The sequence below is a fragment of the Equus caballus genome, chromosome X, assembly GCF_041296265.1.
Source record: "Equus caballus isolate H_3958 breed thoroughbred chromosome X, TB-T2T, whole genome shotgun sequence".
Lineage (NCBI taxonomy): Eukaryota > Metazoa > Chordata > Mammalia > Perissodactyla > Equidae > Equus > Equus caballus.
Genome location: NC_091715.1, coordinates 134,338,597 through 134,410,685, shown reverse-complemented (window position 1 = coordinate 134,410,685; position 72,089 = coordinate 134,338,597).

The following is a 72,089-nucleotide window of genomic DNA, read 5'->3' as shown; positions in this document are numbered from 1 at the left end:
AGAATTTTGCGAATAATTTTTGTGTCTGTATTCACAAAAGATGTTGGTCTATGTTTTTTTTTTCTTGTACTGTCTTTGTCTGGTTTTGGCATCAGGGTAATGCTTGCCATCAGAATGAATTGGGAATTATTCCCTCTTCTTCAACTTAATGGAGGAGCTTTAGTAAAATTGGTATTATCAGTATTAGATCCTCCATAAATGTTTGACACAATATGTCAGTAAAATCATCTGGGCTTGTACTTTTCCCTGTTGAAAAGTTTTTAGCTAAAAATTCAACTTCTTCAATAGAAAAATGACTATGTATGCTATCTACTTCTTCTTGAGTAAACTTTAGTAGTTTGTGTCTTTTAAGGAATGTGTTCATTTCATCTAAGTTGTCAAATTTATTGGCCCAAAATTATTTACAAAATTTCTTTATTTTGTTTTCATATTTGCAAAATCTGCAGTGATGTCACACATATCACTCTTGATGGTGATAAACTGCATCTTTTTTTCTGATCTGACTAGAGGCTTATCAATTTTATTAACCTTATCAAAGAACTAGTAGTGTCATTGATTTTTCTCTGATATTTTATTTTATCAATTTCTACTCTATTTTTGCTCATTTTCATTTTTCTCTTTACTTTTGGTTTCACTTACTCTTATTGTTTTGGTTTCTTAGAGTAGAAACTAAAGTGATTGATTTAAGACCTTTCCTCTTTTCTAATACAGGCATTTGGTAACATAAGTTTTCTTATAACCACTGCTATAGCTACATCTCATAAACTTTGATAGATTGTGTTTTCATTTTTATTGAATAAAAATATTTTCTAATTCTCCTTTTGATTTTTTCTTTGACTGCTGTGTTAGTTAGAAACATTTTATTTAGTTTTCAGCTATCAGAAGTGTGTTATTTAGTATGCAAGTATATCACCCACTCTCTTCATACTTGTGTAGATACTAATGAGAAATCTGCTGCCTTCCTTAAATTTGTTCCTCTGTATATAATATGGGTTTTCCTATTTTCTTCTTGCTTTGAAACTTTTATTTTTATTACCAGATTTGAGCAATTTCATTGTCATGTGCGATGTAATAATTTCCTTCTTTTTTATGTGCTTGCTGTTCATTAAGTTTTGAGGATCTGTGGGTTTAATGTTTTCTTCAAATTTTGAAAATGTTCAGCCATTATTCCTCAGATATGTTTTCTGATGCCTCCAGCCTCTCAATCTTCCAGAAACTCCAATTATACATGTACTGAGCTGCTTAGATGTGTTCCACCAGTTACCACTTTTCTGTTCAGTTTTTTAATCTTTTCTCTCTTGTGTTTCATTTTGAATAGTTTTTCATTCTATGAGTTCAAGTCCACTAATCTTTTCTTCAGCAATATCTGATCTTGTGTTAATCCTATCCAGTGTATTTTCAGCTTAAACATTGCAATTTTGGCCGTGGAAATTTAATTTGGGTATATTTTTAATCATCCATGTCTCTAGTTAACTGTTGGAACATATGGAATACAGTATAATAAATGTCTTATTGTCCCTGTATATTAATTCTAACATCTGTATCCATCCTAGGTTGATCTTGATTGATGAACTTTTTTTCCTCATAATGGTTCGTATTATCCTGCTTCTTTGCCTGTCTGGTAATTTTATATTGGATGCCAAATGTTATGAATTTTATCTTGTTGAATGCTGATATTATTATTCCTATAAATATAATTAAGCTTTGATCTGGGATGCAGTAAAGTTACTTGGAAACAACTTAATCTTTTCATATCTTGCTTTTAGGATTTGCTAAGTAGGAATAATAATGTGTTCAGTCTATAGCTAATTATTCCCTACTACTAGGGCAAAATCCTTCTGTGTAATCAACAAAAAGCTCCATGAACTTTGAGAATTTTCAGTTTGGCTGATTGGAACAGGCACTATTTCTGGCCCCACGTGAGAATCCAGTAATGATTACTCTTATCCTTTCTCATGGTTGTTTTGTTCCCCTGAGCCTGGGCTAGATTCCTCACATGCATGCTCTGATTAATAATCTCCTGAATGCTCGAGGGAGATTATCTACAGATCTCTTCAGTGTTTTCTCTGTACAGCACTCTTCTTTCTGGTATTCTGTTCTATAAGCACGAGCTGCCATGGTTTTTCCAGATTGTCAATACAATCTACTCAATTTTCTGATTAAAATCTGGCTCCACCCAAGTTTTCCCTCCATGCACTGCAGGCTGGGAATTCTAATTGTAAAAATCTCAAGTCATAACAAGTACCACTTTTTGTGGTTAATGCTAATTAGCATCTACAAATAGTACAACTTATAGAGATTATTATGTCAGGCACTCCACATACATGATCTCCCTGAATTCTCGCACAGACTCCACATAGTAGGTATCATTCTCACTGTTCAGTTGAAGTAACTGAAGTTCAGTGAGATCAAGTAGCTTAGTGAAAGTCACATACCCAATGAGTAGAAGTTGACCTAAGACTTAATTCAGACTTGTCTGGAACCAAAGGCCTTGATCTTAACAACATTGCTATCCTTTCATGACTGACAATCTATCCATAATTTTTGTATTATGATTAGTTCAAAGAGAATCATGATCATTTTAAGGCAATTAGACATACGGTTAATTTTTCTCTAGTGCAGACTTAAAAAATGTTTATTAAGCCAAGAATAATTATCATACCAGAAATATTGTATGCCTTGGGTTTAGATAAATAAATCTAAATGTCATCTTGTCAAGCCCAAATACCAACAGTTGTGTGTACAGCTTCCAACAACACAACCTTTTAAAATTTGTTTTTCTTTCATTGCAAAAGATACGATATCTGTGGGAGTGACAGAATGCTTAATGCTGAGTGGTGCCAAATGCAGGTGAAACAGCTTGGGAAAAACAAGTACCGCTTGAAAGCTGCACCTACTGCTTAGCATGAGGAGTGTCATTTTATTCACTAGTTATCCATAGTCACTATAAAACTTTATTCTCCCAAATAAAGTGGTTTGGATGGAGCTGGCAATTGTCACTAAACAGACTAACTCCAAAGATCCAGCAACATGGATGAAATGGCAAATACTTCAAATGACAGATTAAAACCCTCCTATTTGGTAAAAATGTATTTTGGGGCTGGCCTGGTGGCACAGCCATTAAGTGTGCACGTTCCGCTTCGGAAGCCCAGGGTTCACCTGTTTGGATCCCTGGTGTGGACTTGGCAAGCCATGCTGTGATAGGCATCCCACGTATAAAGTAGAGGAAGATGGGCACGGATGTTAGCTCTGGGCCAGTCTTCCTCAGCAAAAAGAGGAGGATTGGCAGCAGGTGTTAGCTCAGGGCTAATCTTCCTCAAAAAAAAAAAAAGTCTTTGACTTGCTCAAGTAGATGCCATCACTTCCTCTTTATTCTAACACTGCACCTAGCCCTTCCCTTAATTGTTGCACTTATCATACTATGTCACATATATGTATGTATAAGTCTTCTCATCAATTATACTGTTAGCTCCTAGTGGCAAAGAATATATTGCCCACCACGTTGGACAAGACTAATAATAGATAAGAAGATAAGTTGATAAGAAGGACATAGGAAGGAAGATAGAAAAAATGGACAGACTGGAAAGGTTAATCTTAAAAAATAAAAAAAAAGTTTTGATATTATAATTATATATGTTTAAAAACAGAGCAGTACTAGGTTAACCATCAAGGAAAAAATGCTAGAAGTTACCCAGAGCATCAGTAAGACATATCTGTACTATTAGGTTGATGAAGAGACTGCAAAAATTATTTCAACTTACTCTTCATTAACTCTGATCATTTTTCTTCATTTTATTTCCACTTTTTACCTACATTGGCAGTATGGAGTAAGAAGTTATGGAGAAAATTTAACTAAATAGTAGCATTTATGGAGTCATTCTTAAAGCCTCAATATGTTTGTATTTTATTGTAATGTAGTCAATAAGAAATGTCTGATTTGCTGTATCATTTGGTAAAGTTTTCGTGAAGTTAAAATCACTGTTGTCTTAACTTCCAAGAGGACACAATAAATTGTCATTGTGAGCTTCAGGCAGTGTGTACTAACATTCAATATTAGGAAAAACATGGCAATACATGTGCTGTAATTCTAGTAAAATTGTAATGTCAAGAAATAAAAGCACATTTGTGGAAGTGCCCTTAAAAAAACGAGTTACTAGCCAAAACTTTCACCTGATAGATGGGAAAACTGCATCCCAGAGATGTTAACTAATCTGCCCCAAATCATGCAATGAATTGACAGGGAAGTGGAAACAAAAACTCAGGCCTCCTGATTCCTAGTTAAGGATACATTTTACCATACAAATAATGGTAACTTTTTACCATACACAGGATGATATCACAAAAATACTTTTTACATCACATTGTTTCCATAATCAAACGTTACAAGAAACTTGCAGTCAATGTAACTGAGTGAATTCAGCCAAATGCAGAGCTATAAGGAGTGGTTGGCATGGGAGTGAACTAGAGAGTAAATGTCCCATATGAAAGGGGCAGTGATCAACTGACTGTTTCCATATTGGGATATAAGCCCAGTGTTTCCTGATCCTCTGATTATTCACAAAGAGCCAGAAATCCAGACACTTATGTGACATCTCTTGATTACAACTAATTATTATATATTTTTTTAAAATATTGAGCAGACCATTTTTAGCTCATGAGCAGCCTATGCTTTTACTGAGCCTGTATATAAATGCGATACCAGAAAAATAGGATTGACAAGGAGTAATGTCATCATATAAAATTTTTAATCTTTTAGAACCCCCAAAAGTGTAACAGTTACTAAGGTGACCACTGTATTATGATATAATATTATACCATATATATGTATTCTATTTACAGTTTTGTCTGCTTAATGATGGGGATACATTCTGAGAGACACGTCTAAGTAAATTTTTAGCTGTGAGTGTACTCACACAAACAAAATGGTATAACCTACTACACATCTAGGTTTTATGGTACTAATTTTATGAGACCACCACCCTATATGCAGTCTGTCTGTCATTGACCAAAATATCATTATGTGATGCATGGCTGTATTGCAATATTATGATTTAAAATGTTTCTCCTTGAAAAACCGTTCACTTTGGTTTCCCTTAATGGACTCCTCCAGTGCATTCAAAATAAGATTCTATTTCATGATACGATTGATATGCACACAGCTTTTCAGGAGCACATCTACCATCTAAATAGACACATATCTGCTCTTTTCAATAGTAATTTAGATTTGGCATTAGAATTGTACAAGTCCTAAGTTTGTTTCCCCTCTGTCCCTATCAATAATAAAAAGATCTGTATTTCAGCTTCTGTGTTTACAAAACATCTCATATATTTGAAGTTTATATTGTCCTAATATATATTTCTTCAAATCTTAGCTAGAAGTACAAAATGTACAAAATATGTGGAAATTTAATTTTAGTGTAAATATAATTGAATTATAGAGATCAGTAGTTCTCAAAGTGGGAGTTTCCACAACCCTTTCAGGAGTCCATGAAGTCAAGCTATTTTCATAATTATATAAAGACATTGTTTTCCTTTTTCACTATGTTGGCTTTTCTTTTTTTTTTTTTTTTGAGGAAGATTAGCCCTGAGCTAACTGCTGCCAATCCTCCTCTTTTTGCTGAGGAAGACTGGCCCTGTGCTAACATCCATGCCCATCTTCCTCTACTTCATATGTGGGATGCCTACCATGGCATGGCTTGATAAGTGCTGCTTAGGCCTGCACCTGGGACCCAAACCAGCCAACCCTGGGCCACCGAAGCTGAGCACGTGAACTTAATAGCTATGCCACCGGGTGGCCTCACATGTTGACATTTCTGATGATGATTCAAAAGCAATAGCAGGGAAAACTTTTGCAACTTTAACAGAAACCAAGGCAGTGGCATCAAACTGTGTTCTTATTTGCATTCTTCACCTCCACATTCACAGAAGAAAAAGAAAACTGCCAGTTTCACTTAATGTCCTGATAAAGCACTAAAAATGATTACTTTTATTAAATCTCAAGTTGTGAGTACATTTTTTTGAGCCTTTTTAAAATTCTGTACAATGAGACGGGAAGTACGCACAAAGCTCTTCTGTCAAATAATGAAGTGTGGTGGTTGGCTCAGGACAACTAGTTGTTTGATTGAGCTGCATGCTAAACTATCTGCATTTTTGTATACAGCGCCATTTTTACTTGACAACTAGGTGACAAACTATTGTTATTCAGACATTTTTCGAAAGTGAAAGAAATAAGCCTATCACTTCGAGGAAAACAACTGGTAGTGTTTGTTACTAATGATAAAATTTGAGCTTTCAAACAATAAATAGAATTTTGAATGATTTGTAATTGCCCCTGTAAGCTTGACACCTTCCATTTCTTAAAGACACTTCAGATGAGACTACTGGTACTATTAACAAATGCGTTTTTTTCCCCAAGGAAGATTAGCCCTAAGTTAACATCTGTGCCAATCTACCTCTACTTTATATGTGGGTCACCATCACAGCATGGCTGACGAGTGGTGTATGTCCATGCCAGGGATCCGAACCCACGTACCTGGACCACCAAAGCATAGTGCATCAATCTTAACCACTAGGCCATGGGGCCAGCCTTACAAATGTGATTTTTTGATATAGTATAATGAAATGTATTAAGATACAGATCTGTGTAACATGGTAAACCAGGATTTCCCAAATGACCAATTGATGACATTACAAAATTGTGCATAATTAAAAGATCCATTTAAATTGTAAGATAAAGCAATAGATTTTAATATAACAGAGCATAAAAAGTTCATGGATATAGTTTCATATTTCATGTTGTAACTAATCTATAGGAAACCACTCCTTGTTAAGTTTGGATAGTTCAACATCCAAGAAGAATGGCCATAATTATCTTAAAAGTCTATTAAAATCCTCTTCACTTTTCCAGCATCATATCTATATGATGCAAGTTTAGCTTCATATACTTCAGTCAATACAGCATGTTGCAAATGATTGAATACACTTACTTCAATGAGAATTTCATTTTTCTCAATAAATATTTTTTGTTTTGCAAAATAGATTTATTTTTCATAAAATATGTTCTTTATATTGAAAGGTAGGGACTTACTATTGTTATTTTTTAAATGACCTACTAAATAAATATATTTTTAAATCTCAGTTTTAGTTTCAAATAGGGTAAATTTTGATAGAGAGAACCCACATTAAAAAAGCTCTTGGAATCTCAATAATTTAAAAAACGTAAAGGAGCCCTGAGACCAAAAATTTGAAAGCCACTGCTATCTATTAACTTGTTCAAAAAATACTCATTGCAAGTCTAGCACTGTAGTGAAAGCTAGGGGATAAGGTGATGGGCAAGACAGACATAGTCCGTATAGTCATAGAAATGCTGAGGTTGATGGGAAAATGGACAATAAGCAACAAATTGAACAATAAATTAAGCACAATTTTTTGTTTGTTTGTTTGTTTTTCTCCCCAAATCCTCCCAGTACATAGTTGTATATTTTTTAGTTGTGGGTGCTTCTACTTGTGGCATGTGGGATGACGCCCCAGCATAGCATGATGAGCTGTGACATGTCCGCACCCAGGATCTGAACCAGTGAAACCCTGGGCCACTGAAGCACAGAGCGCAAACTTAACCACTCAGCCATGGGGCCAGCCCCTAAGCACAAGTTTTAAAATGATATTTAAGAAATAAACAGGATGCAGTGTTAGTAACTAAACAAGATCTTCTACCATACCCTACTTCCATCCCTCATTTTCTCACATCTTTTTCTACAACAATGACCTTGTAGTTTTATAGCTATCACTTTTGCCTGCCAAGACCTCCTCTTATTTTCTACTGAAATTATCACTCTAATTGTTTTTGAGGAGCCACATTTCCAGAAGTGGGCATACGACTCAGTCCTAACAGGAGGAGCTTATCATCTTCCTTTCTAGAGTGCTCAGGAAGTGATATATGACACAAGTTGAACTAGAGAGTTCTGGTAAACTAAGATCAAGGGTGATAAGGACCATGTAATCCTAGAGGCATCTAAACCACAAGATGGAGAGACTGTAACTGAGAACAAAGCTAACACTGTGAAAATCAGAGGCAATAAATGGAGAAAGAAATGAGGAAAGAGATGAAGACGTGCAGGTGAAAAGAAAAGGAGAGGGAGAGGATGAGGGAGAGGGAGAAAGGTACTATTCTATTATGAAAGCCAATATATTACATTTACTGTTTTTTTCTTTTCTGTGCAAGCTACAATTATGACCTTACCTCATAGTCACATGAACCACATTCAAAGTGAGAAAGTACCAAAATAATTGTAGCAAACACTTACGTATTCACGATCCAGACCTAACAACAGTGATGCACATGAAACCCTTTCCCTTCCCTACTTCCCCAATGGAATCACTATCTTGAAGTCGTTGTCTATATTTTCTGTGCATTTTTATACTTTTGCATCATAAAGTATAAACAATGATCAGTGGATAATATAGTTTTGTGTTTAAAAGTTTATATAAGTGGAACAACACTGTACATATCCATTTGTAGCGTACATTTTTCACTTAACATGATGTTATTTTAAAATGTTTTCATTTGATAGAATTTTTTAATTTTAACTGCTCTTAGAATTTCATTACATGAATTTACCACAACTGATCTACACATTCTCCTATTAATATATATGTCAGATAAAATTGGTAGGTCATAGGGTACTCTGGGTATGGGTTTCTTCAACTTGAACAGATATTGTGAAACTTATCTTCAAAATGGTTGTGATAGTCTTGATGTCAACTTACAGTAGATGAGAAATTCATTTGACCAGTCCTTTATCAATAATTAGTATAGTCAGACTTTTTGCTTTTTCCTAATCTAATGGAATTAAATTGTTCAACATTTCATTGTTATTTTAGTCAAATATTTTCACGATGTGAATTTTTATGATTCTCTTGATAACAATTGAGTTTATGCATCTTTGTATATGTTGATTGGCTAAGGTTTCCTTCTCTATGAATCAGCTACTAATGTATTTTGCTCTTTTTTGTTGTATAGGAGCTTATGCATTCAATCAATGTTTATTGAGCGTCCACTATTTGCCAAACACTGTTCTAGGAACTGAGGATCTAGCAGTAAACAAAACAGACAAAACTCTTTGCCCTCGTGGATTGTATATTCTGGTATAGGAGTTATTTAAATATTCCATATACAAATATTATCAGTTATTATATTTCAAATACCTTTTTCAAGTCTCTGGCTGTATTTAATTTTGTGTTGTCTTTTGATACACAGAACTTTTAAATGTTATTGTAGTCATAATTATCAATATTACCTTTAATGATTTGTGCTCCTTAGGTTTTATTTAAGGAATTCTTCCTTACCCACAAATTTTAAGGAGTGTGTTTATGTTTCTTGCAATATTTTCATCGTTTTTAAGTTTTCACATGTAAATTTAATCCACCAAGGATTTATTTTTGTGATATGGTGTAAATTAAGGCTTTAATTGTATTTTTTCATGTTCGTAAACAATTGTTTCAATATGATGCATAAACAATTCCATCACCATTGACTTGTAATATCACTTCTGTAATATATCAACTTTCTACATATAGATAAATGTTCTTTTTTCTTGGATCCTCCATTCTGTCTTCTCAGTGCCTAGCATCATGCCAGGTAGCACAGAGTTTCTCAATTCATAATTGTTTAATCCAAATCAATAATAAATGATTGTTCTTTTAATCTGAAAGAAATATTCAGAGATGCATGTGCTAGGATGTTTATCACACCATTTTTAATAAGAGAAGAATAAAACTTTTGCATAATGAAATATCAAACAATGAAAGATTGATTAAAGCCAGACACTATATTCAGACCATGAAATAATGTGCTGTTTTTGAATTTTAACCTGGCAGACATAAACTTGGGGACATGGAGATATGTTAATAACTTACTAATTGAGGAAAAAACTCAGGTTACAGCAATGAGATCACATTTTATGTAAAAATATTACATTACAACATACACAGAGAAAAATATCTGAAATGATAGACACCAAATTGGTAAAAGGTGGTTATTTCATTGAAGTGGGATATTTGTTGTTTTCCTTCCTTGCATTTTCTCATTATTCAAAATATCTTTTAGGTAATAATTTCAATAATTCCATTAATCTCAGTTTTCTTATATTAACCCTAAGAGGTGGATGTATTACTTAACATTTAATGAACTTCACAGGGGGAGTCAGTATAGTAGAAAGAACATCTGCTTTGAGGCCATACAGACTCTAGTTCAAATTTTGTCCCTAGTATTTTCTGGTTATGTTCTCATGTGCTGTCTCTAAGTCAGTTTCTGCATCTATAAACTTGGAATAATTCATGAAACTGTTGTGTGGAATACATTAAATAGTGTGTGTAAAGCAGATAGCACAGTGCTTAGCACATCACAAAGTAGTGAAACGGTAGTTATTGTTATTAGTGATGTATAAGTACTCAAGTCATATTGCAGAATACACTGGAGGAGGACACAGTGCAGTGAAAGACAATGCATCTCACAGAATGGAAAAGGTAATAGAGCATAGAAGTCTATGCCATAACTGGGTATGATAGACATACGAGCTTAAGTCATGTTTCCAACAAAATCACTTCCACAGACAGTGAAGTAGAATGACATTTCTGACAAAGCTTTTGTTCTTGGGAGCCTGTCCCTAGAACATATGTTGTACAAAGGTATCTTTGTGTGTGTTTGTGCACATGTATGTGCTTGTATTCAAATCAACTTCTTGTTGTCTTGCTCCATGTTAAAATAACAGAGCTCAACTCATTTTGATTTGAAGAGAATTGTGACAATTTATGATATTGAATCTCTGTCTGAATTCAAATAACTTTGGGCTAGGTTTCAGGAAATAGGACACTAAAAAGGTCATGTTTTACAGATAAAATTTACTCTGCTATAATTTTGAATAGTAAATCATTGTGGAACTTACCAAAAGTTCAAAGCTAGATTTCCTATGGTTACCATAGTGAACAGCAAAGAACTTGAAGATTAATTATAGTCTCTTAAAATAAAGCTATTGTATCATTATTACTATACTTAACATTTTGAATTTTGACCAATATCCAAGGAATGTGGTGTGTTAATGCATATACATACATACATAAATAAAAGATGACAAATAAATTTCCCTTGTGTGAGTCTTAATATAAAGAGCCTTTCAAAGTTATAAAAAAAATACAGAAACAGAATTTATCTGGCTTTAAATTATATCCAGGAAGCAGTGAGAAATAATGCGTGCCTTTCAAAGCACTGAAAGCATTTATTTAACAACAAGTTGTGTTTCAGCTTTAAAGAGATGAAACTAGCATTGCTCTTGTCTCTAGAAGACTTAAGTAGACTCTTGACCTTGCCACCTATACCCTCATACTGTGGTTTAAAATTACTCTGTATCTTCAATCTCTTGTTTAGACATCCTCTCTTGTCTTTACTGTTTCTGGATATTTATCACTTTTCTTAAAGCTCTCACAAAATAGATGCTTATGTTTTTCATTTTCTAACTACTTCAAGACCAAGAAGTGATATCTTCATCTTACTTCTAGATCATTACTCCACTATGATCATGTAAAATTCTTAGCTTTTCGGAAGCTTATGGCATTCAACTATACCACCTCCTAAATCTTGTTGTTATTCTATCTATTAACTAATTCAAGAGTCAGCGAACTATAGCTCATGGACCAAATTTATTCTGCTTTATTTTGGAAATAAGGCTTTATTGGCACACAATCATGTTTGTTCATTTAATGTAGTGTCTATAACTGTTTCTTCACTACAACAGAGTTGAGTAGTTGCAACACAGACCATATGACCTGCAGAGCCTAAAATATTTACTAACTGGCTCCTTATAGAAGAAGTTTGTTGACATTAAAATATTTGGCACATTCACACAATTCTTTCTTTCTCTAATCCTGTCATCCTCTTTCATGGCTGCAGAATAACTCAAACTGCACTTAGTGCCTTGACTTCTTCATTGTCAAAGTCCATCATTTCTACTCTCCTCCAGTGACCTCCCATGATCGTCCTCCAGATCTTGTCAACACCTGACGCTGCTTCATTTCTCTAATCTTAAACTGAAATGTCCCAATTTCTCTCCACAACTACACTTGCTCTTCTTTGTTATATGAAACACTATAGAGATGGGTGTAGGGGATATTCACATAAAAGCTATACTTGTCTGCATGTGACAAAGAAGTACATGCCAATAAGGAATAAAGGGGAAAAGGCAAAGAAAAAACTTTGAGGAATATTAGGCTTTTTTTTTTTTTTTGAGGAAGATTAGCCGTGAGCTAACTACTGCCAATCCTCCTCTTTTTGCTGAGGAAGACTGGCCCCTAGCTAACATTCATGCCCATCTTCCTCTACTTTATACGTGGGAGGCCTACCACAGCATGGCTTTTGCCAAGCAGTTGTACGTCCACACCCGGGATCTGGGTCGGTGAACCCTGGGCCGCTGAGAAGCGGAACCTGCGAACTTAACCGCTGTGCCCTCAGGCCGGCCCCGAGATTTTGAGAACTAGAGAAGCTAGGGATGGATCCTGAGAAGGAACTATCTGAGAGGTGGGGAGAAGGCTAGAAGAATGCAGTATTGTAGAATCCATGGGAAGGTAACTGACAGGGAAAAGGTTGTCAACATGCTCAGATGCTGCAGAGAAGTCAAAATGTATATGGACTGAAACAAAGTAGTGTGTGTGGCACATAAAACTGGAAGAAATGTTGCTTGAATACAAGGATCTCAGCTCATGTCTTTCTTCTTAAAAGACCTTCATTGATCAATGACTTTCAATAGATTTTGTAAACCTATTTTTCAAAGTATATATATTCCTAAAATAGCAGAATTATAATTTAAAATCTAGTAATGGTTCTGAAATCACAGATTGAAATAAATATATTTTAAGATGAAATATTAATAACATCGAAACAAAGGCATAGATGTGAATGCCAAGCAGGAAGGGGTATCTTTATATTTGGCAGCCTTGTCACCAGAATTAAATGCAAAACAGTAATACTAAAATAGAACAGAACTGGTTAAACTAAAACTTCCTGTATGACTCCCTTTTTCTGTTCCTCCATTGACTCAAGCTCTTTCATTAAGGATCTATAATAAAATTGTGATATTCTCAAATTATTGACTCAGACCACTTCTCAGTATATTGATAAGGTTGCTTAGTTTACTTTGTGTGCAGGGTCCTTTGGAATAAAGAAGGAGAAGAAGAGGTATAGAAACATGGTAGAAGCAGCATTCATTCTTTTAGTGGGCATTTGTTGAGGTCTCACTTTGTGCCAGTCACTATGCTTTGGGGAGAAGGGGCAACCGCCTCAGTGCAAAGTACAAATTAGAGAAAACAGAATATGTAAGTTTTGCAAAATGCCAAGTGAGCCTAGATTTTCCTTTCATTTTTACAGCTGCTTTAAGGATTATTTGCTCCCACAGTTTAATATAAGCTGAAAATTATTTAAGAAAATAATAATAAAAGAAAATATTAAGACCATTGAACCATGAAATGTGAGTAATCAGATTTCACTCTGAAGGTCCTGCTCTCTCAAAAATAGAAGGATAGAGAGAGTTGCAGGGAGTGCTTCAAAGAGGTTAGACCTATGTAAATTGAAGGAAAAATATCATAAATCCAAATCCAATCTGTTTCCTAACTTAATGCCACAATAGAGGAAAGACAAAGAACTACAACCCTCTATTATAAGTTAAATCACAGGAAAGTGGTTGTGCTTTGGTGGAGAGACAGGACCTCTGGAAGATCTGAAAATAAAGAATCTAGAAAGGGACAGGGCCAACATAAGGTCAGAGGAAGGTCTTGATAACTTCGAAAAGGAAGAATTTCCCCAACTCGTTGGAAGAGCTGGCCAGAATAAGTAAATGTTTGTGTGTGGGTGGGGAGTGCCTGTTCAAAGCAGAGACAACCAGTCATCATTAGTGTAAACTCCATACAGGTATATAATTCATCTGAATCTTCTCAAGAGCATACCAAGGAATCAAATAAACTCCAATGTACAAGTTCCTCAAGGACTCAGCCATCATTTATTGATTAACTGACACTCTGGCAGAATGGAAACAAGGGGTGAACTATTTCATATAGCAACCACTGAGGTAAGACTGATTTAAGTTAATTACCCTTTTCCTTGTTCTCTTGTTAATTAACTTTCCTTTTCTAAATTTGTATTGAAATATCATTTGTATACTGAAACATTCACAAAAGATAGTGGATATCTCAATAATTTTTCACAAAATAAACAGACTCATGCAACCAACAAATATCAGAACACAGAATATTACCAGCTCCCCAGAAGCCCTCTCATTGCCCCTCCCAAGTGTATAATAATTAAACTGTTCTATCTGTGGTTTGAGTACCTGTTCTCTATTTCAGAAGTTCACAAGAACTTTGAAGAGAAGAAAAGAAGAGCACGTCAACCCAGCAATATTGCAGGAGAAGGATTACCTGCGGGCACCCCTTGTGTCATTCATTTATAAGTGCTACAACAGAAATCAAACACACTTGGGAGTTTAACAGTTAAGTGAGCTCAGATCCTTACATTGCAGATGGCAAAGAGTAGTTTCAAAGTTATTCCTGTATAAGCCTATTCGATATTTTTATAGAAACCTATGAAGAGGTTAAAGAGCACTGTCTGACATCAGCTTGTTAGAAAAAAATTATTCCAAAGAGAAAGAAATCCGTTACTGTAGTAGAGTGCCTGAAGCTGATGGACCTTGCTAGACAATTCATAAAATGCTGTGGTGGAGTCACTTCATGTTGTCTAACCCCAAGTGCAATGCTTTGTCTTTTAAAAAGACTTTCCTCTGTCCCTGTGGGGATGCTGTACTCTTGTTTGTTTGGACCACACATTGTGCCCTACACTTTTATTCTGGCAAGTACCATATTCTGCCACTTCTAATTTTGTAATTCCAATATTTGTCTCACCTTCTGCACAAGAAGGTAAGGGACTTAATGGCAGGCACATTATCTAAATTATATTTGTTTCTACTCCCTTTAGTGCCTAGCTGAGTGGGCCTGTTCCAACACCCAACATATATCTAGAAAAGTGTGTACACATGGGTACACACTACAAGTAGCTTGGATCTCAGCAGTAATTATTAGCTTTGTTAAATTCATACCATTTTGTTTGGCAAATACATTTCATAACACTTATTCTGTCAGTCAGTATCCACATTTATTCTTTGTTTCTCCTTCTCCAACCAATTTCTCATTATTTAAAAGCTTTTATATAAATTTCTGTAGGGACACAACTTCCAGAGCCATATAGACTATGAATCCACACAGGCAATACAATAAAGGTAGGCTTGAGGAAGAATTTCCTCAGGAAAAAAAAATCAGACTAGCTTTTCTCTATTGTTTTATAATCAGAAATTCTCCTCTTTTAAGTATCAGAATGAATTAAGGATAAAAGATAATGAGATATTTTAAAACTGCACACCATTCAATGTGACACAGCTAAGAGAGGGAACATTCTTCCCATACTCAGGATGTCTTAATATTACCTCCTATTCATCATCCTTCCCAGATTTTTCTTTACAAGGAGCATTAGCAGCTTTGAGCTGACATCTGCCACCAATCTTCCTCTTTCTGCTGAGAAAGATTGTCTGAGCTAACATCTGTGCCCATCTTCCTCTATTTTATATGTGCGATACCTGCCACAGCATGGCTTGATAAGCGGTGCGTCGGTCTGCGCCCAGGATTCGAACCAGAGAACCCCAGACCACTGAAGCAGAGAACGCAAATTTAACTGCTGTGCCGCTGGTAAGGCCCCCTTCCCAGATTTTTAGGGAACTTTATCAATAGGTAAACTGTAGACCTGTTAACTAATTCTGACACACTTAAGATTTAACTGTTAATAAAGAGATTTTGAAAGATATCAACAGATTTAAAATGATGAATAATTGAATCACTATTACATTTAAAGTGGAAAGGTTATAGCTACTTTGATTCTCCTTCCATTTCCATTCCCTCTAATTTGGAATCTCTTCTCTTTATCTCTTTCTCTGCTTCATTAACATAAAAACCTGTTTAGTTTTGTTTCAAATTAGACTATCAATTATATTTTTCTATGTGTTTTATATATTGCCATTGCTTTGTGTCAAATTTCAACTTAGAGTTTCGTGGTTTTTAAAATAAGGGCAACAAGAAGCAGGGGTTACCAGTTAGATGTATATTTCGTTTGGTTTTTACTTCTAAGAGTCAGACGAGGCAATTTTATATGCAGCATGTCAAAGTCATCGTCATATCTTCTAGAAATCCATTCCTTAAGTTGGTTGATCAATAAAGTAGCAATTCAACAATAATTTACAGAGTTCATACTGTATGCTACATATTGCCATAGGCAAATATGAGCAAACACAACCTCAGCCCTAGAGAATTTTACTATATAACAGGGGACACTGAAAAGTAAACAGGTAATTTAACAATGGTAGTAAAGGATACAGAGCATAACTAGGTACAATGCAAGCATGGGTTGGGGAGGTGAAAGTGAGCAAAGTCTTGGGAGACTAGGAGAATTTCCCAAAGGAATTAACTACAACTGGTTCAAACTCTAGGAGCACATCTGCCCCCAACCCTCATATAAACAAAAGTATCCCAAAAGCAATAGAAAGAAACAAGACTATTCTGAGTCTGTCATGGGCTTAGTCTTAGATCTCACAGAACAAAAATCTTCAAATTAAGGAGAAAAAGTCCTTAGAAAACTGTGAAAGGTAGTTAATCCACTAATTACCATTTCAAAGGACAGTGATAGAAAGGATAGTGCACACAGGATCTGTGGAAGCCAGGGCTTCAAAGACTGCTTAGCTGGGTCTTTCTCTGTTCTCTCTGTGGCTGCTTAAAGGTTCAAAAGTTATATTCTTCTCTTTCTTTCTCTCCTCCTCTATCTTACTTTCTATTTTTTAACTTTTATCTTTGCTGCTTTTCTCTTCATACAGGTTCTAAAAGATAATTTACACTTATTTTTAGTTATTGGTTGAACTTTCTGACTCTAGTTGTTAGCTATGCCTAAAAGTGAACTGAGTTGAAATTTTTTCTTTCCCAATAATGGCAACCTTCCGTGAGAGGAAACTCACCCCAAGAGAAGAAAGACTCTGGAGTGGGGATTGGAACTGAATGTTAAAGAAAAAAATATTCATGACACTTGTTGAAACAGTAAGGTAAACTTTATTCAGGACTAATACTGAACAAGGTTCATTTTGCCCTCCGCATGATTATGCCAATCACCAAGATGATGAGTTTACAAAGAGAAAGGATTTAATCACAAGGCAGCCAATCAAGGAGACAGGAGAACCAATGGAAATCCAACTCCCCAAAAATGGGGACTTAAGGATACTTATGGGATAAGGCGGTGGGATGATCTAAAGTGTGGGAATAGCTGATTGGAGGTAAGGAGAAGTGAAGTAATTGATGATCTGTGCAGGCATAGTCAAGCTTCATGGTTCTTCATAGGACACATGTTCACAAAATGACTGTGATCTAAGGGTGGAGTTTTTAGTTCCCTGACATCAGGAAGTCACTTACTGGTCATTTGTGCAGGCCCAGTTGATGAATTTCTGGTCTCAGCTGGCCTGAACTGGACAAGGAGTTGACTGTCTGTTCCTGAAAAACTTAAGCATCTCACCTGTTACCATAATGACCCAAGCAACAGAGATGTTGTCTATAGGGTGGGCTTTAGTAATGCATTCTCTAACTACTTTTTAACTGAGTACAGCTAAAGCAAGTTTAGCCCTGGTTTCAGGACCATCAATATAGGCATAGAGACTTCTCCAATGGGGTAGGGGAGAGAGATTGGACTCCACTCAAAATACAAGAAAGAAAAGTGGGAATTAAAGCCAAGGAATGGGGGCGGGGTGGGGTACAGGTGCATGGACAGTTACTAAAAGGAAACCTCAATGGTAAAAGAGTGTTCTGGATAAGTTGACTTAAGAAGATTCTTGCTGAAGGCAGGCCAGAGTGATCAGATATCACCTGGGGGATAGTAGAGGGTGAGGAATATCATCAGGTTTTGAGAGTAATCAGATATGGATGGTGAGGGATTGCAGCTAAACTGACTTAGGCAGGGTTCTTGCTAATATTGGGCTCTTGATGACATGTCCAAAGACAAGGCCTAGTTGAAAGCGAGCTCAGAGGAACCTGACTGGAGTTTGGTCAAGGAGAGAATCTTTGTCAGTCTCTCCTCTGCTTCAAGGAAAGAGGAGGCGTTCTTCTTTCCTTTGAACAATAGAAGTCCATTTCTTATTTGAGTGTTTTTTTGTTCATTAAGGATCAGCTGAACCATCTGTTGGGACTTGGCAGTAGAGTATATTTGCTAGATATTGCTAGCAGCCACGAATTTAATAAGTGGAATTTCTATGGAAATAAAAGAAAAACAATGATCAACAGTTGGAAACACAGTTCCTGAGTCCAGAGGGTAGTCGATCAAAGTTTTGAGATGTTGAGCTCAAAGATGGCAATGGAAGCCTAATGAATTTCTTGGTTTGCAGTTTGAATGTCTTTGGTTATGGCATCTGGTATTCCAGTGAACTTTCTGAGTGGTCCACATAGCAGCAGGCTTAAAGGGTGCCCATACATGGTCTGTTGTGGTGATTTCTTTGAAGTTGTATGTTTCCATTGAAACATAAAATTTCTCTGTAAAATCATCCACATTATGATTCTCATTTACAAAAAAAGTCTGATCTCATTAGATGTGGCCTTATTATTTACATAAGTGAACAAGAATGGTAATTGACCAGAGAAGCCTTTTTTGAGTTTGCTCTACTAGAACTTGTCATAAGAAATCTCAGATGAGACTTTTAAATGCCTCTTGAGGCTAGGAAGCCAAGCCACTTGTCATCAGACTTCACTTGTGGTACCCTTAGATTTGATTGAATTCCTCTCCTATTCAGGTCCCCAAGACACCCCAACTTTCCTGGGTATACAGGCAAGTGACCTTCCTTACTCTCCTGTAAGGCTGGGAACTTTGTAGTCCAGATACCATGCTGGTCTTCCAAAAAGAGCTTCATAGGTATTGGCTTCAAAAAGTCAACCGTAGTTCCTTAAACCAGATTCTATGTACACCATTTTCAAATGTGACATTCCAGCTAAGCCTTGGTTATATAATCAATGTTCCCAACTATGAACCGCTGCAAGGATAATAGATTCTTTTTGAAATTATACGGATAATTGCATTGTCATGAAAATAAGAATATTCAATAAGTCTTTCTGCATTCTAGATGTATCAGGCAAGGAGAAAAAATAAATGCCTCATTTCTGTTTACAAAATATAATCTACTAAATAGTTGTTAGTTGTAGATAATCAAAGAGAAAAAGGCAAAAGTTTCTTTAAATCTGGAAAATAAAACATAAAAGAACTAGCAATGTTCCAAACAAAAAAACATAATCATCCTTTATCAGTTCATTCAGCCCCATGAAACTGCTCTTGTTCTGATTGATCTTGGTTTAGCAGTTTCATGAACCCGTAAGCTTCTCCACTAGAATTCTGGAAATCTTTACTCAGTCCAGTGGTACGGTCTTAAGGTTATTAAAGCAATGCTATCATGAGGCATTCTGGTTTATAGCTGATTGCAAATGTTTTGAGAGAAGAAACAGAGTAAAACAGTAGCTATCTGTGAATGATAAAAGACTTAAAATGATCATGGTTAAAGATATGATGAGACTTATTTTGACAGGGAAATATGCATATTTATGTGCCATACAACATTTAAAATAGTTACTAGAATTAGAAATAACAATATTAGACCAGGATATATCACGGGCAGCAAGAGTATTGACAAACGTCTATGAACTTCATATAATTTCTGAAAAGTTTATATGAATAACATTTACTCATACAAATGTAACCTAGGGAAGATTGTGCATTTCTTATCTGACAGCATCTTCTTATGAAATTCAACATATGTAATAAAATGAATAATTTTTAACATTTCTTTTTACAAGTTTAAAGAACAAATCCTTTGAGATTTCTAAGGGACCTCTGAAGAATCTCAAAGTCATTTTCAGAACAAGAAGATTTCATTTAGGATTTTATTTTGGGGAGGTAAAATTACCAAAAATGTAAAAAGCATTAGCTCAATTAAAAGCGAGAAGTCTTGGTTTTCTTAAGTAATTAAAAATATGATAAAGATTTACATAAGACACAGGGAATTATTTGAGTAAGATACCAAATCTTTGTTTTCTATACAACTTATTGAAAAGGTGGATAAAAATCTTTTACAAAATCTTATTAAGAACAGGTCAATAATCTAAGAAAATTTTGTAGTTTTAACAGATAACTAAACTCTACATTTGTACCAGGGTACTTTTGATATTAAGACTCATTTTTAAAATCCTCGGTCTTACCAGTTTGGCCAGTTTGTAAAATTTCCTTTCTATAAACCTTCTACAACTTTCTACATCCTTTCACATTTGTCATATATTTTCCATCTTTCTCGATCTGAAACAACCAGACCTCCTACTTTAGGATAAAATTGCTTTCTTTTTCCCTTAACATAATACATCGTTCATACTTTCTATGCCTTTTAAAATCAAAGACACATCTTAGTTTCCTTTCATTCTTTCCTACAAAGATGTTTTTCTTCATCCTCATTATTTCTGGTAGTTTTAGTTACATACATTGATTATAGATTTAACCATTAAAAGTCTTTCTTTTATAGAGAAAACTAGAAAGTAAACAATTATGAGCTGTCTCTCATGATAAAGAAATGAAAAACAATAGGATTTTTTGGAGTATATGAGGAAGCCATTTGGTTTAAAACTAAGTCAGCCTGAACTTGTTTTCCCAAAACGGCCTGATGTGGCCAGCTGAGCATGCATTATACATCTACTTTAAACATTTACTATGTCCCAAAGACGAGAATGATGCCCTTAAAAACAGCCGTTCAATTTCCCCTCATCTCAGCATTTCTTTAAGGATAAGCATCTCTTCCTGGAAACTAAGGATTAAGTACTGACCTGCTGTGTTCACCTTGTGACCACTGATCTGCTGACCACCAGCCTGCTGTGTCAGCTAAGCATCTTGTGACAGCAGTAAAGGAGATGTTCCTGTCATATGTGATGTATGCTCTTTGTTCCAAGATAGTTATACCACTCTGTACACCCTATTTCTTTGATGCCCTCCTTCCTTGGGGAAAGAAGACCCCAGGCTGTAGTTCTCAAAAGTGGCTCATAATAAACTCACCTCAATTTTGAATTGTAGATTGACTATGAATTATTTGGATCAACACTCACATACAAACATTCTGTAGCAGACTAGCAAATTTTATAAACATAATGTCTCACAATTTTTATATGCATAGTCTTCCTCACAATACAAATTTTCAATGTGCCAAAGAGAACATATTTATTAATAGACCCAAATATATTTAGCTTCTCCATACTGTATAAAAATAGGATGCCAACCACACATCTATGGACAGCTAATCTTCGACAAAGGAGCAGAGGGCCTACAATGGAGAAAAGAAAGTCTCTTCAACAAATGGTGCTGGGAAAACTGGACAGCCACATGCAAAAGATTGAAAATTGACCATTCTTTTTCACCACACACCAAAATAAACTCAAAATGGATCAAAGACCTAAAGATTAGGCCTGAGACAATAAGTCTTTTGGAAGAGAATATAGGCAGTACACTCTTTGACATCAGTTTCAAAAGAATCTTTTCGGACACTGCAACTCCTCAGTTGAGGGAAACAATAGAAAGAATAAACAAATGGGACTTCATCAGACTAAAGAGCTTCTTCAAGGCAAGGGAAAACAGGATTGAAACAAAAAAACAGCTCACTAATTGGGAAAAAATATTTACAAGCCACTTATCCGACAAAGGGTTAATCTCCATAATATACAAAGAACTCACACTGCTTAACAACAAAAAAACAAACAACCCGATCAAAAAATGGGCAGAGGACATGAACAGACATTTCTCAAAAGAAGATATGAATATGGCCAATAGACACATGAAAAGATGTTCATCATCGCTAATCATCAGGGAAATGCAAATCAAAACTACACTAAGATATCACCTTACCCCCGTTAGATTGGCAAAAACATCCAAAACCAAGAACGACAAATGTTGGAGAGGTTGTGGAGAAAGAGGAACCCTCATACACTGTTGGTGGGAATGCAAACTGGTACAGCCACTATGGAAAACAGTATGGAGATTTCTCAAAAAGTTAAAAATAGAAATACCCTATGACCCAGCCATCCCATTACTGGGTATCTATCCTAAGAACCTGATATCAGATATCTCAAGAGTCCGTTGCACCCCTATGTTCATTGCAGCATTATTTACAATAGCCAAGACGTGGAACCAGCCTACATGCCCAGAAACTAATGATTGGATAAAGAAGATGTGGTATATATACACAATGGAATACTACTCAGCCATAAAAAAAGACGAAATTGGCCCATTCACAACAATGTGGATGGACCTCGAGGGTATTATGTTAAGCGAAATAAGTCAGTCAGAGAAAGACGAACTCTACATGACTCCACTCATAGGTGGAAATTAGTATATTGAGAAGGAGATCTGATTGGTGGTTACCAGGGAAAAGGGGGGGTGGGGGGAGGGTACGGAGGGGGAAGTGGTGTACCCACAACATGACTAACAAAAATGTACAACTGAAATCTCACAAGGTTGTAATCTATCATAACATTAATAAAAAAAAAAAAAAAAAAAAAACTGACTAAAAAAAAAAAAAAAAAAAAAAAATAGGATGCCAAAAGTATCTAACCTTAAACTCATGCTTAGTAATTAAAGTTTCAGTAGTTTATCTTACTCTAACATAATCTAGATATTTAATGAATATTTGTTTCTTGACTTAGCGCAACTCTAAGGTTTCAAATTACCAAAAAGGTTTTGTGAACTACTTTCAGACAATTATACTATAACACAAAACAAGGCTAGCTATCATCTCATTTTATTTCCCCATTGACTATTTTTTCTTAGATTGAATTTACAATTTGACAATCTTAAACATTCAGTAAATATAATGTTAGCTTATCTGGGTAGTAAGCCCAAGTAGAATAAAAATGCATGCGTATATTGTACTTAATGCTGACAACTCATAAGACATAGCTTTCTTGTATTAAACCAACAACTTTAAACTAGTCTTAATTGCTGAAAATTTACCCAAGTCTCATGAACTTGAAAAGCATTTGGGTTAGTTTTTATATTTCTGGGAGTTTTAGGAATATTTAATTTATATAAGTGTTCATTTATCTCTAAACCAATTTGAATAGAACTCCTGTAAGGAATTTTACAAACTAATTTGTTAATACTGTCCAGAGGTAAGAAAATATCACATGTGCATACAATACATATGTAGACATGCATAATCATATGAACAGATACAAATAGAGACCATATAGTTTTCCCTTCTAAAATTTTAGCATACGTTTGTCTTTGATATTTTTAATTGAACTAAAGATTGAAGGTGGTAAAAGAATGAAAGAAGAGCAGAGGTGATGGAAAGGGAGAGACTTTAGAGGCACTAGACTGGGAAGATCTTAAGTTTCCCCAAGAGGCCATTGAAGTTCCATATATTATCCTTAGGAAAATAATGACAACTAGAAGGGGGTGAACAGAGTTTGTGGATTGTATAGTCAGCAGGTGTTCAAGAAAGAGGTTTCAATCAACTGAGAAGTTCTCATCAGAGTAGCAGGATCAAATAGAGAGAACAGCAAAGCCTCACAAAAGCCAGGAAAAATTTCTAGTCCAGAAGTTGGGAAGTAAAACCTCACTCAAGACAACAACGAACTAGGAAAATCTCCAAGATCAGGGAATTAAGGAGTAAGCCTTACTCAGGACAGAGTTTCAGGAAGAAAGAACACCAACCCAGCACATACCTTTCAAACAAAGAAGCTTGAGCCTCTAATCCAGCTTCTGCTTGCTTGGGACTCTATTCAGTAGCCTTAACCTTAAAGTATTTTTTAAAACTAAAATCAATTCTCAAAATACAACGCTATTATTCCATTAGAAATATTATTGTGAATGTGATAAAAGATTTCAAGGGAATCCCAAGTGGGGAATTGAAAATAGAATTCTAAATCCAATCTTTGTAACAGAAGATCTTTTTACAGTATAAATCTCTCTAGTTCATTTCCCCTTTCTGGGGTCTCTGGTGGCTTCCTGTGACAATTGGAATATAACGCAAACTCCTTCCATGTCCTACAATCCCTGCTGGCTCTGGTTCCTGCTTATCTCCTGAATCCTCTCCTCCCACTCCCTCCTTATTGCTCCCTCCTCTAGTCATACAAGGCTTTTGCAGCTCCTTGAATGTTTCAAGCTTGTTCCTGCCTCAGGGCTTTTATCCTTGCTGTTCTCTCTGCCTGAAATGCTCTCCCCTTAGACTTCAGATGGCTCTTTCCCCAACTTCATTCAAGTCCCTGCTCAATGTCACCCACTCAGAGAGGCTTTCCTTGACACCCTACCTGAAACAGGCCCCACTCTCACTCCATCACACTCTATTTACTTGCCTTGGTTTTCTTCATAATACTTACAGCTCTGAAATTATCTGGCTCATGTGTTAATTGTATCACTCTCCATCACAACATATAGCCCAAATGGGTTGGGGGATTTTCACTGCTGTGTCCTGAGCACCCAGAGCAGAATCTGGCACATGGTAGATTCTGAGCGTATATATCTTGAAAAAAATAAAGTATGATGAATGCATGAATAGAAGCTTAGTGACTACTCTAAGAGGGGCAGTATTAATTTAGAAGAATTAAATCTAGTGAGAGTATTAATTATCCATTTTGAGTGACAGTTACACTTTATGCATTCAAATATTTAAGCTTTTTCAGAGAAGCATATATGCAAGTCTGGATATTTCTTGGCGATATTACTTAATGGAGAAAAAGGAACAAGAACATTAAAGTCTGCTGTCATCAGAAAATGTCAAAATGCATGCAGCTGTTTTTCCTAAGATTAAAGTATCTATAGTCATGATAAGTGGATTATCTGATGGTTCTTCAGCAAAGGAAGGCTCAGGCTTGACTTAGGCTATAAAACATTAATTTATGTAATTCCAGCAATCAATCGTTTGCTCAAATTCACACAGGTTTATCACTAAATCACACAGGAAAGCTCATTTTGTTTTACTTCTGATTTGAAAAGAAGGAAATATCTTATGTAGGTGGCCTTCTCATATAATCGACCATCTCTAAAACCTCATGTCTTACAAGCAATCTATTTTATAGTTTCCTTTTTAAATATTTATTTTTAGAATGTATTTACATATATAATTTTATGTAAATGCATTATCTGGGGTCATATTCACATGTACTGTGTCCCGTCATTTTCTTCTTCTTTATAATGCTTGGTTTCTCTTTCCCCTCATTTAAACAGCCCCTGCTTTGTAACACATGTTAACAAATGTGGTTATGTATTTACATTACACACATACATGCATGTACACACACACATCCTATCATATCATATTCAAATAGCAGAAAAACAAAGACACAGTGAAAAACTTCAGAAGAAGCCTGAACAAGAAAACTTTACCTATGAAGACACAAGGATAAAATTTACAGTGAACTTCTGTCAGCAAGAAGTTGAAAGTTCTTGAAAGTAAGAAGAGAGTAGAACGAAATATTTAAAGTGTTGAAAGGAAAAGAAAAACATCCTAGAATTCTACATCTGGTGAAATTCTCCTTCAAAAGTGAAGCAGAAATAAAAACATTCTCAGACAGACAAAATTCCTAGAAGAAATAAGCCAGGATAGCATGGCCCCGTGCTACTAAATCTATAAAAAGTCAATTGCTTTCTTATATACCTGCAATAAACTTTCAGAATTAGAACTAAAAAATAATCTTTGAAACAGCACCAAAAAGTGAAATAAATCTATAGGATCAGTATGGGGGAAACTACAAAATACTGGTGAAAGAACTGAGAGAAGATCTAAATAAATAAATGGAGAGATAGCCCATGTTCATGGATTGAAAGACCTAATTTTATTAGTACGTCACTGCCTCTAAATCAATAGATTTAGCAAAATTGTAATTAAAATCTCAGCAAGCTATTTCCTAGATATCAACAAATTGATTCTGAATTTTACATCGAAAGTCAAACAGAACAGCCAACACAATACTGAAGAAAAAGCAACATTACAAGGTCACGTTACTCAATTTTAAGACTTACTATAACGCTGCCATAATAAAGATAATTTGGTATTGGAGGAAGAAAATATACATAAGTCTATGGAACAAATAAAGCCCAGAAATAGACCACAAAAATATAATCGACTGATTTTCATCAAAGGTAAAATGGAGAAAGTACCCATTTTCAACAAATAGTAACTGAATGATTAGATATCCATAGGAAAAAAGATGAACCTGGACAACACATTACAGCATTCACAAAAATTAGTTCCAAATAAATCACAGAACCTAACATGAAATGCAAGAGTACAAAATTTCTAGGAGAAAGCATAGGAGAAAATCTACATTATTTTGTGTTTAGCATTGAATTTTTAGATACAACATGAAAAACATAAGCCATAAAAAATATTAAGAAGTTAGACTTTATTAAATATAAACACTACTTCTCTGTGGAAGATAATGTTAAGAGAAGGATAAGACAAGCTACTATCTGGAAAAGAATACTGACAAAACACAGCTGATCAAGGATGTTTATCTAAAGTACACACAGAACTTTTAAATTCAACAAAAAGAAAACAAAGAACCTAATTAAAAACAGATAAAAGATCTGAACCAACACCACAAAAAGGAAGAGATACAGATAACAAATAAACATATGAAAAGATGGCTCAACATCGTTATCATTGGGGAATTTCAAATTAAAATAACAGTGAGATACCACTACACATCTATTAGAATGGCTAATATTCCAAACACTGACAAAATCAATTGTTTGCAAGGATTCAGAATAACTAGTACTCTCATACCTTTCTTGTGAGAATGCAAAATGGTACATCATCTTTCTAAGACAGTTTGTGTTTCTTATAAAGCTGAACATAGTCTTATCACACAATCCAGCCTTCATATTTTTAGGTATTTACCCAATTGAGCTGAAAATATATGCCCACAAAAAACCTGCCAATGAATATTTATAGCAGCCTTATTCATAGTCACCAAAAATTGAATGCAACTAAGATATCCTTCAATAGGTGAATGATTAAACAAACTATTGCACGTTCATGCAATGGAATAGTATTCATCAATAAAAAGCAATGAGTTATCAATTCAGGCAAAGACATGCATGAATCATAAATGTCTATTTTGAAGTAAAGAAGTCAGTCTGAAAAGATTAGATATGGTATGATTCCATTTATATAATATTTTTGAAAAGGCAAAACTATAGAGACAGGAACATGATCAATGATTGCTAGAGGCGTGGGGATGTATGTTGATTAGGTTAAGTAAAGGGCACTATTGGAGTGGTGAAATTGTTCTGTATCACATTATAATGATGGATACATGACACCTTGCATTGTCGTCAAAAGTCATAGACCTTCACAGCATAAAGAGTGAAACTTAATGCTTGCAAAGACAAAATCAACATTATGAAAACAACAATGACAACAATGCATCTGTACTACCAGGAGCCAGATTTCTCACTGTTGGAGTAGAATGTTACAGACAAAAAGGTGAAGAGGCTAGAATGATCCTTGTGGCCATGGATTTGAGTTGCAGAAATCAGTGTGAACTCATGTTTAGCTTAATATAGACAGATATGGTTACATACATAAATATTTATAGATATGTGTATATACAAAAGTTAACATACACACATATATTTCCCTGCTCTATCAGCTGAGAGGGCCTAGAAGCAACAGCTCTCTGGTAGTGATGAGCATACCTAATGCCCAGATTTAGTTTTCTGATATCACAATCCAATAAAAGGAACCTATGCTCTGTGGGGAAAGGGGTTCATTCAAAGACTGGGTCAAGAAATATACAAGACATACTTGTAGTGCCAAAAAGTAAGGTAGTTCTCAAAAAAAATATATATATACACATGAGGAAAGCATGTCAAAGAGACGTGAGAACCAACTGAAAGAGCATTTAAAATGAATCACTGACTGCTGAGAGGAGAATGTATTGTACAAGAGTAAGTGTGGAAGGATAAGCACCACTAGCGAGGAAGCCTTTGCTGTTGTGTAGGTGAGAGATGATGGTAGCTTTACCCAGAGTGGTATTAATGGAAATCAACTAAACTGAATGGATTTAGAATGGATTTTGTACTTTGATGGGACAGAAACTGGTGACGGATGGCATGGGGGTTAAGGGAAAGAGAAGCATCAAGCCTCATACCCCATTTTATCTGAGCAGAGCCTGACTGCACCTGAGGCACTGACGGCCAAGCTGAGGAAAAATGTCCACTCCTGAACAGCTGAGTGGGTCCTGGACAGACTGCATCTGGAGATGACCAAAACCTTCTATGAAATCAATGACAAAGCTGAAGGAAACCTCTTTTGGAATCTGCGGGTTCCTGAATTTTGCTGAAGGTCCTGTCAAAGGTGAGGGCGGCTGAAAGGAAGTATGTGCAATAGAGGTTGCTGGTGGGGAGAGTTCTGGATAAGCAACTACCGTGGGTTGGTGACATGACCAAGATGGCACACTTCCTCCTGCAGGATACCTCAGTTTAACCGTGTGGCCCTGTTTATGGGTGACACTCATGCTCATTCAGGAACGGACTTCAGATTGAAACTTTTCCAAGCATGGGTCCTAAATCCCATTTTGATGGTGGAGATACTCCCATAAGCAATTCCAGGACAGATACGTGGTTGTGTACATGCTGGAAGAGGAGACCTTGCCACTGGTGTCACTGGAAGGTCCTCACTTGTTGTGGAATTAGCTCAGAATTATGCCCAGCTTTCTGTCTCCTCTCCACTCAGAGTGCCGCTGACTTCAGCAAGGTCTTTCCTTTGCTCCATTAAGTGCCCCTAAGCTCTAGTATGAGAAGGTCTTTCTGCTAAACCACAGGATAGGACAGACACTGTCATCTGAGCAAAACAGAGGAGAGGCCAAGGCACTCAAGGTCCTCCTTCCAGCAGACACTCTTCTCCACATGGGGAGGGAGGGAGGCCTGTGTTCCCACCACACGTGGACAACATGGCACTGGCTCTAAGTCAGTAAAGGCCTCCTGGGCTGATTCATGGTGTCAATAGTCAACCCAACATCAACATCTCCTAGTCATGATTTTCTGGAACAGTTCTGTCCAGGTTATAGTTCTTGGATCGGCTGCACTCCAGAGGTTAGCGGGGAGACTGATCACATTAGCAGGTGGAATGAAGAGATCATTGACCACAGTAGCATTCTCCCAAGAAACCACTAATTCCAGATCTCGCTGTTTGAAAGTGAAGGCCCATGAAAGCAGCATGACCATCCATGGCTGAGACAAAGGGATGGAATGCGCTGCCATTTCCTCTCCTCCTCCTCGACTTATATCATCTCCATTCCTTCTGTTACTGACTTGACCTTGTCCCCAGCCTCCTTCAGTCCTTACTCCTCAGCCTTGCCTTTGCCCTACTTGACCCATACTGCTGTCTCCTCTAATAGACTGTACAAAGGTTCATTTTGTTCTTCTGTATACTGTTACTTATGTTTGGATATTTCCATAATAATCTTTTTAAAGCAGGTCTTCAATTTCCTTGTCATTGTTTTCTGTGTCTAGTGTATAGGAGGTTTCCAGTTGCATTTGGTTTTCTACATAGACACTCAGTTGTTTTAATATAATTTATTAAAAATAAAAGTCTTGAAAGACTGTCCCCCTGCTCTGCAGTTGTAATTCTTTCATAGGAAAATTAAGGGTACATATAATTGTGTGTGCGTGCGTGTGTTTGTGTGAGTGTGTGTGTGAGTGTTTCCAGGATTCTGGATTCAGTTCCATTAGTCTCCTTGTCAGTCCCCGCAGCCAAACTGCAACCTCTTCGTTACTGTAGCTTCTTTGTACCTCATGCTGTCTGGGAGAGTAACTGCTTTTCTTGTCTTCTAGTTTTCTAAGGAATATATTGACTCTGCTTGACCATTCAAACGCCTTTGTATTTTAGAATCATCCATCATACCATGTACACACACATTCTCATACAAAGCCCTTTGGGTTTTTTAATTGGGGGCTGCAGTTAATCTGAATTTTCTTTTTTGTGAGAATTGACATGTTTACAGTATTGAATCTTCACATAGATGAGTGTATCTTATTTTATACATATGTAGGGCTACATTAATATATCCAAACAACATTTTTATATTTTTTCTGTAAAGTTCTTAATTTTTCTGGTTAAATTTATTTTAAGATACTTAATGTTTTGGTGTTATAGATTACAAGTTATATTTTATTTATTTTCATATACATCTCCTATTAGACGTTTTATTCTATTGGTTCTATTTCTCTGGAAAATCCTGAATAACATAGAATCTTTTTATGTTAAGATTCCTGCATGACCAACTTGGATCCACCCAGGACTTCAATCATATCTTGATGTGATTGCTTTCTCACATTCTTTCCTCTTAGCGATCTCCCCCACACTCTCAGGTTCCCAGAGGACCTGCTTGTGATCCTCTAGCTAGAGAGTGGCCCTCTTGTCTCCCTGCTCTACTGTGCACTTCCCATGAATATTTTCGCCTCCCTGGATAAGTGATGGGAGAATAGAGAAAGAAAAATAATAGAGGTTTCCTGTCACACTTTTTAGATCAAAGTTCTTCTCAGAAAAGAGATTGCCCCTCACTCAGACTTGTATTGCCTTACTAGCTTTCGCTGATGCTCACTAGCTGGTTAAATCTTCAGGATTGGGGCTTGCTTCAGGGCAGAGCTTGCAGAAATAAGGAAATTCACCCCACTCCCTGTGTCCTATAGACATCCCCGTTCCTACTCCCTGTAACAGAAAAAGTAGTCTTTCATTAGAATGCTTTCTGCCCACACCATGTATGCAGTTCTCGAATTTTGGTGTCTTCGAGTCCAGGCTGGAAGACACAGAAGGAAACAGCAGAGGAAATTCATCACCACATTAAATTTATTTGGAGTTTTGTTTTCCTTCCTAATTCTCCTGACATCGTTTATTTTTTTATCATAAAGTTTCCATTTTAAAATAGTTTTGTATTTACAGAAAATTTCTAAGATAGTATGGAGATTTCCCACATCCATGCCAGTTTCCCGTATTATTAACATCTTTATTAGTATGCTGTATTTGTCATATTTAATAAACTAATATGGATACATTGTTATTAATTAAACCATATTTCATTCAAATTTCCTTAGTTTTTTTAATTTTTTTCTTTTCTTTTTTTTTTAAAGATTTTATTTTTTCCTTTTTCTCCCCAAAGCCCCCCAGCACATAGTTGTATATTCTTCGTTGTGGGTCCTTCTAGTTGTAGCATGTGGGATGCTGCCTCAGCATGGTCTGATGAGCAGTGCCATGTCCGTGCCCAGGATTCGAACCAACGAAACACTGGGCCGCCTGCAGCGGAGCGCACAGACTTAACCACTCGGCCACGGGGCCAGCCCCCAAATTTCCTTAGTTTTTACTTTACATCATTTTCTGTTCCAGAATCTCATCCAAGATACCATCATCCATTTAGTTATGTCTCCTTAGGCTCCTCTGGCATCTGGGCTGTGAGAGTTTCTCAGACTTATCTTGGTTTTATGTAATTGACAGTTTTCAAGAGCGTGCTTGATATTTTATAAAATTACTCTCAATTGGGATTTGTCTAATGTTTTTACATAATCAGACTGAGGTTATGGATTTCAAGAAGGAAGATAAGAGTAGTTAATTGCCATTCTCACATCACTATATCAAGGATTGATGTTATCTTTGACCACCTGGCAATGTAGTGTTTGCTAGTGTTTCCCTCCTTCTATACTGTACTCTTCAGAAAGGACTGACTATGTGCAACCCACATCTAAGAAGTGGAAAATTATGCTCCCCCTCCTTGAAGGTGAAATAGCTACATAAATGATTTGAGATTCTTCTACATAGGATATTTTTCTATTCAGCATTTATTTATTCAATATTTTATTTATATAAGTATAGACTCATTGACATTTATTTTATACTTTGGGTTATAATCTAATACTACTTATTATTTTTTGTGCAAATTTTTCTACTTCTGGCCATTGGGAGCTCTTTGAGTTGGCTCCAATGTCCCCTTGACTAACTCCCAGTGAATTTTTAGCTGTTTTTTTCTGAGCACTTCTTTTATCTATGCCCCTACAAGTTACTAAATGTCCTAGGCTCATCTTTCATACTCCTTGTCTCAATCCTAGAATGCAAATAGCCATAGTTTGTTTTGTTGGAAAATAATGTCAGAGACCAATGATAGCTGTGTTCATTGTCATGGGAGGTCATTGCTTCTAGGCCCTCTAATTTGATAGAACAAGGAAATATATGGATGTGTATAACATTCACTTTTTAAAGTCCTCAGATATTTCATGCTTTCTTCTTAAATATGCAGCTTATTTTTAATTATGCTACTATGTGCTTTCTTGTATATATATATATTTATAACCACACATCAATAGACATTATTCTGATTTTTTTCACAACAAATTAGTTTTGCTTGCTTTTTCTTTAAAAATTAACCTTATGAGGGAATAATTTTCATATATTATAAAGGACACATTTTATTTGCACAGATCGAATTAGTAATTTTTTTAAATCTGACAAAGAAAACCCAGGCCAAGATAGTTTCACTAGTAAAATTCCACTAAACATTTAAAAATTAATTAATACAAATTATTCACAAATTATCCAAAAAAAGGTAGGAGAGAACAGTTTCCAACTCATTTTAGATGTCTAGTTTTGTCCGTATACCAAAGCCAGACCAAAAAATTATGAAAACAAGAAAACTATAGACCAACAGCCCTCGTAAATATAGACAGGATGATCCTCAATAAAATACTAGCAAACTAATCCAGAAGGATATCAAAAGGATTACATACCATGACGAGGTGAGACTTATCCCAGGAATGCAAGATTGTTTTAATATTTGAATTTCAATTAACGCAAAACATCATATTTATAAAATAAAATATAAACCAAAGAATAGTATTAATAGATGTCAGAAAAACATTTTGTAAAATCCAACATCCATTCAAGATAAAAACTCTCAACAAAATATGAGTAGAACATCTTTAATATGGCGAAGACAAATTTATGAAATCCAACAGCTAACACCACACTTAATGGTTAAAGGCAGAATTTCTTCTCCTCAGATCAGAAAGAAAGCAAGGATGTACCTTCTCACCAGTTCAGCTGAACATTGTACCAGAAGTTCTAACCAGGGCAATTAGGAAATAATAAGAAATTAAAGGAATCCAGATTAGAAAGAATTAAACTGTTTTTATTCACAAATGAGATGATCATGTATCTAGAAAATCTCTAAAAGTTATACATTAATAAAATATACTAGTACTGATGAACGAGTTTTCAGGCTATCAGTGCAACGTACAAAAATCAATTCTATTTCTACATATTAGCAATAAACAATTCAAAAATGAAATCAACATAGTAATTGAATTGATGGCAGCATCAACAAGAATAAAATACTTAGGAATACATTTAGCTGAAGATGTGCAATATTTATACATGAGAAATTACAAATTATAGCTCAAATATATTAAAGAAGACCTAAATAAAGAGAAAGATATCCCATATTTATATTGGAAGACCTACTATTGTTAATATGGTAATACTGTACAAATTGATCTACAGATTCAATGCAATTCTTATCAAAATCCCTACTGGATTTTTCCAGTAATTGACAAGCAGATCCTAAAGTTGACATAGTAGTGTATAAGACCCAGAATAGCCGAAAAACATCTTGAAAAGAAGAGCAAAGTTGCAGGACTCACTCTTCCAAATTCCAAAACTTCTGTAATGGTATAGTAATCAAGATAGTGAGAGAATGGAATAAGGACAGACATACGGATCAATGGGAAAGAAGTGAGAGTCCAGATATAAACCCTTCCTTTTACAGTCCATCAAGTTTTGTTAAGAGTGCCAAGGACATTCAATGGGGAAAAAATAATCTTTTCAGCAAATGCTGCTGAGATACCTGGGTGCCATATAAAAAACAAAATGGAATTATACCCCTACCTCATACCATACACGAAATTACCTCAAAGCGCATCAAAGATCAATATATAAGAGCTAAAACTATAAAACTCTATCAGAAAGGATAAGAGTAAACCTTTGTGGCCTTGGATTCCAGGCAATAACTCCTGAAATGTAATATAAAAAGCACAAGCAGAAAATTTGATAAACAGCACTTCATAAAAATTTAAATATTTTATTCTTCCAATGACGCTATCACCAAATGGCAACTCATGGACTGTAATAAATATTTGTAATCATATATCTGATAAGGAACTAGTATCCAGAATATATAAAAAACTATTACAACTGAAAAATAAAATGACAACACAATTGAAAACTGGGTAAAAATTTAAACCAACACTTCTTCAAAAGAGATATGCAAATATACCATGACCATGTGAAAAGATGCTCAATATATTAGCTATATGGACATGCAAGTCATAACTTTAATGAAATACTATTTTACAAACACTAGGATGGCTATTATCCAAAAAAAAATGCACCAGATAATAACAAGTGTTGCTAAGGATGATGAGAAATTAGAACTCTCACACTTTGCTGATGGGTTTGCAAAATGGTGCAGCCACTTTGGAAAACAGTTTTGCAGTTCCTCAAAACGTTAAATATAGTATTGTCATATGGTCCAGCAATTCCACTCCAAGGTGTATGTCCAAGAGAATCTAAAACAGACATCCACACCAAAGCAAAGAAAACTTAAGCATTTACAGTATTATTACTGTAAGAATTGATTTATATATTTATTTATAATTGTCAAAAGTGGAAATCCCTCAAGTGAACATCAATGAATAAATGGATAAACAAATGTTAAAAATGATTAGTTAGATAACTCCAATAACATAACAGTGTATATTGACATCTTCACATAATGGTGACAATAGGTTCCTGTTAAAAGCAAACCTTTTATTATAATATATGTTTTACTGTAACATTCTTCCACACTTTTGCTTTGCTCCTGAATAATACTAATTGAGATCTTTTAAAACATTTGACATGTCCCCCAAGTCCCCTGTCTTATAATTTTTTTTTTTGCTTTGGAATGATTGTTTTCCATTTGGCTAACCATTTCAAATTGGGCATAGTTTGAGTCTGTTCATTATCACTTTTTATACTTCTATGTACATGCTTAAGTGTTTAATATTTCTCATTAAAATATATTTTCTCTGGTAAACAATGTTGCTGTAGATGGTTGGATCTTGAAATTGTAGGGTAGATTTCTGCTTCTGGAAAAGATGGAATAACAGAAGCCAAAATAGCCTCCTTTTTGAAACAATTAACATCAAACAAACAACTAGATATATAAAACAAAAAATTTTAAGAACTTGAAGATCAGGCCACAATGAACAGTGGTCTTTGAGAGATGGAAAACAAAGGATGTGATCCCTCTGGTTTCCCCCAGCTAACTGCCTGGAGAGAGTTTCTAGGCTGCAGCACAAGGAGGGAGGACTCAGCTGAAACCCACCACTCTCCTGGATTAGAGGAAATGGAGATGGTGCTCCATGGAGGACTGACCAGTTAGAGAACGCAAGGCAGAGTGCTGAAGAGTAGAGAGACGCACAGAGAGAAAACTCTGGAGATTGAATTTTGAGCTGAGTATTCACCATCACATAAGTATGGAAAACACATCCAAAGCCAATGGGGAAAAAGGATTATAGAAAGTAATTCTCAAAGTTCAAAAAGAGCTAGGAAGATTCCCTGATGACCAGCCACCTCATAATTCATAAGGCATTGGATAGAGAAGTCTGAAAGTGTTTCCTCAGTAACAAGGAAAAATTATCCATGAACTAAATACTGCTCAGGTCCTGCCTAGCAAAATGAGAAAGCAAGACCTGGAAGGATTAAAATATTACCAAGTAACTTAATGGTCTCCTAGTACAAAGCTCAAAACTATGTAAAGATATATAAAAATATCCTGTACAATGGTAAAATCACAATGTCTAAATCAAAAATTACTAAGTAGGAAAATATGATCCATAATAAAGAGAAAAATGAATGAATTAGAACTGACTCAGAAATAACAAAGACCATAGATTTAGTAAAAAAAAAAAAAGGCATTAAAATACTTATTATATCTATATTCCATATGCTCAACAAACTAGAGGAGAGATTGAACATGTTATGTAGAGGTAAGGGATATATAAAAAAGACACCATTTGAATTTCTAGAGATGGATGTTACAATGTCAGAGAAGAAAAATGTACTGGGTAGGATGAATAATCAATTAGATGTTGCAAAGGAAAAGCTTAGTAAACACAGCAATAAAGACTGTTTAAAATAAAATGCTGAGAGAAAACATAACTGAATAAAGTGAATATTGCATAGGTGAACGTCAAAATTCAAGCCGCCTAATATACATGTAACTGGAGTGCCCAAAGGAGGAAAGGGGCAGAAACATATTTAGAGAAACAATGCACACATTTTCTCAATTTTGATGAAAACTATAAATATGTAGAGTTAAGAAGTACAAAAACACTGAACACAAGAACCATTAAGAAAATTTCATGAAGAAACAACAAAATCAAGTTACTCAAAACCAATGATTAGAGGCCAGCTCAGTGGCATAGTTGGTAAGTTTGTGAGCTCTGCTTCATCAGCCAGGGTTCACAGGTTCTGATCCTGGGTACGGACTTACACGTCACTCATCAACCCATGCTGCGGCAGTGTTCCGCATATGATATAGAGAAAGATTGGTACAGATGTTAGCTCAGGGCCAATCTCCCTCTCCAAAAAAGAAAAAAAAAAAAGATATTAAGAGAAAATCCTCAAAGAGGTTAGAAAATTATAGCGGACAAATAATGTATGGAAAGATACAGAAAAAAATGACAACAGGTTTTTCTCATCAAAACAATGCAAGAGAAAATACAATGGAGAAACATCATGGAAGTACTGAAGGAAAAATATCTATCTATCTAGAATTCTATACATGAACGTTCCTTGAAAATTAGAGAGAAGGGACTACATCTCAAGTCATTCTATAACCCAACATTACTCTGATACAAAGACATTAGCAGGAAAGAAAACTACAGACCAATATCTCTTATGAATACAAATGCACAAATTAATAATGTTTAAATGTTTAAAATTAATAAAATTTTAACACGTTGTATTATATATGCATTCATATATATATGATACTTATGATATAATGTGTTAAAATATATGAAAAGATATCATGACCAAGTAGGATTTATACCAGGAATATAAGATTCGTTTTACACTCCAAAATCAATCAATGAAATTCACCATAATAACAGACTAATTAAGAGAACCATGTGAACATTTCAATATACTCAGAGAAAGCACTTGAAAAATCATACACTCATTCCTCATGAAAAGGAAGTCCTGAGGGTGCTCTCTCAGCCTGGTAAAAGACATATGCAAAACCCTGCAGCTACATTATAATTAACAGTGAAAGACTGATGGTTTCCCTCTAAGATCAGGAACAGGACATAAATGTCCACTGTCACAATGTTTTATTCAACATTGTACTTAAGATTCTTACCAGTGAATTAAAAAAAGAAAAGGAAATAAAAGTGCACAGATTAGGGGGTTGGTCTAGTGGTGCAGAGATTAAGTTCACACACTTTGCTTCAGCAGCCTGTAGTTCGCTGGTTCGGATCCGAGGCATGGACATACCCACCACTTATCAAGTCATTCTGTCACAGGCATCCCACATATAAATTAGAGGAAGATGGTCACAGATGTTAACTCAGGGCCAGGCTTCCTCAGCAAAAGAGGAGGATTGGCAGTGGATGTTAGCTCAGGGCTAATCTTCCTCAAAAAAAAAAAAAAATTGCACAGATTGCAAACTAATATAAAGAAATAACTAAATATAAACTTAACAAAACTTATACAGAATCTGTATGCTGAAATTTATAAAATGTTGATGAAAGAAATCAAAGAAGACCCAAAAAATGGAGAGACATACCATGTTTATGGATTGGAAATCTTAATATAGTAAAGATGTCAATTCTCCACAATTTTTCTACCAGTTTAATGCAATTTCTATCCTCACCTAGGCATGTTTTTTCATAGACATAGCTTATTCTAAAATTTATGTGGAATAACGCAGTCCCTCAAATAGCTAAAACAATCTTGGAAAAAGAGAGTAAAGTTGGTGGAATCAGTCTATGTGTTATTAAGGCCTACTATAGAGCTACAGTAATCAAGACAGTGTGGTATTGATAGAGAAAGAGATGCATAGATCAATTGAACAAAATAAAGAATCCAGAAATAGACCCACGCTATTGTTTTTAACTGATTTTGCAAAGGTGCAAAAGCAATTCAATGGAAGAAGAAAAGTCTTTTCAGCAAATGGTGTTGGGACAATTGGATATCCAAAGGCAAAAAGACGAGCCTCAACTTAAATTTCACACTTTACACAAAATGTAACTCAAAACGGATCATAGATTTAAAGATAAAATGTAAAATTATAAAGCATTTAGAAGAAATGTAGGAGAAAGTTTTTGCAATTCTAGGCAGAGTTCATATAAATGAAGCCAAAAGCACCATCCTTAAAATGAAAACTTGATAAATTGGACATCATCAAAATTAAAAATTAAATTAAATTAAAAAAAATTTGCTCTGTGAATGACCTTGTTAAAATGTTGAAGAGACAAAATACGGACTGAGAGAACATATTTGTAAACCACATATCTGACAAAGAACAAGTATCTAGAATGTATAAAGAATTCTCAAAACTCAACAGTCTTACCACAATAAAAACAAATGGGAAAAGAAAATCTCCAATTAGAAAAACTACAGATGGCAAATAAATACATGAAAAGATGTTCAACTTCATTTGCCATGATAGAAATGCAAATTAAATCCACAACGGGATATCACTACACACCTAGCAGAACGGCTAACACAAAAAGTAGTGACAATACCAAGTGTTGGTGAGGATGTGGAGAAAGTGAATTAGTCATACATTACTAGTGATAATGCAAAATGCTATAGCCACTCTAGAAAAACAGTATGGAAGTTCCACAAACAACTAAATATGACAATACTAAATGACCCAGCAATTGCACTCCCGGACATTTTTCCCAGAGAAATGTTCGACTTATGTTCACGTACCAAAGAACAGGCACATGAATGTTCATAACAGTCTTATTTGCAATATCCAAAAATTGTTAGCATCATACATCCATATCATAGAATATTACTCAACAGTAAAAATGAACAAACTATTGTTATATATAGGAAACAACTTGAATTACTCTGCAGGGAATTATGCTAAGTGAAAAAAGACAATGCCAAAGCTTATACAGTGCATGATTTTATTTATATAACATTCTTGAAATGACGAAATTTTAGAAATGGAGGTCAATTTAGTGGATTCCAGGGATTTAAGAGGGGGTGGAGGTAAGTAGGAATTGGGTGTGGTTATAAAAGGGAAAGAGGAGGGGTCCTCGCCATGACAGAACTCTTCTTTACCTTTGTATCAATGTTAATATCCTGCTTATGACATTGTATTATAGTTTTTCACTGTATTACCATTGAGGTAAGCTGCATATGCTTCATTTATAGAGTTTGTTTATAATTTTGTGGTATTTTGTATTTTTTCATTTTTATAAAGTCATCTGTATCCCTCTTTTCATTATTACTGCTGGGTTTGTACTCTTCTTATTGAGAGATCATCCTCCCTTAGATTGTACATATAGTTTCCTAGATTTTCTTCTAAGAAGTCATTAGTGCAACTGGAATTCATTTGGGGGAATAATTTAATGTAAGGGTCTGATTTGTTTTTCCAGATGGATATCAAGTCATCCTTCTACCACTTACCATCCCTCTATGATACACTTTCCTTGGCTAATCTTGAGTATTTTTTTTCAAATAAATCTTTAAAAAATTACTTTTCATTTAAAAGTCCATTTGACTTATAAATGAAAATGTGTTGCAGTTATATATTAATTATGGGAGAATTTATACTTTTATAATACTTAGATACTTCATTCCATATCTGTAGCCTTAAGGGCAGGACCTTTGGTCCATACATCAGCAAAGAAGAGAAAAACAAAGAAGCAGGAAAGACAGTATGATAGCATCAAAATTTGTTTAGTTTGCTAGGAATCTATTTTACATATGATACAAAATTAGATTTACATTTAAGTTGCTTAGCAAGTTATCAGGTTAGGTGAAAGTTTTGTTTTGTCTACTCTATTCACCTGTGAGTTGGAGCAGAGTAGGACAGGAGGCTTCAGCCTTGCATGATGGTGGTACAGGTCTTAGGGCTATAATATCTGCTGGTTGAACCCTTGCCTTTATGGGGCATACAGCAAGATTTCTCTTCAATACTGATAAAAATGATGTCTATATGTCATAAGAAGCGCTAATCGGGGGCTGGCCCCGTGGCCGAGTGGTTAAGTTTGCGCGCTCCGCTGCAGGCGGCCCAGTGTTTCGTTAGTTCGAATCCTGGGCGCGGAGATGGCACTGCTCATCAGACCACGCTGAGGCAGCGTCCCACATGCCACAACTAGAAGAACCCACAACGAAGAATACACAACTATGTACCGGGGGGCTTTGGGGAGAAAAAGGAAAAAAAAAAATCTTAAAAAAAAAGAAGCGCTAATCAAAAGAAGAAAAATTTCATTTGTCACAACATGAGCAAAATCTCTCTAGATGTTTAATTTTTTAAAAAATGGAGTCCACCTAAAATAGTTTGCATTTGAAATATAGACTAAGAAAGTTGTAGATACGTACATTTTTATTCAAAAATATTTTTTCCTCATTTGCAGTGCAAGTCCCATAGGCTGAGCAGTATTGTTTCTGAATTTGAGAACTTGAAAAACTAGTGGTGGATGTTAGAATGATTTATTAGAGTTTATACGTTTGAGTTGAAAAGGAGATCTAACTCTGCTTGTTCCCTCATTTTACAGAGGGATAGTGTGAATGCCTAAGTTTGCTTAGATGCACAGCCTAAACTAGAACCCAATTCTACCAATTCCCCATGTGGTGCACTTTGCAGGGTTCCATATTTTTGTTATCCATCAGTGCTTTACTAAGCCAACCTCCCTCTCTCTTCTACCCTCTTTCCTCTATAATTAGAAGAATTGTTAAATCTCTCTTGTTATAGTTTTCATCTTTATTTTAGTTTTCTTATATTTGTATATATTTTTGCTCTTTGTGGACTTCTCCTTATGCCACATCCTTTTATCAATCATTGTACACTTTAATTTTTTTGTGTGACAATGAAACTGTGGAAAATTTCTTCCAAAAATATATTTAAAAACAGGTACAGAACCTCTCTCTGTGGTTTTGCTTTGAGGTAATAAAATTGGAGAGGAAATCTCCATAGACGAGAGGAGGAAGGACTGGTAATTTGACAATTCCATCAAAAAGTTTTCCAAACAAATTTTTCTTTAAAAACGCCTTGCTTTTTAATGTTTTTGATTATTAAATGAATATGAAAAATCTTGAATATGAAAAATCATCTCCTGGACCCATTTTACTCAGAAAGAAATGCACTGTAATCAATACTTGAGATTTTTCTGGTTCTTATGAATGGCTTCTGCTTAGAAAACATGAACCAGGGTTGAAGAAATTAAGTTAAATTGCTCAGCTATTTCATTTCCTTACAATACCATTTAAACAACTAAGCTTTAAGAAATTCTCTCAAGGGGCCTCCTTGTTCCCTAGTCAATTATAATTAGGGCTCATTGGATGCCAGCGACTAAAAGAGCAGTGACTTTTCTGCAATTCTCAAAAGTTTTCAAGCATTAGAAGGCCAAGTCAGCCCCAGTGGGCAGCAACATGCTTACAGATGATCTGAAAGAGATGAATATGTGGACCAGTTAGATTTAAATGAAAGTATCCAAACTCTTGTGTGGTTAGCAAAAAGGTAGATATGGTGTTTTTACCCAGTAGAACCAATCATGGAGGTTTCATAAATGAAAAAGTAGTCCATTGGTGACTTGAATACACAGGTACCACATAACGATGTTTTGGTCAACAGTGGTCGTCCTATAAGATTGTAATGAAGCAGAAAAATTTCTATCACCTAGTGACGTCATAGCCAACTTAGTGTCACAGCAAGAGAAAAGGAAACTGCAGGAAAAGAAAAAGAAGAACCTCCAAGAAAGTTCACAGTGCAGGGTTTAGCAGAAGCTTTTGCAGAACTTAACAAGCTCCCTAGAAAGTTTGAAAGCAGACTCCAATATTGAAAAGTTTTCATTAATAGAGAGGAAGGTTCATGGTGCATTATCTGCTTACAAGCAAATCTATGAAGAAAAAGAGAAAGAAACCGAGTAAACCACCATGGACATATTTCTGAAAAGAGTGACACCTTCTCACAACCTTCCAGTGGGAAAAGATGTGGAGATGGAAGACACATCAAGATGTGTCTTGATAATCCTGATCCTGTGTAGGCCTAGGCTAATGTGTAATGTGCTTGAGTCTTAGTCGTTAACAAAAAAGTTTAGAATTAATTAAATTTTAAAGGTAGACAAAAACTTATAGAATAAGGATATAGAGAAAAAACTATTTTTGCATAGCTGTACAATGTGTGTTTTAGGCTGTGTTATTACAAAAGTGTCAAAAAGTTAAAAAAATTAAAATGTGTATATAAAAATAAAAGTTATGTAAAAATATTATAGTAATCTAAGATTAATTTATTATTGAATAAAGAAAAATATTTTTTTAGAAATTTAGTGTAGCCTAAGTGTACAGTGCTTATAAAGTTTGCAGTAGTGTACAGTAATGTCCTAGGCTTTCACATTCACTCACCACTCACTGACTCACCCAGAACAACTTCCACTCCTGCAAGCTCCATTCATGGTCAGTGCCCTATATACGTGTACCATGTTTTATCTTTTATACTCTATTCTTACTGTACCTTTTCTATGTTTAGACATGTTTAGATACACAAGTACTTACCACTGTGTTACACTTGCCTAAAGTATTCAGCAGAGTGACTTACTGTACAGGTTTGTATCCTAGGAGCAATAGACTGTACCATAAGCCTAGGTGTGTAGTGGGCTATACCATCTAGGTTTGTGTAAGTGCACTCTATGATGTTTAAAGATTTTTATTTTTTTTTTCCCTTTTTCTCCCCAAAGCCCCCCGGTACATAGTTGTATATTCTTCGTTGTGGGTTCTTCTAGTTGTGGCATGTGGGACGCTGCCTTAGCGTGGTCTGATGAGCAGTGCCATGTCCGCGCCCAGGATTCGAACACAAGGAAACACTGGGCCGCCTGCAGCGGAGCGCGCGAACTTAACCACTCAGCCACGGGGCCAGCCCCAGCACTCTATGATGTTTGCACAGCAATGGAATCATCTAACAATGCATTTCTTAGGACATATCCCTGTCATTAAGCAACACATGACTTGTGTATACGTTTCTTAGCATACCATATTTGCCTCTACAGATAATTTTTCCACAATAAGAAAAGCTCAGTCTGCCGTGGGTGTGTTTTCACAAAACAATGTTGATTTTGGCTTTTGAGAATTTAGCTTTTTGACAGCAACTTATTCATAAACATCTATTGGGGCAATAGGATTTATTGGAAAGTCTAGAAACTACAGAAAAGCTCCACAAAGTCTTTTCATCTGCTTTTTGTGACCATTTTTCAATATTTTGGTAAATTAGTGATTATCATTGTCTTATGAAGAAACACTCAACATTATGAACACTCAGAACAGTCTGATTTCCACGCACTATTTTGGGGTGTTGTATTACGTCATATTATTTTGACTCTAATTTTTTACTTTATTTTTCTTGAATGGAGTTCTGCAAAATATATGATATTACATCAACCATAATGCAGAAAAATTCATAAATCATATTATGTGGATATTAGGCGTCTCTTAGTCGAATAAGACTTATTTCAATTTATCACCAATGTGCTCCATCTGTGCCAATTCATCATTTTAGCAATCTTGACAGTTTGTACCTTGGTAAAGAATTATTTCCACATCCAGTCTTCTAAGGGGCTTGGCAGCGTATCTTGCCAGCTGGTGTACATTAATGAAAAAACAAAATGCTTATGATCTATGGCTATGGTTCATTCTCAACTGAGTGATATCACACTTACATGCACAATGATTGTATGTTTGAAGCTGTATTTTCATATGAAACCATTTTCTGTACACTCTGTGGAAAACTATTTTTACTTTCTCAGGAATGACTAGCAGATTGCCAACCTAAGAGTTGAAGAAACAATAGGTTATTTATGTCTGTGACAACACTAATAGAAATAGATGGTTTGTCAGAATCATAATCTCTGGGTCATTTTATGCCTCTGACTAATATTTATGTGCATGCTAGAATCAGAATGTAATGGCCAGATGCCAGGAAGGAAACCATTATATTCCTTTGGCTGGGCAAATTGTTCTCTGTCCACACATCCAATAAGGTCATGTCAAGAAAAAATGAGGGTTGTTATTCTCCACACATTTATATATCCTGTGAGTACAGCTTCTTTTGATATTAATATAAAATTCTCTAGAAAAGGTACAAACATGTGGCTACATAACGTCGTGATGCTTTTATCTGTGCACGCGCACACACACAGTTTTATTTTCTTTTTTAAAATATATTTTTACTGCAATAACATTCGTTTACTACATTATACAGATTTTGGGTGTACATCATTATATTTCAATTTCTGTGTAGATTACATCATGTTCACCACCCAAAGACTAATTACAAGCCATTAGCATACACATGTGAGTAATCAACCCCTTCACCCTTCTCCCTCCCTCCTTCCCCTCTGGTAACCACCAATCCAATCTCTGTCTCTGTGTGTTTGTTGTTGTTGTTTTCGTCTATTCATGAGTGAGATCATATGATATTTCACTTTCTTCCTCTGACTTATTTCGCTTAGCATAATACCCTCAAGGTCCATCTATGTTGTCACAAATGGCTTGATTTCATCGTTTTTTATGACTGAGAAGTATTCCATTGTATATATACACCACATCTTTAGCCATTCGTCCTTTAGCGGACACCTAGTTTGCTTCCAAGTCTGGGCTATTGTGAATAATGCTGTAATGAACATAGGGGTGCATGCACTTCTACACATTTGTGTTTCTATGTGCTTTGGATAAATACCCAGAAGTGGAATAGCTGGAACGTACAGTAGTTCTATTCTTAACTTTTTGAGGAATCTCCATACTGTTTTCCATAGTAGCTGCACCAGTTTGCACTCCCACCAGCAGTGCATGAGAATTCCCTTCTCTCCACATCCTCTCCAAAACTTGTGGTTTCCTATCTTGTTAATTAAACTCTTTCTGATGGGCGTGAGTTGATATCTCACTGTCTTTTTGATTTGCGTTTCCCTGATAGAGATGTTGAACATCTTCTTGTGTGACTGTTGACCATCTGTATATCTTCTTTGGAGAAATATCTGTTCAAATCTTCTGCTCATTTTTTAATTGTCTTGTTAGGTTTTTTGTTGTTGAGATGGATGAGTTCTTTTCAAATTTTGCATATTAATCCCTAATTAGATGTACGGTTTGCAAATATATTCTTCCAATTGTTAGGTTGTCTTTTTGTTTTATTGATGGTTTCCTTTGCTGTGCAGAAGGTTTTTAGTTTGATGTAGTCCTCTTTGTTCATTTTTTCTATCGTTTCCCTTGCCCAGTCAGACATGCTACTTGAAAATGTGCTGCAAAGAACAATGTCAAAGAGTGTACTGCCTAGGTATTTGTCTAGAAGTTTCATGATTTCAGGTCTTACATTCAAGTCTTTAAACCAATTTGAGTTAGTTTGCATGTATGATGTAAGATAATGGTCTACTTTCATTATTTTGCATGTGGCTCTCAAGTTTTCCCAACACCGTTTATTGAAGAGACTTTCCATTCTCCATTCTCAGAATGGAAAGCACATAGAAACTTCATATGTTCTTGGTACCCTTGTCAAAAATTAGCTTTCCGTAGATGTATGGTTTTATTTCTTGGCTTTCAATTCTCTTCCATTGATCTGTGGGTCTGTTTCTGTGCCAGTGCCAACCCGTTTTGGTTACTATGGCTTTGTAGCATATTTTGAAATCAGGGAGTGTCACACCTCCAGCTTTGTTCTTTTTTCTCAGGATTCCTTTGGCTATTCGAGGTCTTTTGTTGTTCCATATAAATTTTAGGATTCTTTGTTCTATATCTGTGATAAATATCATTGGAACTTTGATAGGGACTGCATTGAACCTCTAGATTGCTTTAGAAAGTATGGAAATTTTAACTGTGTTAATTCTTCCAATCCACAAGCCTTGAATATCTTTACATTTATTTGTGTCTTCTTCAATTTCTTCCAACAATATTTTATAGTTTTCAGCACACAGGTCTTTAACCTCTTTTGTTAAATTTATTCCTAGGTATTTTATTCTTTTTGTTGCAATTTTAAATGAGATTGCATTCTTAATTTCTCTTTCTTCTACTTTGTTGTTACTGTATAGAAACACAACTGATTACTATATGTTGATTTTGTATCCTGTAACTTTATTGTATTCATTTATTATTTCCTTTTTTAAAAGGCATGATTTTTGAAGAGAAAGAGGTAACATTTGTTACCAATCTTCCTCTTGTTTTTTCTCCCCAAAGCCCCAGTACATAGTTGTACATCTTAGTTGTAAGTCCCTCTAGTTCTTCTATGTTGGATGCCACCACTTCATGGCTTGATGAGCAGTGTGTAGGTCCATGCCCAGGTTCTGAACCAGTAAACCTCGGGCCTCTGAAGCAGATCACATGAACTCAACCACTATGCTCAGGGCCAGACCCTCATTTATTATTTCCTAAAGTTTTTTCTTGGATTCTTTAGGTTTTTTCATATATAAAATCATGTCATCTGCAAATAGTGACGATTTCACTTCTTCCTATCCAATTTTCATCCATTTTATTTCTTTTTCTTGCCTGATAGATCTGGTTAGGACTTCCAATATTATGTTAAATAAGAGTGACAAAAGTGGGCATCTTTGTCTGTTCCTGTTCTTAAAGGGATAGCATTCAGTTTTTCTCCAATGAGTATGATATTAACTGTGAGTTTTCCATATGTGGCTTTTATTATGTTGAGGCACTTTTCTTCAATACCCATTTTTTTTTTTTGAGGAATATTGTCCCTGAGCTAACATCCATACCAATCTTCCTCTACTTTATATGTGGGACGCCTGCCACAGCATGGCTTGATAAGTGGTGCGTGGGTCCATACCTGAGATCCAAACCAGTGAACCTTAAACCAATGAAGAGGAGCAAGCAAACTTAACCACTATGCTGCCAGGATGGCCCCTGCTTCTATATACATTGTATGGAGACTTTTTATAATAAATGGATGCTGGATCTTTTCAGGTGCTGCCTCTGCATCTATTAAGATGACCATGTTGTTTTTATTCTTCGTTTGGTTAATGTGGTGTATCATGTTGATTGATTTGCAGTTGTTGAACCATTCCTGCATCCCTGGAATAAATCCCACTTGATCATGGTGTGTGATCTTTTTAATGTATTGTTGTTTTCGATTTGCTATTATTTCATTGAGGGTTTTGCATCAATGTTCATCAGTGATATTGGCCTATAATTTTCTTTCTTTGTGTTGTCCTTGTCTGGTTTTTGTATCTGGGTAATTTGGGCTTCATAGAATGAATTAGGAAGCTTCTCCTCTTCTTGAATTTTTTTGAAGAGTTTTAGAAGGATAGATATTAATTCATCTTTGAATGTTTGGTAAAATTCACCAGGGAAGCCATCAAATCCTGGACTCCAAATTTTGGGAGGGTTTTCATTATTGTTTCGATCTCTTTACTGGTGACTGGTCTATTCAAATTCTCTATTTCTTCTTGATTCATCTTTCAAGGTTGCATGATTCTAAGAATTTATCCATTTCTTCTAGATTATCCATTTTATTGGTATATAGCTTTTTGTAGTATTCTCTTATAATATTTTGTATTTCTGAGGTGTCTATTGTAATTTTTCTTCTTTCATTTCTGATTTCATTTATTTGAGTCTTCTCTCTTTTTTTCTTGGTCAGTCTAGCTGAAGGTTGGTCAATTTTGTTTATCTTTTCAAGGAATCAGCTTAGTTTTGTTGATTTTTTCTACTGTTTTTTAGTCTCTATTTCATTTGTTTCTTCTCTGATGTTTATTATTTCTTTCCTTCTATTGGTTTTGGGCTTTTTTCATTCTTTTTCCAGTTCCTTTAGGTTCACTGTTAGATTGTTTATTTGAGATTTTTCTTGTTTGTTGAGGTAGGCCTGTAGGCTATAAATTTCCCTCTTAGAATGGCTTTTGCTGTATTCCATAAATTTTGGCATGTTATATTTTCATTTGCATTCGTCTCCAGGTATTTTTTGATTTCTCCCTTGATTTCTTCATTGACCCAATCGTTGTTCAGTAGCGTTTCGATTAATGTTCACATATTTGTGGTTTACTTGATTTTCTTACTGTAGTTGTTTTCTAGTTTCATACCGTTGTGATCAGAAAATATGCTTGGTATTATTTCAATCTTCCCAAATTTATTGAGACTTCTTTTGTGGCCTAACATGTGATCAATCCTGGAGAATGTTCCATGGGCATTTGAAAAGGTTGCATATGCTGCACTCTTTGGATGGATTATTATGTATATATCTACTAAGTCCAACTGGTTTAATGTATCATTTAAGGCCGATGTTTCCTTATTGATCATCTGTTTGAATTATCTTTCAACTGGTATAAGTGGAGTTAATCTGTTAATAATTGTTATAATAATAATAATAGTGATAATCAGTTAATAATTGCTTTATATATTTAGGTGCTCCTACATTGGGTGCATAGATATTTACAAGTGTTATATCCTCTTGTTGGATTATTCCTTTTAACATTGTGTAGTGCCATTCTTTGTCTCCTATTGTAGTTTTTGTTTTAAAGTCTATTTTGTCTGATACAAGTATTGCTACCTCAGCTTTCCTTTCATTTCTATTTGCATGCAGTATCTTTTTCCAGCCCTTCATTTCCAGTTTGTGAGTGTCCTTAGGTCTGAAGTATGTCTCTTGTATGCAGTATATATGTTGGTCTTGTTTTCTTATCCAGTTGGCCACCCTATGCCTTTTGATTGGAGCATTTAGTGCATTGACATTTAATGTAGGTATTGAAAAGAATGTACTTGTTGGAGCTGGCCCTGTGGCCGAGTGGTTAAGTTTTCAGGCTCTGCTACGGTGGCCCAGGGTTGCTCTGGTTTGGATCCTGGGCGCGGACATGGCACCACTCATCAGGCCATGTTGAGGCGGCATCCCACATACTACAACTAGAAGGTCCCACAACTAAAATATACAACTATATACTGGAGAGATTTGGGAAGAAAAGGCAGAAAGAAAAAAAAAGGATTGGCAACATTTGTTAGCTCAGGTGCCAATCTTTTGAAAAAAAAAGAAGATTGGCAACAGTTGTTAGCTCAGGTGCCGATCTTTAAAGAAAAAAAAAAGAATGTACTTGTTATCATTTTGTTAATTTTTTTCTGAGTGTGTTTTAGTAGTTCTTCTCTGTTCCTTTCTCCTTCTCTTCCTCTCTTCCTTTGTGGTTTGATGGCTTTCTTTAGTATTATGTTTGGGTTTCTTTCTCTTCATTTTTGGATGTATTTCTTATATGTTTCAGGTTTGTGATTACCATGAGATTCATATAAAATAACCTATTTATGTAGCAATCTGTATTGAGTTGATGGTCTCTTTAGTTTGACCACTTACTAGAGCTCTACTCTTTTACTCCCCTCCTCCCACATTTTATGTTTTTGATATCATATTTAACCTCTTGTGTGTATATCCATTACCCTCTTATCACTGAAATGGATAATTTTAGTACTTTTGTCATTTGACCTTCATATTAGCTTCATAGATGGTTGATCTACTTCTTTTATTGTATATTTACCTTTACTAGTGATTTTATTGCTCTTTTTTTGATAGTTTTCTTACTCCTATTTCCGGTCTTCTCTCTTCCACTTAAATAAGTCCCTTTAGCATTTCTTGTAAGGCTGGTTTCTTGGTCATAAACTCCTTTAGTTTTTGCTTGTCCCAGAAATTATCTCTCCTTCCATTCTGAATGCCAACCTTGCTGAGTAGAGTATTCTTGGCTGTAGGATTTTTCCTTTCCATACTTTAAATGTACCATGCCACTCCCTTCTAGCCTGTAAGGTTTCTGCTGAGAAGTCAGCTGATAGCCTTGTGGGGTTTCCTTTCTATGTCACTTGTTGACTTTCTCTTGCAGCTTTTAGGATTCTCTATCTTTAATGTTGGACATTTTAATTATAATGTGTCTTGGCTGGGCCTCTTTGGTTTATCTTGTTTGGTGCTACCTTTGCTTCATGTACCTGGATGACTGTTTACGTCCTTAGGTTAGGAAAATTTTCAGCTATTATTTCTTAAAGTAGATCCTCTGCCCTTTTGTCTCTCTCTTTTTTTGTGGGACACATGTATTATGGATGTTAGTGTGCTTGATGTCACCCCAGATGTCCCTTAGATTGTTCTCATTCTTTTTAATTCTTTTTTCTTTTACGTGTTCAGCTTGGGTGATTTCCTGTAGTCTTCTGTCCAGCTTGCTGATCCATTCTTCTGTATCATCTACTCTGCTATTGACTCCCTCTAGTGAATTTTTGATTTCCAGTATTGAATTCTTCATTTCTGATTGGTTCTTTTTTACATTTTCCAAGTCTTTGTTGAACTTCTCACTGAGTTCATCCATTCTTCTCCAAAGATCAGTGAGCATCATTATTACTTTTTCTTTGAACTCTTTGTCAGGTAGATTATTTATCTCTGGTTCATTTAGTTCTTTTTCTGGGGTTTTGTCCTATTCCTTACTTAGAATTATTTCTTTGTCTCTTCATTTTGTCTCTTTCTCTCTGCTTATATCTATGTATTAGGTAGGTCAGCTATGTCTCTAGACCTTGGAGTGGTACCCTTATATCAGAGATGCCTAATGAGGCCCAGCAATGTGTTTCACTCTTGTCACCAGTTCCAAATATTCCAGGAGTGTCCCCTCTGTGGGCCACATGTATCCTTCTGTTGTGATAAGGTTGCTCTTGCTGCAGGTCCCAGGGCTAGGCTGCCCCCTGGCTGGCTGCTTGTAATGCTCAGCTGCGTGTTGCTGCTTTGGACCCCTCAATCACTTTATTGGGTGTAGGGAGTACACCCAATAAATTAGCGAATTAGACATTGGCTGCAATGTCTAATAGCACATTCTTGTCGTAGTTTTTCTGTTAAGTAAGTATGTCCCCAGCATGGCTGGTTGCTATGCTCAGAGGCTTATAATTGCTGTAGGCCTCTGGCCTGCCAGGCTATTGTCAGCTTTCTCAGGATTGCAGCTGGGTGGCGCTGGCCCCAGGCTTGGGATCACCCAATATTTTCAGGCTTTTGAAGGTGGGACCATTCTCTTATGTGGCTGTTTGAGAAGCACAAGTCTTCTGCAGCTGACAAGCCCCACTGCCCACCGGGTGATCCACCTCATGAACACTTTCCTGACCCACTGAAGCAGATGCAGTCACTCAGCTGTGGAAGCTCCCACACTCCATCAATGCAGGCCTGCCCCTCGTGCATGCCCTGCACTGCCAAGGCAGACCCACTTGCCTGACTGTAGAGTTTCCAGGAACCCCACCTATGTGGGCCCATAAGTTGCCCAAGGGCTTGCTGCTGGGTGGGACCAGTCCCTAGGGTGGGTTGCCTGACCTGGCTGAGCTGGATTAACTCTGTGCTGTAGTAGGCATGGCAGACCCCTGGACTAAGACGGCAGTGGAAGAACTCCAATGGTGTCTGCCAGTATCTGTGTCAACATGGCTGTACTATTACACAATAGTGGCTTCTGCCAATGTCTCATTCCCTGAGGAGGTCCTACTTCTCACCCAGATGCATGCAGAGCTTTTCAAGTGAGTCTCTTTTCCCCAAAAGACTGTGCAACTATTTTTCTGGTGATTTTAGGTTGCTTTCCTAATTGACTCAATTTGTGTCTGGGCCCTTTAAGAGCAGACTTTTTTTTCCCTTATGTTCGATAGCATTTCTGGGGGTATTCCTCATTATTGTTAATAGCCAGCAAAGCCAAATACTATGATCCTTGTTGTAGTTGTACTGAGTCCAAAAGCTGCTTATTGTGGTAATGCTCCCCAACTCAGATCCCCTTAGGATTGTTCCGTGTTGGCTGTGAAGTGCTGCATTTCAAAGACGGCTTTTTTCTCTCCAGAAAGGAATGTATGCCTCTTCCACCTCAGTCAGCATTGTCCCTTGTTGCAGGGGTTCTTTTTATTCAGTTTTCAGTTCCCCCTCAGGAGTAATTGTTCCAAGAGTAGTTCTAAATTTGTTTTGTCCTTGGGAGGTGGTGAGTTCAGAGTCCACCTATGCCTCCGTCTTGACACTGTCTCCCTCTTGTTTATTTTCAAAGGAAAAAATAGGCTTCTGTCGCAAAATTTTGTCTTAAAGAAGTTTAAATTTACTCATTTGATTTCTTGCATGGAGATCATACATAAGTCACAATGTACGTTACCTTTAGCAAATGTGACCAAACCACAAGATTTCTTACTGTCTAGAAAATGCTATTATAGCTCATCCCAGTAGCAGTAGTATGTAGACAGGGCCTACAAACAAACCAAAATGATTGCCTCTACTAGACATTGTTGACAATTCATCCGTATCACCTTGACTTATATTGGAGTCTCCTGCAGACAGTTCCAATACATGGCAATGACTTCTTACACCTCTCTGCAGGAGAGTGATCTCTGGCCACCCTCCACAGGGGTAGACTGTAACTGCTGGGGAATTAAAACTCCAGGAGCTACTCTCAACAAATGACAGTGTCACGGCACAAATTGGGGTTCTCTTCCTGATGGGCGTATACAAGCCAATTAATTATGACATCAGACTTTGGGAAAGAAATCAGCTTTTATTCTTCAAAATCAATCCACAGGGAGACACGGGGCATGTGCCCTCAGATCTCTCTTCCTGATTTAGGATTTGGGGTGAATTTTAAGAGATTAGGGAAAACAAACCGGTACATGGAAATGCTGCTAGGACAGGTTTTGATTTGTCGGTTTCCAGCATTTATGGTAAGGTTTTAAACATTTATGACTGGGTTCTAAACATTTATGTTGGAGTTATAAACGTATTTGATGAGCTGAGGAAGGAATTTTTTTTTTGAGGAAGATCAGCCCTGAGCCAGCTACTGCCAATCCTCCTCTTTTTGCTGAGGAAGACTGGCTCTGTGCTAACATCCGTGCGCATCTTCCTCTACTTTATACATGGGACACCTACCACAGCATGGCTTGCCAAGCAGTGCCATGTCTGCACCTGGGATCTGAACTGGTGAACCCTGGGCTGCCAAGAAGTGGAATGTGTGAACTTAACCACTGCAACACCGACCTGACCCCTGAGGAAGGAATTTTAACACCAGCTTCTCCTGAATGAGGGACCCCTTGCGTCCAATAAGAGTCTGACTTTCAAGTTCTAGTCAAGTCCTGTTCCTTGGCTTCCATAAGCAGGTGGATTTTTGGTTCCAAGGTCATTTCAGGTCACGATTTCTTGTTTTCTGTATGCCCTGGCTATGTGACTTTGCAGTTTATCTGAAAGACAATTCTTAATCACTCTGTTGATAAGAGATGGGGTCAGTTGAACTGATCTTGGAGGGCCTGCAGTTATAACAGGAGCTGTTGAATAAATATCCCAGCTTCCTCACTCCTTAGTAAGATAATTCTGAGATGTGTTCCACACTGTCTCTCAGAGGATCACCAACAGGAATGAGTTCCACTTGCCCGCAGTGGTAACTTCCTCATCAAGACACTTTTTATTGACTTTCTTCCCTTACCTCCTTCCTTCCCCACTGCCTCAGCGTTTCCTGTGGTGACATTCCAAATAAACTACTTGCAGTCAAATCCTTGCCTCAGAGTCAGCTGTTGGAGGAAGCCAAATTAAGACATTGACTTTAGTGAATAAAATAAGGAAGGCAAACCCTAATGGAAACATTTTTCTAATATATCCTCAAATTCAAATATTTTCATTTTATTTCATTCACCAGGGTTAGCTATATTATGCTTCCTTAATTTGAAATATTAAATAAAAGACTAAAGCTGATGATTCAGTTTGTGCATGACCATTTGCCAATCTCTTTTTGAGATTTCACCTATTTTATTTCAAATATCGCCTTTATGTAGATAACTCCCAAATTTATAGTTCCAACATGGCTTTTCCTTTTTCTCACTCTCTACTTGTTCTTTGGTTATGTCTACCTGAATTATGTTTTTGATAACCCAAATCAAACATTTCTAAGGCTCAATTCTGTACTCCTTCCCCTTACTTTAAACTAGCTCTCTTTCCTAACTCACCAGCAGTTTCCTGGCTTCCAATCTTCAATCATCTGCTGCCAACTCTACTTTGCCTGCCCCATCCAGTTGACAATCAGGTGCAAATCACTTCACCTACCTTTCTCATTTGTCTTTATATTTCCCTGCTACTCCTTTAGTTCCAGCTTAGGTTTAGTCTATGATAACAGCTTCATAACCAGTCTCTCTGCCTATTCTCTGCGCCAAATCCTTCATATTTACCAGTACGGATTAATCTTCCTAAAACTCTGCCCACTGCATATAGAATAAAGTCCAATCTTCTTAGCAAAGCATTCAAATTCCTCCAGAAACTGCGTTCAGTCTGCCTTTAGTCTCACTACACTATTTCCCCACTTGAACAGTGCACTTCAGTCAGCTAGATATATTCACTCTTGCCTTGATATGTCTGGAAGTTTTCACGTTTAATAATTTTCCTCTCTGTGGTCTGACGACTGTATATTCAAATCTGAATCTTTCTCTAACTCTAACTAAGACTTCTAGAATGTTATTTCTTGAAAAGTCCCACCACTTCATTTTAAAGATGGTGAAATGAGGTCTGGAGAAGCAGTATGATATGCTTAAAGATACGGATAATGAGGAACAGATGCAAGAGAGAGTAGAACAAAGTATTCAAGGGAATATCATCTTAACTATTCAAAGACATCTGCCTCTAACCTGCCAGAGTAATAATTTGCATGACAATAGTACTTCCTCAAGTTCACCATTACTTTAGCTATTTGAAATGTCAACTTAAAACCATTATTTCATTTTAAGTTGGTTTTCTCCCAAAGTAGATTCAGAACTCTCTAAGAACAGGGACCGGGACCATATCTTACTCTTCCTCCTAGAATCCAAATAAGGTTAATGATTATAAAATATCAGAAATAATATTTTTTGTGTACATATTATGTGTCAGCCGCTGCGATAAGCTTGTTGCATACATAATACCACTCATGAGTCTCATAACAACTCTGCAGTCAGTACTGTTATCATTGCCTTTATACATGACACAATGAAACTCAGAGAAGTTAAATAACTCCAAGGTCACAAAGCTAGTAATTATAATAGACAATGTTTAAAGTTATGTTTGGATAACTAAAATTTCTGAACTAACACTTTTTTATTTGCAAAATCTATTCAATATTTTGGAATTTTTGCCTATAGAATGATCCTAGTCTGTTCCCTATTTATAATTGAAACATCGAAAAGTGAAATTTAATGTGGGGATTAAATTTATTGCTTTTCTTTGACATTTCTTTAACCTTTGGTTTAATGTGTAATCACAATTTCCAAAGAAAACCGGGGTGAGAGAGTTCTTACAAAAGGTGACTTACTGAGGTCATGTCCACCAAAGGCACTGCCTTTGGAAATGGAGAGAATCTGGTGTTCTGAGAAGAACAATGAGGTCTTTTGCTTTCGTTGTGAAAGCAATGCAGCATGTAAGATGACAGCTATGAAATCAGTGTGTCTCCACCAAGATGCTGAAATGTAGTATTAATTCAATAGCATCAAGAACTCTATGCTGCTTTGAATGTTGAATGGCCTTTTCTACAAGCAAAGTCATGTCACTTCCTAGATTTTTATAGCCTTATTATTATGTAATTTAAATCTAGATCAAAAGCCTATGGTATCAATAAAGAACCACTCAGGTAATGTTTGAAAGTGTTGTGTACAATAGAGTATTGTATACTTGAAATTTGCTGAGAGGTTAGATCTTGAATTAAATCTTCTCAGCACACACACTCACACGCACACACACACAAATGGTAACTATGTAGAGGTGATGAAAAAGTTATTTAGCTTGGTTGTAGTGATATTTTCGCAGTGTATACGTACACCAAGACATACAATTGTACATTTTAAATATATAGATATTTTATATGTCAAATATATCTTAAAAATGTTGTTTAAAATATAATAAAGTAAAAAATTCATCATCTCACCAAAAAAAAAAGAACTGTGTGCAGTTCATGTTCGTAAATGCTTCAATTTTTAACTTAAAAACACAGTATCTAAACTAGTCAAATGACTAAATTAGTACTTCTTAACCCACACTGCACATCAGAATAAATATAGTAGCTTTTAAAAATCCCCATGCCCAGATCCCACACCAGATCAGATAAGTCAGAATATCTGTGTGTGGGAGCCCAGCACTGGTATTTTTTAGAAGCTCCGAGTACAGCTAGGGCTGAGAGCTACTGATCTAAACAATATCCTATGTCTAGTTTGAATATTTTCAGTAAAACGGCTTTTTAAAAAATTGTGCATTTGTGTGTGTGCATGTGTGTATGTGCATGTGTTGTAGTGACATACTGATTCCTAGTACTTACTAAGCAGGGTCTTACCCAAAGATTGTCTATTCCATCACTGATGTTTTTAAACATGAACTCTTCAAAACCCTTGTTCTCCTCTATCAGTCAACTAATAGGTAACTATTAGCATTCTGTAGCACATCTAACACAATTGTTTTATTCTAGTAGGAAGCAAACATCTGCAGCTCTAATTTTGCCTGCTCAGAAAGATAACATTTATTGAGCCCTTACTATATTGCAGGCTTTGTTCAAAACAGTTTACCTGTATCAAAATATCTATCACAGGTAACCATCTAGTAAGATTTTTAGAGGTGAGGAAATTGAGCCACAGAGAAATAAATTATCTTGTTAAGGTCATAGAGTTGGCAAATCGAAAAGCAGAGATCAGAAGTAAGGAGCCAGCCCATGGAAGTGGTAGTTTTGATCACCACCCTGTGCTGCTCCTCGAATAGATTCCTTGTAATTCACATCATTGTTGGTAGAGGAAGATGAGAAAAAGGAAGAAATCAGTTTTACTTCCCAAAATTTGACTATCCTTACATCCAGAGAATACCAGAGAGAGTTCCCAAAGATGTTCTGTGATCCATTTTGATTCATTTAAAACCATTTGGGCTGTCAGTATACTGAAAAAGAGTGTAGTTAGCAATGCAAATCCCACATGCCTCTACCTAAGATTTGCACAGGAACCAGCAGCAAACTACTTGGGTCATTCATCTCTCTATTATATTTCTGACAGTGGCACTGAAAGACATTACTTCTGCCCTCTCTTCCTTTGTGGAATCTCAACCCTGGCAGCCCTTTAAAATCAATTGAAGAACTTTGAGAAATGCTAATGTCCAGGATCTCCCTCCCAGAGATGCTGAATCTATTGGTCTTTGATTAGGGCCAAGACATAGGTATTTTTTAAAGTTCCCTCAGATGACTCTAATGTTTAGCCAGAGTTGTAACCCACTGTTCTATCACATCAACCTCAAAAGATAAGAAATGTACATCTATTATCCCTAAGTTCTCTTAACACTATCGTGCTGCTTCAAATTATGCATGTTCTTTAGGTCAATGGTAGTTTATGTAGATCTTAATAACTTATACTTTCACAATCTGCTCTGTTTTATGGAGCTAATATTCTATATTACCTAACCAAGGTACAAGTATGATGATGTATGAGCTGCTTCGAAAATGCAGTAGTACTATAAATAGCCACTAGGGAAATATACAAATTATGCAGTTTTTATGGCTTTTCAATAAATGAAAGGAAACTTTTTGAAGTCTTTTATAATCAGAATATACTGACAGTGAATCAATTAAAATGTATTCAATACAATAATAATTTCCTTTGATTATAAAATGCAAGGGTTCCTGCTTGGGCTGGATTTGCTTATTCTGGTTATTAAGTCAAAACCAGCAAGTCTTAATAATTTTGAATGAACTTTGTTCTTCTCTGGGGTTTGACTCTATCTAGCTATTCTCGTATAGGCACTCCTATCTCTAAACAGGAGGATTTCTCTAATTGTCATAGCATTTCATATCATATCTTAAATTTGAGGGAAATAAGTGAGTCTCACACTTTTGTAATCCCAACAGCATAGAGCTTATAGTAGGTATTCAACAAATACAGGTTGACGGTTAACTGTTTTTCCTCAAAAGTTGTGACAACTAGGGAATATCAGCAGGTACCACCTGTAGGTCTTGGAGAAAGATTTTCAAGTTATATTCTACATTAAAATAGTTTCTCCTGTGTTGCCAAACAATCTTTTATATCCTATACTTTAATCAGTTTTCAGTTATCTGAACATGCCTATGAATAACTATCTTACTTTTTATGTGGTCTTGGTAGAGAAGGATCTCTCTTAATATAATAAGCTTCCTTGAAATTTTATGACATTACAAGATTAGACATAGAATCAGTTTCTGTGTCAAATTTACATACTGAGTGAAAGAAAGCAACTGGTTGTAATGAATATAGGACTGTACACTGCTAAGTTTTTGGAGTTTATTTAGATAATGTTTTCACAATATCAATAAGATTATCATCACGAACAAAAGTTTTCGGAAACCACAGCAAAGATATCTATTCAGAACTAAGTCAGATTTATTCTACAAAACACATTTAGTGGTTTCCTTCTTTTTTTCCTATTTTTGTATGCTGCACATCTTATAAAGTGCTGGATAATTGGTGTTATTTTCCTGTGCACCATTAAACCTGCTCAATAGGGATGGAATCCCAGGGGAACCCAGGAAGATGGCTAGATTTCATAGTGTGATTAGTTAAGGTTGCATATTTACCTGGCTTATGATCCAGAGGCAATCTAAATTAAAATCAATGAAGAACAAAAAAAGAGAGCTATTTAAGGACACTATTCATAGATGTTAGTAAAATGCCATGACTTAATTATTAGTGGGTCTACAATGTGTTCACTGTAATTTTCAATTTTGAGCCATGCTTTGCTCTGTGTCCTGACTCTGAGAATCTGAAATGAGGAGATCCAGGAAAGGGGATTTGGTTTGTGTTTGTTTCAGTGCTTTGATTCATTTGACCTAAAGAAAAACAGGGGAAGAAAATGGTTAGCCCTAGTCGTGTCTGCTTTGCTGTGTCATTTCTGCCCTTCTAGAGTCCCTAGGAGAGAGTCATTCCTGGGGTCTGTAATCTACTTTTATTGTTGCCTTCTGCATACCAAGAAGGCATTGCTCATTCCTGCTGGTGAAGCACGTACTCCAGTTATTGTTTTACCTAGCTGTAGAGCTGACCTATTCTTATTGTTTTCTCAGGTCATGGTGGACTAGGGCATAACATGATTGGCTGAGAACTTGCTAGAGGGGATTTAAGAGCATGCACTCTGAAGTCAGGAGGCCTGGTGTCAAATGCTGGGTAACTTTGGTCAGATCACTTAACCTCTCTGCGGATACATTTCCTCTTCTGTAAACTAGCTATAATAACTATGCCTATCTCTTAGGGTGGCAGTAAGGATGAAATGACTTAATACATGAAAAGCAGTTATGACAGCCTGCAACTTGGCAAGTAGTATATAAGTACATTATTTTTATGATAATAATGCGGAATACAGCCTATGATTTTCTCTTCCTGACCTCTGTCTTTCAACCATTACCAAAGCCTAGAAAAATGGTTTTCAAACTCTAGGTGGCAACCCATCAGTGCTTTGATAAATCAATATTGTGGGGTGTGACCTGTATTGTTTTTTAGTTGAAATAGAATAGAAAATACCAGAATGCATCACACAAAGGGCAAGTGCTGTTCCATAAAATCTTTGGTTCAAATATGTCGTGTGTTTGTATGTGTGAGTGCTAGCTCACTATTTGAAATGGATTCTATTCAGTGCAGACATTTTCTTTCTCCCACTGAACCAGAGGGAAGTGGAAAGATGCCATGGAGTATACAACCTTTTATCCAGCCCCAACATAAACAAGGTGTATGTCACTCTAATTGATAATGTGGCTTCCTGCAGAAGTGAGTCTAAACCAGTTATCTTTGTAGAGGGATACAGTTGAGCCCTCCCCTCTAGTCTGTGATATGTATCCCTCGCGGTGTTGCAGGGTAGAGAGGCAGAGGGGGCTGGCATAAATCCCTGCACGTTTGAGAATCACTGCACCGGAGTAAGCTCCGTAAGACACAGCACCCTTTTTTATGGTTTTTTTTTTCCCTAATACCGTGCACATCGGAGATGTATAGTACATATTTATCTAATAAATCAAAAAGACTCACACAGACTTGTGCTTCGAGAATGCTGATAACACTTAAAGAGGAGAAAATCTATTCATTAAATAAACCTTACTGAATAACTACTATTTGGGGCAAATACGTTTTACAAACAGTCTGACCTAAAGAAAACGAGTTGTCAGATCTGGATGCCAGTGAATTTTTGAAGGAAAAAAAAACTGTTTCTTTCTAAGCATAATGTTCTTTATGATGGATGTTAGCCACGCTCCTTTGCCAGACAGTCTCCAGATATAACATTGCTAAAGTTAGCAATTTGTCTGCCTGCTATCTTGGTCAGATTCAAATACAAGTGCATCTTGCTTTATACAAGAGACAAATGCACGAAGGATACTTATTTACAGAAGGATTTATCAAAAAAACTAAAATAACTTTATGAATCATGAATAACTTTTGAGGAATTTACCAAAATTTCCCCCTTGCTCACCAGAAAATTTCCTCCACGTCTCATCACTGTTTGAATATAAACAAATTCACATTTCCAATAATCACATAATGTTAATTGACCCATCTTTGCCTGAGTAATTCAGGGCCTCAAAGTCCCTCCAAAGTATATCTTGGACGTCCCCAAAAGATACCTCACGTGTCCTTACAGAATATCCTCTAAGGATCTGCCCATCAAGTTGCTCTGATTGATATTTGATATTCAAGAACTCACATGAGAGCAGCATGTCAACCTTGCTTCTGACACCCGCACCTCCAAGAGAATGTGCTTATTTGTGTCAAATATAGATCCCGGGTGCTTCCAGAGTGGCAAACCTTGGATGTAGCCAAGCACTGCTGGATTTCTGCTGTATGGGAGCCATGCTGTCCTTCATGAGAAATGGAAAGGCTGCTTCTCTTCCAAAACTGGGCCTCACCATTAGATGTGAGGTTTCATGTAGAGCCACGTTGGTGCTCATGTGCCTGAAACCTCTGCCAAAACCCCTTCTTGAGTTTATTTCTGAGGCTCCTCTCTCCTCAGGCGGGTGTCATGGGGCTGCTAAGGCCACTGTTTTTCAAAAGACACCACAGGCAGGACACCTAGGCCTGAAGAGCTTTGCAAGGGCCTACAAAAATATTTGAGATCTGAAACTTAAAAACAATCATAAAATATAAATGCCCGCTGAAAAGTCAAAATAAACATCTAGAAAATGTAACCTTTTAAGACTATGGATTCTGGAATCGCACTACTTGTGCTGTGCCACTAAGAGCTGGTGTTTTTCATCTATAAAATAGGTATAGCACCTATATATGCATGAAGAATACTTATTATTTACAGAAGCATTTATCAAAAAAAGCCTAAAATAACTAGCTCATAAAGTTGTGAAAATGAAGTGCACTAATGTAAAGCGCTTAGAATTGTGCATATCTCAAAGCATTCATGCAATAAATGTTACCTGCTAGTATGTCAAGTTTTCATCATTGGAAAACAACTTTTAAAGTTGTTATTGTGACTTTAGAAGAATTCTTTTTTTGGTGGAGTGGTGCGGAAGATGGGCCATGAGCCAATATCCATGCCAGTCCTCCTCCTCCCTGTATGTGGGACACCACCACAACATGGCTTGACAAGTGGTGTGTAGGTCTGTGCCAGAATCTGAACCCACAAACCTCGGGCCACCTAAGTGGAAGACATGAAACAAATCACTACACCACCAGGCCAGCCCTGAGAATTCTTGATTATGAATGAGTGTAGAATTAGCACAGTCAATCTTAAATAAATGAGATATTTTTATTAAAATAATTTAAAAAGCAATATAGCAAAAATAGACTGAATGAAAAATATGAGTACACTTAATATATTTGATACAATGTAGGGCGGGACCACCCAAAGTGAAAGTGCATATGACCCACTGAGGTCTTACAAAACCTTAATGTTGTGTGTATGTGAGGGGGGCATCTAGAAAGGTGTGTTTTTGAATATTCAACTTCCCCTGACTTAGACACAGAAATGGGCTCTTGGTCTACTTCATACTTTCTAAAGAAATAAACAAAATGTTGCATTTCACTAGAAAAATCTGCAATTAAAATTTCCGTTTAGGTGGCTAACATTCCAAAGGTCGGGGTTTCATGGAACTCTAAAAATAATTGATGATGCCTTAGATTGCTCTTCCCAAAAAGAGTTTTGAAAGGTGAAAAGGTAAATCTCTAACTGAATACTCACCCAGCTCCAATAGAAAATGAATGAAGTGGAGAACAGTGATAAGAAAATGAGAATGAAAATGGAGAACTAATTGGGAGAACCACCTAAACTTTTACAGTCTTTGCATGATGTCCCTTTAATGATAATATATGATGTGCCAATTGTAACTTACAGAACACGTTTACACTTATAGTCACTGGGTGATGAACACCCTTATCGAAAGTGAGAATAATATAACACTAGGATCAAACATTCTTGAGTGCTTATAATGAAGCAGGTACTATTGTAAGCACGTGAAACTCATGACATCCCTACGAGGCAGGTCCCATTATTAGTCAAATACTGCAGATGAGGGAACTTGTGGGTATTTGCCCATCAGGCAGTGATCTAGCTGTAACCTGAACTCAGGTCTCCTGATTGCATGTGCAGTGTTCTTTCCTCTAGAATGCACCAACCTGAAACTCTTAAAAAGTAACCAGCCATTTGGCATGCTTTTGCTATAATGACACTAAATTTACTGTGTTACAAATCACAGGATTAGGAAAGTCATTGAGTTCATCCTCTGCCTCCAGGCAAGACAAACTAGAAATCATCACTGACACATGTAAATCCAGTTTGTTTTTAGAGACGTCAAGAGGAAGAGATTTTACGACCTCCTATAGTGACATTCAGGGTATAAAGAAGAGCTTCTTCTACAGCTCTGGCCCTGTTGCAAGTTCTTGGGAAAAGAGGAAAATCTCATTATAATGCCATTTTATACCACTGAAAAATGCAAAGAGGACTCTAATCCAATACAAATTTGCTACTAAATGTCAAGACTTTTGAGAGAGCTGAAGATCAGTAAAGTTTGTATAATTCCATTTTGAGATTAGCAGAGATAAGAAGTGTTGTGGTCTTTCAACAGAAGTACCGAAGTCAAATTCCCAAGTAATAAAGTTAATTCTCCACTTGAAAGTACACGGTTTGTGTTTGCCTTAGGGCAGTGGTCAGCAAAGTGTCGCCCACTGGCCAAAACGACCCACTACCTGTTTTTGTATGGTCTTCAAGAAAAGAATGATTTTTATGTTTTAAATGGTTGAGAAACATCAAAAAAATAATATTTTGTGCCGTGTGAAAATTATGTGAAATTCAAATATCACTGTCCACCAATGAAGCTTTATTGGAAAAAGCCACCCCCATTCTTTTATGTATCCTCTATGAATGCTAGAATGGCAGAGTTGAGTTGTAGTGACAGAAAAAATGTGGCCTGAAAAACCTAAAATATTTACTAGCTTGTCTTTTGCAGAAAAAGTTTGCTGATCACATTGTTAAACTTCTAAATTCAGCTTCCTGAGACCAGGGAACAAGGTACAATTATACCTTCTTGTGGGATGTCGCTGGAGCTGAGCCTTAGAGCATAGTGTCGTCTTATCAGGGAATGGGGGAGTGACGGGAGATGGAGTGATCACCAAGAATTTGGAACAACATTGAATATTTTATGGAAATGTGAAAGGGCCTAAAAAATGGCCAGGGTGATGATTGATTATAGTGTTCAGTGTGTGATATTGAAGGGTGGTAAAAGGAGGGGAAAATAGCAAAAATAAAAGGGGGAGAAATGTAGAAAGTGGAAGGGATATGGGGCTTCAAAGAAGAAAGTTGGGGCCAGATTACAGAAGGCCTTGAATATTAAGATAAGGAGTTTAGACTTTATTGCATTGATGATTAAATACAAAAGCCTCAAAAGATTTTAAGCCCAGATGTAATTCTTGGTTTTGTGACCCAATTAAAGGAGCAGCCCCTGTCTGGGCCGTTCTGAGTTCATGTCAGAGGGGGAAAAGAGTGATCACAGAATCAAGAGGTGGCTCTTAAAGTTTTTCTTCTGAAATTTTTTCATCTTTTTTTAGCCAAAGCCTGTCACATGGCTTAGTAAAATGGTGAGGAGTGTAGTATAATCATCTCACCATGAGGGGAACAAATATTGGAAACACACGTACAACCCACCAGTTGTTAAATGTACAAACTAATGCTGACCATGTAGGTTCAGCTCCTAGCTCTGCAAATTACTCGCTATGTAAACTTTGGCAACCTACTTACCCTTTTTGTGCTATTTATTATTAGAATAATTTTTTATTATAAAAATGGAAATGAAGATTTGAATCTATGCATATAATATCTGCCTTTTAAAACTGACCCCAAACGTTATGCTCCTTAAAAAGCCTCCCCAAGACCCGGACCCCTTGAGCCTCCATGGTGCTTTGTACATAGACCAGGCCACAATTGTACATGGCTCGGAATGCAAAAAACAGCTCAAATTTGTCTTTGTAGTTCCCACTGTGCCTATCAGAGTACTTTGCATTCAGGAGGTCCCCGACAATATCTGCTGTAATGATATCTGCTGTATTTTTGATCTGCGGAGGCTCTATGGGAAGCTGCCAATAGGAGTGATTTGGGATTTGCTTTCAGATGGTACCGAGATTGACAAAGTTCGCAACTAAAGCATTTTAGCACCTGAGGGGGCAAAAGAACTCCTTTAGCTACTGATGTCAGCAACTGACATAATGGTGCTCCTATGTGACAGGTATTCCACATGCACTATCTCATTTAATATTCACAATACCCCTCCAAGGTAGATGTTTCATCTTCCTTCCATTACAAGCAAGGAAACTGAGGCACAGAGATGATAAGCAATTTTTTAAGTTCATGTAACTGGGCAGTAGCAGAAGCAGAGTTCAAATCCATATAGGCTAGCCCCAGAGGCCATGATCTGAACTGCTGCACAATCTTGTTCCTGTAGCAGCAGTCATCATCAACTGACTGTTAAAACCAGACAGGATCGACCCGTGGCTCAGTGATTAAATTCGTGCACTCCACTTCGGTGGCCCAGAGTTTCACCAGTTCGGATCCTGGATGCGGACATGGCACTACTCATTGGGTCACGTTGAGGCGGCGTCGCACATAGCACAACCAGAGGCACTCACAACTAGAATATACAACTATGTACTGGGGGGCTTTGGGGAGAAGAAGGAGAAGAAAATGACTGGCAACAGATGTTAGCACAGGTGCCAATCTTAAAAACAAAAAAAAAAACAAACAAAAAAAAACCAAACCAAAAAACAGATGGGCCCTTTGAGAGGCACATCTAGTCCAGGAGTTTCCAAATGTGCCCCACACAACCTTAGGCTCTGTGCAGATGACTTTTGATTATAATTTTTTGTATACTTAGGGCTACAGCTGTAATCTGTAATCTATGATTTCCAGTTTTTGTATGATTAAAAGATACTCAATGCCCTCTTTGGCCCATGTTATGATATATAATTACCATCTATTTCAGTTTATAAAATAGATTAATACCAAAAAAGTCTTACCTGCATTTTTTTATGTCAGAAGGCTATATAAGAGCTTATTAGGAAAAAGAAAAGAATCTGCAAAAAATGTTGAAACAGCTGATCATTTCCAACTTCTTTCCTTGACAGTTAAAGAAACTGAAGACTCAGAAACAGGGGCAGGGACATGATGGGTACTTGAAACTAGGCCTTCAGGTCAGGACTCTTGACTATCAGTCCCAGGTGCTTCTGCTGCATCTTGCTGTTGAGGGTAGTAAAATGCCACCTCAAGTCACGTGCAGCATGCTATGGAAGGAAATGACCAAGTCAAGTCGCTCTTCCTTTATGTGTCATCCTCAGCCCTGGCAGAGGGATCTATTTTCATAAAATTGGATTGATCTATTTGGATTTCCTTTATCATACTCTAGGGCTTTTTTTTTCTCTACTTCTTATTAATAATAATACTTTCGTAGCTACTCTGGAGCCTGTGGTAGATTCTTAAGTTTCATATTACACAATATAGATGGCTTTTCAATAATTTATACTATAATGTTTATAATAAGTGCATAGATATTAAAAATTAATGAAAAATAAATAATATCCTAACAATGAGTCTGGTTAGGTAGAATTATCCACCAAGGAAAGGGACGGTCAAAATGTGCATTAAATGTTTTGATTAAAGCAACATTTTAAATAGTTTTGTCTGACTTTTTTTTTTTTTTTTGAGGAAGATTAGCCCTGAGCTAACTGCTGCCAATCCTCCTCTTTTTTTGCTGAGGAAGGTTGGCCCTGAGCTAACATCCGTGCCCATCTTCCTCCACTTTATACGTGGGACGCATACCACAGCATGGTTTTTGCCAAGCGGTACCATGTTTGCACCCGGGATCCAAACCTGTGAACCACAGATGGAGAAGTGGAACGTGCGCACTTTGACCGCTGCGCCACCTGGCTAGCCCCCTGACATTTTTTTTTTAAGTCGGTTACATGTTCTAAAAAATTCTAGATCACTTCTCCATTGTGTCAGCATGCTGCCTAATAAAATGGATCTTTTAAAGTATAGATTCAAAATGTGAGGCTCTATCACTCTCATGCACATCTCAGTTCCTTTATCACCTAAAAGTGAGAAATTCATCATGTGAAGCTTTTATTTTGCAAGGCTGCATCATCAAAGCATCTGCTCCTACTTGTCCATCTACTTTATCTTTCTCTTTTTTCAAACTTCCAATCTCATTTTTCCCCCTAATTATTAACAACTAGATTTGTGCACCATATTCCTCGTCACCCTGGAAATTTTTTTTTTTATATAATAGGTTTATACTTTCTTTTTAGAATGATTAGCCTTAAGCTCACGTCTGCCACCAATCCTCCTCTTTTTGCTGAGGAAGACTGGCCCTGAGGTAACATTTGCACCTATCTTCCTCTACTTTGTATGTGGGATGCCTGCCACAGCATGGCTTGCCAAGAGGTGTGTAGGTCTGCACCTGGGAACCAAACCGGCGAACCCCGGGCTGCTGAAGTGGAACATGCGAACTTAACAGCTGCACCAATGGGCTGGCCCCTGGAAAATTTATACTCATTTATTATGGCACTATTCCAATGTTATGTTGGACATAAAGCTTTCTCTATCATTAAAGCCAGTAGAATTTCTCTCTTTGTTGACATTCATGCATAAATTTGAGTGTGTTCTAATTATAGCAACTCTCATATATAGTTATCAATATGCCTCCCATGTCAGACTACAAGACCTTTGAGAGTAGGGAGAGTCTTAGTCTGCTTTGAATACTTGGCGCCCAGCACAGTGCTCAATACATTTTCTTTGAATGGTAAATTTTTTGTCCGTCAAGATCCTTATAAGAAGCAAGAGTTTAAAATTCTGAAAAAAAATTTATTTATTATCAATCCTATGAGGAAGGATATGGAGTTTACATCTCTAAAGAGTTCTAGGTTTTTTTTTCTTTTTTTTAAAGATTGACACCTGGGCTGACAACTGTTGCCCATCTTTTTTTTTTTTTCCCCTGCTTTATCTCCCCAAACCCCTCCTGTACACAGTTGTATATCTTAGTTGCCGGTCCTTCTAGTTGTGGGATGTGGGACGCCGCCTCAACGCGGCCTGATGAGTGGTGCCATGTCTGCACCCAGGATCCAAACCCTGGGCCACCGCAGCAGAGCGTGTGAACTTAACCACTCCGCCACGGAGCCGGCCCCTAGGTTGGTTTTAATTTTCACAGGCAGAAGAAAGATTAGCTCTCAGAACTTTTGCCAGATTAATGAAGGTATAATCCTATGCTTGGAGAAACTATTGTGCACGTGCTGTTTTTTTAGCCCATGCAGAATCCCACCCAGGATCCAACGTTGCATTTAGTCATCATGTCCCCCTAGGCTCCACTGCCTGGGACAGTTTCTCAGGCATTCCTTGTTTTTGATCACCTTGACAATTTTGAAAAATACTAGTCAAGTATTTTGTAGAATATCCCTCAATTTGGATTGTTCTGGTGTTTTCCCCCTGAATTAGACTAAGGTTATGGGTTTTGGAGAGGAAGACCGTAGAGGTAAATTGCCATTTTTATTATATCATATCACATGACTTAGCACTTTTAATGCTGACCTGTACCACTTAGCTGAGGTAGTACTTGGCAGGTTTCTCCACTGTGAAGTCACTCTTTCATTTTCTAATTCTATAATTATACTCTTTGGAAGGAAGTCACAATGGGCAGCCCAAAACTTAAGGAGTGATGAATTACACTCCTCGTCCTTGAGGGTGTTGTGTCTGCATAAATGTTTTGGAATTCTTCTACAAAGGAGATATGTCTGTTCTCCTCCATTTACTCATTCAATCATTTATTTATATCAGTATGGACTCATGGATATTAATTTTATAATTTGGCTTATAATCCAATACTACCTTATATATTTTCTTGCTCAAATTTTCTAGATTTGGCCATTGGAAGCTCTTTCAGTTGACTCCAGTATCCCTTTGACATGTCATCTTCTTTGTGTGGGTTTTTTTTTTTTTTATTACTTTCTTACTGTCTGGCACTACAAGATGCTCCAGCCTTACCTTGTATATCTCCTGGACTAGTCCTAGAATCAGCTATTTCTCCAAGGAGCCTTGGTTCCTTTTATTGGAGAATCGTTTTGCACTATCTTTTTTGAAACAGTGGCACGATGATGTAGTGAAGAGCTGTTGTGACACCACTTATTCTTAGATGATTTCTGACAAGCTATGTGTCACACATTGTCTCACTGGAAAAGAATTATGTTTATGTAGTCCATGCAGATATTCATACAGCTAACCTGTGACACAAGCAGCACAGAGATTCAATCTCCTGTAAGTTCTAAAAGATCCTCTGGTTTCCCATCTTTTCATTTCTAAGCAGTTGTTTTGAATCCTTCACATTCACAAAGAAGCCACAGACAATTATGCTTTGAGATAAAATATGATAGAAAAGAGAAGTAACCTTTTACACAGACTATTTGGCAAAACAATCTCCCAAATAATAGTAATTATACAGTTTGCCAGTTGCATAGTAAATATAATTAAGGTGACTAGATAACTCTAACAATTATGATGCCAATTTTAGTTTTTAGATTTTGTAGCATTGTGCAAATTCCAGCTGAGAGACAAAACTGATCATTTGGGCAATCCATTGCTCCATACAGTATTTATAGTACAATTAAAATGTTCACTGCTACACTTATAAAAAGTTATATAAATCTTATAGGACATTAATATATGCTTTAAATAAATGTTACTGCTAATTACTGTAACATGACCTTTTCATTAATATAAAGGTATACATTGAGACATAAAACAGATGAAGGACAAAAGATACCAAGTCATTTTAGGGGCACTGGTTTTTTTAGTATTTCCCCTTGTTGATAAGGTTTTCCCTCCAGCAATACTATGAAGCAATATGATTAACAACAAATGAAGGTTAAGTATTCTTCCCACTTTCTTATGCTTGAAATAAAATTAGCCAGATGACCTTTTCACAATTACATAAAATTACTGTATTTTTATCTGTAGCCTACAAATATACAGCCAAAAGAAAAGCAAATATTCAGTTTAATCAGATGTTGAACCAGTCCCCCAGTATTATTTTCCATCGTTTATTTCAGCCTTTGTCATTTCTCATTAGTACAGTTGCAGAGAAATCTCGACTGCTTTTTTGACCTCACATATGCTTTGTTTTCCAATAAGGCGAGCCAATGGGTCTTCTGTCTGGAACCTTTATCATATTGTCTGAAGCGTTTCCTAAAATAAATATGTCAACCAAGAAGCAAAATAAATGCCAGTGATGTTCAGTGTCTCCTGCAAAATTACCATGCAGCCAGTGCTGCCAGTGCTTTGCAGTAAGTGGGGGGAGAATGGAAGAGCACCTGACTTTCAAGAAATACTCTGTGTGAAAGCAATGACATCAGGGTCACTGACAACAAAGTACAATGACCATTTTCTAATAATTAAAACCAGCAATTAGAACCATGTGGCAATGGACCAGACAAGTAGAAATTATCCTGTTACTCAAGCAAAGGCAGGATGTCAGAGCACTGGAAATGGAATTTTAGCTCAGAGTAGGAAGGTAGGCTGGGTAGCTCTGAGGCCTCTTTCAACTTTCGAGTATGAGTTTTTTATTTTTAGAATGCTAGTGAATTCTAGCTATGTGAAACTTGGCTAGGGGAATGAGCTCCTGGCAGATCTAAATTTTAAAATATGTTGTCTATAATGACTTAAGAGACATTGCTAAATTAAAAAACAACTTCATCAGATTGTTCTATCATCTGTCTATCTAACTATCATCTCTCTCTATCTATCTTGACCAAAATGAACAAAACACACAAAGTACTCTGTCCACTGATTTTGAACCTAATGACCTTAGGAATGGAATTCAATTGCTTTATTAAGTCATTATTTTACACTTGGACCAATTCAAGTGAATGAACGTTTATTGAATACATATTATATACTTCAATTTCCCCTGAATTCTTAGGGATGTATACAGTAGGATCACTTTTGAGAGTTTGCGTTTCAGTTAATATTTAATACATGTTTCCAGATAAATACCATATAAGACAATAGCTGAGAGCTAACATATATATTTTAAAAAGTGAAGACATCATAGTGGAATGGAATTGCTCAGTAAGTATTCATGCACTAGGTGAAATTTCGAGTAAGGGTAATACCTGAATAGATGAAGATAGTGGTTTCTCACTGGTAACAATTTTTAGAAACTATGAGCAGATGGATATGAGCATGGCATTCATGGGGAAAATTGGCCAATGGGGTTTCGTTGTATAGAAGTTGAGCATTTAGGTCAGACCAGAGCAGTTGGGCCTATTGGAGGAGGTCAACAATAGGACGTGACCACCAGTTGACCCGGGCAATCGGAGTCTCCCCATCCCCTCCCCTATCCTTATAATGTACGTTCTGCCCAATGTTCCCACAGTCAGAGCCGTTTTCAAGGACTCAGTCTTGAGAGAGCAATGTGTTGTTCAGATGTGACTGAACTCCATTATGGCCTCTGTGTAAACTTTTAAGATTCTGACAAGTGAGTGTGGAGATCTACTCATCTTGAAGCTGCCCAACACAAGCCTCATCAGGAAATTCCCTTGCTTATTAAATGCCCCAACTACCAATATGGAGTCTGTTTCTTTCTTAGGTCTCTCCTTGCCGCCCCGCCCCCCATGAGTATGGAGGCCAGTTTCAGATTTTGCCCCAGAAGCTCCCAAATTTGTGAAACAACAGGTCCATGAAGAGTTCAAATTTGATGTTGCAGGCAGTGGACAGGCAGTGAAATGTTAGGAAAAGCAGACTTGTAAGTGCAGTTCAGAGTGTCTCCTCCTGAGTTATACAACGTGGGTACAAATCCCAACTTGAACTCTCACTAGCTTTGTGACTCTGCAAATTGTTTAATTCCTCTCAACTTCAGTTTTGTCTTTAGCATAATTGTTCTTACCTCACTGGACTGTGTGAGGATCAACTGAGATAATGCATACGTATCTTTTAGCATGCTGCCTGGCATGGAGAAAATGCTCAATAATCAGTAGCTGCTGTTATTACTAATAACATGGAGTCAGAACTTAGAAGAAGAATCTCATAGCAGTGTAACTAGAGGCTGCAAAATTGCATCTAAATTAGTGTAGCGATCCAAACTGTTTTAATGTACAATAAAGTCTTATAAACGTTAAATCAGTTAAACGTATTGACTCTCAGAAGCTCTGGTAAATGAGCTTTAGCAGAGAGAATAGAAGCAAAGCTTTCCTTTGAGTACAATTTGTAGATTATTTTTGGATTTAAAT